The sequence below is a fragment of the Adiantum capillus-veneris genome, chromosome 22 (genome assembly GCF_014529385.1).
Source record: "Adiantum capillus-veneris isolate H3 chromosome 22, ASM1452938v2, whole genome shotgun sequence".
NCBI classification, from domain to species: Eukaryota; Viridiplantae; Streptophyta; class Polypodiopsida; order Polypodiales; family Pteridaceae; genus Adiantum; species Adiantum capillus-veneris.
This window is the reverse complement of record NC_140952.1, coordinates 45,274,149-45,346,237: the sequence shown is the minus strand read 5'-3', so window position 1 is coordinate 45,346,237 and position 72,089 is coordinate 45,274,149. Positions and strand designations below refer to the sequence as shown.

The 72,089-nt window shown below is 41.8% G+C and overlaps 2 pseudogenes; both read right to left on the bottom strand.

Moving 5' to 3' along the window:
- Positions 1–42,769: 42,769 nt before the first annotated feature.
- Positions 42,770–53,379, bottom strand: LOC147429255 (uncharacterized; annotated as a pseudogene).
- A 1,558-nt stretch (positions 53,380–54,937) lies between these two features.
- LOC147429254 (calmodulin pseudogene) lies at positions 54,938–55,289 on the bottom strand (annotated as a pseudogene).
- Positions 55,290–72,089: the final 16,800 nt, after the last annotated feature.

Sequence of the window (72,089 nt, the reverse complement as noted above, 5' to 3'; positions counted from 1 at the left end):
AAGGACAAGGTTAAAGATGGAATTGATATTCCAAAAAAATGTCAAGTTTTTTTCAGCTCACGAGACAACTTTCTAGATAGATAGCACCTCAAAATCCATTTTGAAACTCTTGACATAATTCAAGGAAAATGGTCACTTAACAGGACATAAAAGTGTCCCATTACCAACCTAGTGTTAAGGTTTATGCGTGTCATGGTTTCCATGTTTCTGAGATATATGTGATCATATCCCCAGTCTTGAACCATCTTCAATTGTATGAATGGTCGTCCAAGTATGATGTCATAAACTAGTGATTCTTACTTAAGTGCTCTACCATGTAGATTGGTGTCACTAGAGGGTTTATCCCAGCCCAACAACTGTATACAAGGACTTAATTCCCTCTATGTAATGGTTTGAAAATACAAATGGGATCCTAGGGTTCCAAGAAAGATTTCGCGACCACCAACTTTACAATCTGTCTCCTAAACTGGGCCCTTAGACATCATACGTGTATGATGTCTAAATGGTCAGAGTCAGCTTAAACTTGAATCTTGTACTCTCCCTGGGGTACTTTACTCAAGTATAGGCTTACTTTGAAGTTCTAACCCCTGTAGGTAGGTCAATTTCTCCTACGCAGGCCTTGGTCACTGCCAGCTTCTCCAGGATGTTAACTAAGCAAAAAATGATCCAAATTGGGTGAAACTTGGTCCTTAATTAACACTAGAATGGTAACAGGACACTTTTATGTCCTGTTAAGTGACCATTTTGCTTGAATTATTTGAAGATTATGAAAATGAATTTCTAGGTGCTATATATCCACAAAGTTGCCTTATGAGCTGAAAAAAAACTTAGCATTTTTTTTGGAGTATTGATCTCACCATTAACCTTACTCTTGCACAACATTTTTGAACCTAAACTGTGTGAAAAAACAGGTCCTGTTTTTGGCTTTTTCTCAATTTTTGGCAACTATACCACTCTAAACTTCATGTTTGTGAGGTTTAGATGGATAGAGGTTAGGCCTTCATAGTTCTCAACATGTTTTGATGCTTGTAGGGAGAGCTAAGTGTTAAAATTGAAAGGTATGACCAATTTACAAGAATTGCATAATCATATTTTTTGGCCAAAAATAGCACTTTTATGATTTTTTTGGTGGCTTTCTTGATATCCAAATTCAATTTTGATTGTGTAAGTGTAATGTATAACATAAAGCTAATCTTCCTTGAGTTTTGGGGGACCTAATATGCTATATAGCATAGTATATGATGATGGTTGAGTTTTTTGATTTTCCTGAAGAATACGATACATTTTAGAGTAGCAAGTATATTGCTAGTTTCTTAGGCCAATTGTGTGTATTTTGTAGGTAGTAACCATATCTAATCATAGACTACAAACTTGGCTAGATATTGAGTAGTTTATATGGGTTTCTAGAGGTCATAATGCTAAACCCAATTTTTTCATGTTTGCTATATTTAGCACTTTATCATTGCCCCCAAGGTTCCAATTGTAAGAGATCCATTATCCTTTTGACATGCTCCATGGCTCCTTTTGAATCCAAAGGCCCAAAGGGGACTAAGAAAACATGTATATAGTATCTGTATTGAGCGTGACTATAGAAACTTTGATGATAGCTCCGCAGAATGGCAAAAATGCAACTTTTTTGTACCTTTTTTTTTTTGCCCAAAAAAAATTAGTGAGGTAAAAGCAACCATATGTTTTGGTCACCAACCCATTGAAGTTAACGGGGCATTTTATCTCATGTCCTACAAAAATCCCCACTCTTATTTATATGCAATCAACCGTAAGAAATTGCTGTTTTGGGCAAAATGCACTGGTCCATCAACTTTGGAGGCTTGAAGTGACCAAGGGATGAGAAAAATTACAAGTTTCTCATTTTTTCCATATGTAGTAGTTATTGAACTATAAGCTTATGAAAGGATTTTGCAAAATGAGTGGATCTACTATGGTTTTGGAAATTTTTCCCAAAACCCTGAAAGGACACTTTTATGTCCTGTTAGGTTACCATTCTAGTGTTAAGTTTTCTTTAGGGTGTTAAGTACCCTGGTAAGTTCAGATGTCACCTTTGGTCACTAAAAATTCCCTTTGAGACATCATACATTGTTAGTGTGCAAACGACAAGAAAACAAGCGCCTCTATAGCTCTGCACGAGTCACACCGTTGGAAAGAAACCCTGTATGACGACAGAAAACACCAAAGTCGAACACTTGTGAAGATAGGCAAGAAACAGCTCTAACTCAAACCATGGCTAGAATTTTAGAAAACCGAGACCATGAAGACGAAGCTTATGTCAAGAGGATCTCCGTAGAGCATCCATATGCTTGATTCTGATAACCGACGAGAGAGTTACAAGCTTTTGAAGATGGAAGGTCTCTCAAAAGATCCAAAAAACAAGTCTCTGTAAGCAAAAAAGGATGTGCAGGAAAATGCAGCTATTAAAGGGGAATTTTTTTGGTTCTTATCCCAAGGGATTTTCTCTCCCCTCTTAGCCAACTTCATTTCCCCCTTTAGGCACCTTTTTATTGGTCCATTTTGAGCCTTTTTTGGGTAAAAAATGGGATGTCGGCCACTTTTTGACCAAGGCAAGTGGGGGGGAACAGTGTCTGGGGACCAAAAAATGCGCAAGGCGCCTGTCTTGGCAGTGAATTGGGCGCCCCCTCCTCTCCCCAAAGCCCACGAGCCCTCTCAAGCAAGGCCATCTTAGCTCCATTAACTCCTTTGATACACCATTAGGGGTACCCACACCCCCCCTTATACCCTCCAATTTCCACATGCTCCTCCCCATGTGGGGTTATTCCATTGCCGCATGGCATTCTCTCCCCAACTTCCCCATGTCCAAACCTGAAATTTTTGTTTTGCCCCCAAACTGAGCCATTTTCTCGAAGGCGTAGCGGGTGACCCCGACCACCAAATATAGCGCCGTAAAGCACAACTTGGAGCTTATTACCCCGGCTAACTCCAAAAATTTCTAAACATGCCATTGCTAAAAAAACCATCAAGTCGGCCCACTTGCCATCTTCCCACGTGCATCCACCGCCATTTTTTAAGTGAAAAACTATCCACTTCGAGTGCGTGTAACTCATGATGTTGGAGTCCGATTTGCAAGCTATCAAGCATGGCTAGGAATGCTCATTAAAAACTATTTTTTGAAAACTCAACCAACCCAAAACTCAACCAACAGCTTGACCAAAACCAAGCCTTTGTACAGGGTTTTTTACACGGACACTTTCAAAGCTGGAAGCACTATGTACATATATATACATGAGGGTGGTCAGCAAGTTTTTTTGGCATCATTTATGGATTCTATACTCATCCAAAAAATGCATGACATAACTTGTCAACCCTCGTTAGCCTGCTTGATCATTCATGACAAGCAGAGGTCCCCAGGGTGAACAATTGTTGCAACTCATCCCCAGAAACCTCATCCACCTTTTGTGGTGCATTCACACTCTTTGTTTCCATTGGTAGCATCTCATCTGTCACAATAGTCATCAACCGTGCTAAATACTTCTTGAGTCTATAACCATTAACACGGTATCTATGTAGTGTACCATCTAAGTTAGCCAGTTGATATGTCCCATTATCAAACTTGTTTACAACAGTAAAAGGAGCCTCCCACTTGATCCGAAACTTCTTTTGGAAAGTGTGGTCCAATTTACTATTGTATCACAAAACAAGATCTCTTTTCTCAATTCCCTTATCTTTCATGCATTCATTAGCTCTTTTCTGGGCCTTTATTCATGTTTCTTGATAGTAATCCAAGGCCAAAAACCTGTCTAACTGCAGACATTGTAAATCCAACAACCTTTGTTGCCAAGCATCTTGTTGCTCTTCATCTTGCAATGACAAAAACTTGAGTGCCGGGATTTCCACTTCAATAGGCATCAAGGTTTCTTTGCCATAAACCAAGTGATATAGTGAGAATCCGGTGCTAGTTTTTATTGCCGTTCTATATGCCCATAACGCACAAGGCAACTCTGAGTCCCAAGTTTTGGCATGTGTTAAAGTCATTTTTGTCAGAATCTTCACCAATTCTCCATTAAACCTCTCATTAAGTCCATTGCACTGCGGATAATAAGGGGTGCTGTATTTATGCTCTATGCCAATCTTCTTGCATAGAAATCAAATATGCTCTATGCCAAGCTTCTTGCATAAGAAATCGAATATTTCACCTCTAAATCCTGGCCCTCTGTCAGACAGTAACTCCAATGGCACCCCGAACTTGCAGCATATGTGCTCATACACAAATTTTCCCATCTCCTTGCTGGTAATTTGTTTGACAGCCTTGGCCTCTGCCCAACGTGATAAATAATCCACCGTTGTCAAAATATACTCTTTCCTCTTACTTGTAGTGGGTAGTCACCCAATAGCATCGAGGCCCCATTTTTCAAACACCTCATTAGAGAAGATTGTCTTCCGCAGCTTGGGTTTAAGAACCCTTTTTCCCATCTTTTGACAAGCCAAGCAAGATTTACACCAGTGATTGACATCCCGTTGAATACTAGGCCAAACATAGCCTTCTTGCAAGATCTTGTGAAGCATAATCTTCATAGAAAAATGAGTTCCGCAAGATCCTTCATGGTTTTCTTCTAAAATTTTGTAAATCTCCTCCTTCCAAGGCACATGACGCAACACCAGATTGCTTCCTTTCATCTAAAGCATATCACCAATCATTTTGTACTTCCTTGCTCTTCTCATAAAAGCATACTTTTTAGATGAAGGCAGATCTTCAGGCAAGAGACCGATCAATAAGAAATCCACCTCTTTTGATAGCACCTCTCTTCCATGATACAAAGGGGCATCCGTTTTCAACACAAACACACAAGTAATCATTGCTTGCATGGCCTCATGCGCTTCTTCATTTTGAGTCCTTTCGACATGTTGCAAGCTCCATGCCTCAAAATTTTTGAGTAGCAATTTCTCTTTGAAGCATAGATTCTTCAGTCTAGGATTCTTATTCTTCCATACTCCCAACACCTGCTTTACCCCTGGGGGATTCACTCTATATACAAAATGGGACGCCACCTACGAGCGGACAACTTTGATAAAACCCCTATATACGACTTATATTAGGTAATTTGACCCCCCTTTTTACTCTTATACGATAATCAATGAAGAAAACTATCATACCCCTATCTTACATATAAAGGTCTCACATGATCTAAGAAAGTAAAACTAGTCAAAGAGTGTGTAGCATAGTGATTGGCAATGTACTAAGGAGCCACTTCTATTGATAGCTAGATGTACCCTAAATGTGTCTTAGTTTGACTTTCAAACTATATGCCCATTCCGCTTGCACTCTAGATACTCGTCCAATTTTGACCCATCGAAAGCTGGTGTAAATCAACCCTTGACCTGCTCCAACTCAGCCCTTATCTATGATCGATTTGATGCAAAATTTGATGTTGACCTAATAAATTTTTTTTCCCAAAATTCATTCGAGTTCTAGTGCACACCATTGACCAATCGTTACAAATAATCAACCTGAGTCAGGTTCCCCCTCCCCCCCTCCATAAATATGATACCCCCTTCCCTTATTTTTAAGCTTGGGAGATAAATTATTGGGGGTCTGTCTCTAACTTATACACTTATGTAACTTGTTAAAAAAACCCCTCCCCTTCACTTACGTGGTGCGATAAGTTTTCCATGGTGAATCCCCCGTGGCTTTACCACTAACAACGCATCACCTTTGATTTGCAAACGTTTGATTCCCAATTGTAGACAAATGTGTAACCCGCATTCAAGAGCCATATACTCCGCTTCATTATTACTCTTTGCATTGAGTTTTAACCCTTGCTTCCTCACAAGATTTCCCTGCGCATCATAAATAACAACCCCACTAGAAGCAACACCATGACTTCTTCGATAAGAGCCATAAAAATGTAGTAGTGAGGCATTTGATATAGCAGGGGTTTCCACTTTTTTCCTTTTTCTTATCCACTTCTTCTTTTAAAGCATTCATTTGCTCCTTACCCATTCTTCTTAGTTTCCGTCTCATTGACTTTGCTCCTTCTATCAACTCAATCTTCACTGGATCCCCAACAAAATCCCTTATTTCTTGATATGATGTAATGAAAAGATTCGAGAACTTATCCAGCATCATCAGGTATTCTGCCCTTTCTTTTTGTGACAAATCTGTACTTAGCATATTTTGAACAAGTCCTTTCTTCACTGATAGCTCCTGCTTGGGCTGCATTAACTCTTCAAGCTACTCCAATTGACTTGACGCATTTATATCCTCTGAAATTTGCAGCACTTCACCATCTTCTTTCTCCTCTTCATTTAGTAACAAAAAAGACACATCACCCTCGTCACTGGAACTTGAAGTAGCGCTGCTATCTGAATCCTCTGAAATTCCCTCACTGGTGATTTTAGATTCATCATCTTCAGACACCTCTTCTAATGCTAGAGGCTATTTGGTAATCATATCAAACATCCTCTTCTCTCCCTTTTTCCTATACACAGCGATTGTGCCCTTGGCCCAATCTTGTACAACACCAACAGCTCTTAACCAAGGTCGTCCCAATATGAGAGGAAAAGCTCCTAAACCTGCCAGCATAACATGAAAGTTCACCATAACTTTCACATTAAAAACATCAATCTCCAAACCTTTGACTAGTCCCAAACACTTAACTTTGGCATGGTTTGCTAGTCGAATCCTGAACCTAGAGCTTCCGGACATGATCAAGCCAAGTCTCTCGACACATGACTGTGTGATCACACAAACTTGCGCACCTCCATCAATGTAGGCCTCTCCCATGCCCACACATTTGTGCTAAGCATTCACCACAGGACCGATGTCGGGTAACTCCTCCAGAGACAACACTCTGACATGACCACGCTCAACTCTTTTTCAATAGGATTCACTAACGACTTCCACTGCCTCTTAAATTTGGGTAACATGTTCATCAATTGTCCAAAAGTACGATTTACTTTCCTCCCAATCAGATCCTCCTTGAGACTATAAGCTGTCTGACCTTCTCCCAATGGAAAATCCGCTACTTCAAACTTCCTGCGAGGTCTCCTTTTCTTCTTGGTCTTTGCATCTTCACCCTCTTTCTCCTTCCCTTTCTTCTTGCTAGGGCCAGCACCATTTGGTTCCCTTTCTCGCTTCCCCAATGGAATCATATCTGCCTCTTTATTCTCAACTTGCACAATACCCACGTGACCACCTGATGTTGAAGCTTGATTCTCTTGTTCAACACCACGATCCTCTCGTATATCCAAGGCATAATCATTAGACCTGTCAGAAACCTGCTGGGGAAGTGGGTACATTTCACCTCCCATCCTCTTTGGCTTTGTACAATGAGTGTTGATATGTCCCAGTTCACCACAATTATAACAAGTAGGGATAAACCTTCTTGCTGGCTGAGGAGCACCTTGTCCACGACCCGCATTGGCATTAGGTTGAGCTTCATATGGCTGGGCCACCCCTCTACCACCGCCACGACCATGAACACCTCCAAGGACATTGAGCCGTAACTCCTGCATCATGGTCATCATGTCTTATATATTACGTTGCAATTGCTCAGTGTCTACAGCCCTTTGCATAGGTTGAACTCCAGCCTCTACCTGGCTCTCCTCATTTTGGCCACCATTAACCTGTCCATGGACCACTCTCCCATACTCGTTAAGTCTTTGAGCTTTCCACTCTTTCCCCCTTGCAATTACAACTGCTTCTTCAAAAGTGGTAGGCCGCCTCAACTCAACTTTAAACTTCAAACTCTCCTTCAAGGTTGCCACAAAACGGTCTTTTTTTAACATGGCGGGAGGGGTTTCATTTCCCAATGCTCGGGCCCATTTATCCCAAAGGCGGGTAAAATGCATGACAAAATCATCCACACTCTGATTAGCCCTCTGAGTGTAGCCCAAAATCTCATGCCAAACTTCATCAGGTGCTTCGACATTCCTGTATTGTGCCAAAAACGCCAGATTCACATGATTATAGTCCAACACAATCCCTGGTGTTTGTGCCTGTGCCGCCTCTCCATATTTTTGTAGCCAAGCTTTTGTTTTATCCTGTAAACTGTATTGCAACAGCCTTAATAGTATAGCCAGATCTTGTATGCCCCGAAGCAAGCAAGTAACTTCCAATTTCTCAATAAAAGAGTGCGCATTTTCACTAGGCAATCCATGAAACTTAGGAAACTTGTCTGCCATGTTTGAATGCCACACAAACACTTACATATGACGTCAAAATTGCAAGGGATGTTGATGGATCACTCCACTACCCTCTGGTACATTGTGGACTTCTTTCCTTGAGAGTTCAACTGAGATAGATCAAATTGTGATCCTCAATGCCTATGGGGCGATTTAGTAAACACCCGCTGGGCCGTACCCCAAAACTGTGATGCCATAGTCACTTGTAGTGCTATAAAGAGAGCAAGAAATCCACACAAATGAGATGCCTAGCTCGTATCAACAGCGGTGCTGTCTCAACTATTTGCTGCCTCTAGATTCAGTGGTATAGATCAACTGATGTGAGTTTAAGATTATTAAAAACTCAACTTGAGCGTCGCACTAAAAGTATGTAGTGCAAAAATGACACCCTAAAAATCTGTAATGACAAGACTCTTGCTTGTCCATGTTCGAATTAGGGTTGCAGAGAAACACACATAGCTTGGAGAAGATGAATGAAGCTCAAGGCACACAATAGAGAGTGTGTTACTTAGTATGCAATGGAAAGATGGATATCCCTAGAGTGATGGGCGTATATACAAGAGGGAAAAAATGCCCCGGCGGTCCTAGTGTGTTCACACACATCACTACCACATGTATATGGTAACAAACCCCCCCCTGGAGTGATGCGGTAAACGAGAGCTGGCACATGAGTAAAGGGAAGTGCCATGCCCTAAGGACATGATCAGTCCACAAAGGGGAGTAAGCCCAAAGCTTTGCAGAAAGCTTCAAGCTTCTCACGAGACAATGCCTTTGTGAAAAGATCTGCATGGTTGTCCTTTGTTGGCACATAAGCCAAGCTGATCTCTCCTACTGAGAGCCTCTCCCTGACATAGTGGTAATGCACCTGAATGTGCTTTGTGTGAACATGAAAAACTGGGTTCCTCGCAACTGCCAATGCGCTCTGACTGTCAGTGTAGATAGTGTTGGCAGTGTCCTGTCCAACACCCAAATCAGCCATAAGGCGTCTGAGCCATACACACTCAACCGTAGCTATGAAGAATGCCCTGTACTTAGCCTCACAACTCAAAGTGGCCACAGTAGGTTGCTTCTTTCTCAACCATGATATACATGAACTACCAAGCATGAAACAAAAACCACTTGTGGACACTCGCGTGTCAAAACAACCAGCCCAATCTGAGTCCGAAAAAGCATGTAAGTCTGGCGGCAATGATCCCCCCTTGAGATAAAACAAACCAAGATGTAAAGTGCCACTAAGGTAGCAAAAAATCCTCTTGACATCCTGCCAATGCTTAGACCCTGGTCTATGCATAAATCTGCTGACCTGTGAGACTGCAAACTGAATATCTGGCCTCGTGTTGCATACATAAATGAGGCAGCCACCAACAGCAGTTTGGTAAAGAGTGACATCAGCAGGATCGCCAGCATCATGTAGACTCAACTTCAAACCTGTTTCCATGGGAGTGGCAATAGGTTTGCAATCCTCAAGTCCAAACTTACATAGCAATGTCTCTATGTAACTTTTCTGACACAAGGCAATACCACCATCACACTGCTTAAACTGTATACCCAAGTAATGATGCAACATCCCCAAATCTTTCATCTTGAAAGTAGCATTCAAATCAGCCTTAAATTCAGCAATATGTCTCTCATTTGCTCCAGTGATCAACAAATCATCAACATAAAGAACCACGATGAGAAGTACATCACCCTCACGCTTTACATACAATGTGCTTTCTATTGGACTGTTACGAAAGCCTCGTTTAACCAAATGAGTGTCAGCTTTCTCATACCAAGCACGAGGAGATCGCTTCAACCCATACAAAGCCTTCTTACATCTGCACACTTTGTCCTCTTGTCCTTTTATGACAAAACCACGAGGCTGTGTTACATAAAGTTCCTCGAATATGTCACCATTCAAGAAAGCAGTAACAATGTCTGATTGATGTACATCCCAACCAAAATGAGTTGCCAATGCACATAGAAAATGCACAATAGTCATACGACAAGTGGGAGCAAAAGTCTCTTCATAATCTATGCCTTTTTGGTGTGCATAACCCTTTGCAACAAGTCGAGCCTTATGGCGATCAATCTCACCATCCGGCTTGCGTTTGAACTTGTAAACCCACTTCGTACCAATGGCATTTTTTCTAGGAGGCAAATCACATAAAGTCCATGTGTCATTTTCTATAAGTGCATCATATTCTTATTGCATGGCAGCCATCCAATTTTTTGAATTTTGTGCTTCATCAAAAGACAGAGGCTCCTCAACATCATGTAAGTTAGACACAACCAAAGCATAACAATCTGATGCATAAGATGCATGGCGAGAGCCTGAACGAGTACGACTAGACAAAGGTGCATCCAATTTATTGTCACGCAAAGTGTGCACCAGCCATTTTGTCATACCTCTAGCCTACTCATTTTCAACCCTTTCCTCATCAAGTACATCATGTACATCTGCATCAATAATAGGCTGATTTGTAACATTTTCAGAAACCCTCCTAGGCTGTACATTTGCCTCATTGGAAGTTACATTCATCTTTCCACCACTGAAAAGAGGCAACAAAGTGTCATAAATGTCCTGTGAGCTTACATTACTGTCTCTAGTACATGACAGCAAGGGCTGAACAGAATCTTCCACAAACACTACATCCCGTGAAACCAGAATAAGCTTTGTTTGTCGATGATATAACCTGTAACCTTTGCTTTCAGCACTATAACAAAAAAAAATACATTTGACAGCTTTATCATCCAATTTTCTACGCTATGTTTGCGACACCAAAGCATATGCCAAACAGCCAAAAACACGCATGTGCTCAATAGAAGGCTTTCTATCATGCCATGCTTCATATGGAGTAACAGACTGCAAAGCTTTCGTAGGACACCTGTTAAGTACATAAGTGGCACACATGATGGCCTCAAGCCAAAAAGAATGCTGCAAGCCTTGACTTTTGACCATACATCGTGCCATTTCCGTCAGTGACCTGTTTTCCTCTCAGCAACACCATTTTGCTGAGGTGTATAAGGCACTGTACATTGGTGTTTTATCCCACGACTGGACAGAAATGCATTAAATTCATGAGACATATAATCCCCCCCCGTCGATCGGAACGGAGGGTGTCCATAGTACATTTCGATACATTTTCAGCCATAGCCAGAAATTGTTTGAAGCACATAAAAACTTCGGACTTCGCTTTAAGCGGAAATACCCATGCATGCCTGGAGTAATCATCAATGAAAGTCACAAAATAAAGGTAATTGCCCAAGGACGGAGTTTGCATGGGCCCACAAACATCACTATGCACAAGCTGCAACCTGCATGTGGCCCGAACTGAACCATCCTTTGGAAACTTAGAATGTTGCATCTTACCCAAAATACAGTCTTCACAAACATGTTTGACAGGTGCTTCAAGAGGCGACAAAGAAGCAACCATATCAAATTTCTACAAATGCAGCAAACTGGTGAAATTTAGATGACCAAAACGTGCATGCCAAAGTTTTGCATCTGAAATAGCCCTTGAATCTGCAACAGCATTTGCAAAATTTTGTCCACGCTTGTCATACAAAGTGAGCTTATACAGCCCACTGCACAAAAGGCCAGATGCAACAATTTCATCTCCAAAAATGAGTTCATGAATTGTACATCTGTCATCCACAAAGTAGACTACAAGTCCAAGTATAGCAAGTGATTCTTCTTGATCCCAGGTACATAAAGTGCATCAACGTGTGAAGGACTTGCCATTAGCAGTAGTAAGCACAATCTTTCCAACTCCCTGAACCAGATAAGAGGCATTGTTGGCACAAGTGACTGAATTCCCATGAGGGATAGACTCGAGAGAGGTGAACAATTCATGATGTGAGGTAATGTGCTTTGTAGCACCACTATCGAAATACCACACATGTGAATCTGCAGCAACTGACAAGCATGCATCATGGACAGCAGGATTGTAAGTGCACTCTGCGCTAAAAGCCCATTCTGCATCAACATCAGCATTACAGTCTCCTTTCACAGAAGACTCAACAATGGCTGCATTTGTAGTGGAACCAGCATTTGCAGTAGAACCACCCTCTTTCTTCTTAGCGTCTTTGGCCTTCAACTTAGGACACGACTTGATCAAGTGATCATTAGCTTTACAATAATGGCAACGCATCTTATTTTTGCCCTTATCACCAGAATTGCGAGACGAAGTGCTGCCAGCAGAAGCATTAGGAATAGAATTTTTGCCACTCGCAGCAGAACCATAAGAAGTGACTACATTGCTGTTACCACCCTTTCTTTGAGAATAAAAAGCCTATTCAATTGCACGCTGTCTAGTCCTGTTTTTTCTGGAAAGTGACTCTTGCAACAGCAATGTGCATAATGCATCAAACTTGACAACTTCTGGATTTCCTTGGGTCATAAGCCTCCAAGTACTAGCAAAAGTCTGGTAGGAATCTGGTAAGGCATCAAGAACAGTCTGCACAAGGGAACTGTTAGAAATGACTTCACCTATAGAAATAAGTTGCTCATTGATATCCTTGACACTCGCAAGGGAAGTGTCCATATCATCTTCCTCATGCATAATCTTCGACTCCAACTCATTACGCAGCAAAGCAATTTTAGCCTCATTGCGACTTGCATAAAGACCAGCCAATATATCCCAAACCTGTTTTGCAGATTTTGCTGAACAGATGTGAGGAACAATGGGGCGCTTCATAGACAATGCAATCAATGCATGAGCCTGCGCATCCTTTACATCCCAACGAGCTTGTTCTGCCGTAGGCAAAACAACTCTAATAGCAGAAATCCTTGCAGCAAGACCTGCAACATCCTCAACATTGCCTGCATCCTTAGAACCAGGACGTATATCAATGCCTTGCACAATATTCTAGACGCCCTTTGACACAATAACATGTTGCATCATATAAGCCCACATAGGGTAGTTGTCCCCATCCAACCTGTCCTCAGCAGCAAACATCTTGAACACGTCTGTGTTGTTGTCAGCCATGGTAAATGCTGCACCTGATGTGAAAACTGCCCGAAAATAGAAGAAACAAAGCGAAAACAACATGTGCTATATAGTACAAACCGTAGAAGACTATGAGACACCTGTTATGCAAAAAACGACACTGACAGAAATTCTTCACAAAATGACGAAATAGCCTGTGCAGTACTGCCTGTATTGGAAACGGAGGCCAAAATGAGCCCGAATTTTTTGTCGACCTGTGAACGCTAGCCAAAGCTCACTGAAATCAAAGAAAGTGAGTAGGCGTGTGCTAGAGCAGCTGGCGACTAAGCCCGGGAGGACGCAACCTGCTCTGATACCAATTGTTGGAATTAGGGTTGTAGAGAAACGCACACAGCTTGGAGAAGATGAAGGAAGCTCAAGGCACACAATAGAGAGTGTGTTACTTAGTATGCAATGGAAAGATGGATAGCCCTAGAGTGATGGGCGTATATACAATGCACGAGGGAAAAAACCTCCTAAAGAGGGAAAAAATACCCCGAAGGTCCTAATGTGTTCACACACATCACTACCACATGTATATGGTAACAATCCATTAACGTTGATGTGTTGGATGTGTACTCCACTGGGCAGATCTGTTTGATTTTAAGAACAAGCACCCAAGGAATGCCAACAGTTGGGTCTTACTCGAAACCTGACAATGAATCTTAGCCAGCGTGTGTGGCTCATAGCCGTTACGGCAATTAGTGTTCAATCGTGGAACCGATGAAGAATAATTTGGATGGCATATTTCTAGTATACAGTGCTTCTCAAGAAGAACACTTACATCTGAGGCAGCTGTTTGAGTTGTTACGAACAAATTAATTATATGCCAAGGAATCTAAGTGTGATTTTCTGAAGGAAGAAATTCACTATCTTGGGCATGTTATTTCAGCTATTGGGCTACATATGGATCAATCCAAAGTGGATACAATTTGGCAGAGTTACATATTTTTTTAGGATTTTCAGGTTTTTATTGAAGGTTCGAGTTCTCCACTGTCGAGTGATGAACTACAATGATGGAAGAATTTTACCATCGTCTATGGGTACCTACTCCACAAGGGGAGAGTTTGTGTACCGACGGACACAGACATTTGGCGCCAAATTCTTTATGAATGTCATGAAAATCCAAGTGCATGGCACCCGGGTATTAGAAAGACTTATGCTCTCGTACGATGATAATTTACTGGTCAGGTTTACATGGCTTTGTTCAAGATTATGTCTTGCATTGCCAAAAATATCAGGTTAACAAAGCATAGCTCCTGAAAGCAGGAGGACTCTTACATCCTTTGGAGATTCCCAATGGTAAATGGGAAAGTATCTCTATGGATTTTATTGTGGGTTTACCAACCACTGTACGAGGTCATGCCTTAGTATGGGTGGTCGCAGACCGGTTGACTAAATTATGTAAGTTTATTCCAACCAAATCAACGATTAAGACTCCAGAATTAGCCAAGTTATTTGTGAACAACCTATACAACTTGTATGGTTTTGCCAAGTAACATTGTCAATGATCATGATCCCAAGTTTAACAGTCATTTTTGGAGGGCTGTGTTAAACGATTGGGTACACAACTAAACCTCAGTACAACCGATCATCCAGAAACGGATGGTCAAACTGAACGAGTTAAGCAAGTGCTAGAGGATATGCTATGCGCATACATTAGCAAGAAACAATCAGACTGGGAAGAATACCTACCTCTTCTTGAGTTTTCTTGCAATAGTGCTAAGCATTTCACGACTGGATTTAGTCCTTTCATGCTCATGTATGGTTTTCAACCTAGGTCACCTGTTACGGTGGGGTTGGCAATCGAAAAACTCCAACAGGTTAAGGATTTTCTCCAAGACCAAATAGATATGTTGAAACTCGCTCGTCAGAACGTCCAACAAGTGCAGGATCAGTATAAGAAGTACGCTGATGAGAAACGTCGGCAAGTTACCTTTGAGGAAGGGGAGGAAGTATTTTTACGTGTGCTAGAGCATTCAAAAGTCTGAAAATTGGACCAACGCCTAAATTATCTCCACAATATTGTGGGCCTTTCAAAATACTCAAGAGAGTAGGTGATCATGCCTACAAACTATCGCTACCTACACATTCTCGTATTCATCCGGTGTTTCATGAACCTCCTACCTTACCGCATGAACCTGAACGAATTCTCGACTATCATGATTTACGTACGCGTCATCATGTACGTCGACAAGCTTTAATCAAGTGGAAAGATCGACCTGAGGAAGGTGCCACTTGGGAAAACATTAGTGTTCTTAAGAAGAAGTTTCCCACTTTTGTTTTCGAGGACGAAAACTCTTCCTTCAGGGGGGAGTAATGTCAGGACAAGGGCAAGGCCAGGAAGTCATGGACTGGGCCAAGGGCCAGACTAGGCAATGTGGAAAGGGAATCTAGCTAGGGCAAAGGGCTCTAGTCACCCCTAGGCTTTACAATGAGTTTCTGATAGACTCCTCAAACCTTAGACCACATACTTAGACTTCACTGAGCATTTTGACTAAGTCAATCGTGTCTCCTATTTTTAAGGAGAATTTCCTAAAATATAGGAGTTTCTAAATTATAGCTCTTAGCATCCCTGACTTCTTGTCGAATGGTCCTAGCCTTAAGAACTTGTAACACTTACCTTTAGAGGCTTTAATGAACCAAGCCATCAGGTGCTTGAGCTTCATTTTCATAAGCATTGCTCCTTGGTAGATTGTCTCCATTTGGACTTCTAGAGAGATGCTTACATCTCTCTCTGCTTGATCCCATGCTGAGACAAATCTAGTAGAACATCCTAATATTCCAACCCTTGTTCCCTTTATCCTCCCCTATTAAATGATCAGTTTACTAAGAGAGAATCATTTGGAATTGTTAGATATTAGTTTCTATGACATAGATATGCTTGGTTAGTAGCCTTAGAGTCATCCCAACAGTTAGCGTTGCAAGGTGATACATCATGTTGGTATGGTTAGATGAAATCATGGTTTCAGTCATGTGGTTTCAACATGGATAGTCTGCCTCCATTCCAGTACTCCTTGGATGCTCCCACCCTATCTCTCACACGGACAGAAATCACCAAACTTATACGTCAGGATCTGATTTAGCTAGATACCAGGCGCAAATGGATACAACTGACGCACGAAGATGGCTTTCTATCAAGAGCATCTACTCCAACTCACGGAGGATGGCTTTCTGGCTCGGCCTTCATAGATGGACATACACTTATCTCATGGGATATGTTGTGCTTTTGGCAAGATACACACATCCTCACATCACCTTCAGATCAATACTGGCTGATTTTGAGGAGTACCAGCAGAGGCCAAACAAGATATGTCACTTGTGTCGTCTGGAGCTAGAGATAGAGCTACACTACATGTCATTGCCCGGTGTACTATGAGATACGAGGCCGCTTTCATTGTCTCTTCAAAGATGGTTTTGGAACACTTTTCAAAGTCATGAGATATGAGGATCAGAGATGTCTTGGATTGTTCCTACTAGAAGAGTTGCGAAGATATAGAGAGAGCTTGCTGATGACATCAAGGGGCAAGGGATGGGGAGCAGTTCTTTACACTCTTTGTATCAGCTGACCCCTTGTATCAACTCACCCATTTTACCATTTCTCATCCCACACCCGTACGCACATGACCCCCCACCTATCACTTTTCAATCCTATGTACTTTTTTGTACTCAGACTTTGTATCAGATTCACCGGTTGTAACTTTTTGGTATCGATCATTTTGGCCCTTTGAAGACGTTGATATAGCATTTCATTTCATTTCATGTGTGTGTGTGTGTGTGTGTGGACGCATGCCTTGAGTGTATATGAGGTGCTCGGTCTTCACGTGGAGCGTCGTTAGGTGCGACATATTCGGGGCCGGGCTCGTCTAGTAGGGCATGGCCGCAGCAAGAAGCTCTCTCTCTCTCTCTCTCTCTCAAAAGTGCAGTATAAACCACGTTGGAGTAGCACACTACCACTGGATCAGAATCAAAAGGGAGAATATGTGTGATTGTGTTCATTGTCTAAGAATCACACATATTCTCCCTTTTGATTCTGATCCAGTGGTAGTGTGCTACTCCAACGTGGTTTATACTGCACTTTTGAGAGAGAGAGAGAGAGAGAGAGAGAGAGAGAGAGAGAGAGAGAGAGAGAGAGAGATTTACTTGTCACTTCTAAAAAAAGAACAAAAACACCTAGAAGTTGTAATTACTTTTAAACAAGGATAATGTGTTGTAGTCATTTTTAAGCAATGTAATGAAATTGGCCTATTTAATTTGAGAGTAGCGGAAATTAATGAGAATACTTTTGAGAAATGACTTTGTGAGCATAGCGGGTGAACATAATTGAAGATATCAACATAATCATAGCAATTAGTTAACTTGGCATGAACAATACTTTTACAAGAGAGAGAATTTAGAGAACATGACAACAGTTGAGGACCGGATTTATGTGGAGCCGGTCCCCCCTCCAATAGGCATTTGTATTATGATTTGTCCCATTAAGAGAGACTTGTTACAATACAATCTTTGTGTTCCTTGTGACCTAGGTGATGCAATGAAGATGGAAAGCTTCATGCATCACAAACATAACATAAACTTGAAGAAAGCTTTAACTATCCCAAGCCTCAGTCCCAAGACCTCAAACACCTTCGAAGGTGGAGAGAGCTAGTAGGGAATGAGGGTAGGGAAGAGGAAGAAGAAACATTTCATAGGAGAAAGAATTAGTTCCTCACTTATCATAACTCTTGCTGCTAGCATACATAATAGCATAGTAATGAAGAAGAAGGAGATGGCAAGCTTAAGCATTGAAGCATGGCTCTTGGTTGGATTTGCACTCCATATCCAAGAGTGTTGGTGTAGGCTCTCAACCTCTACTTGCTTGGAGAAGGAGAGGGAGCTCTTGCACTTTGCATAGCACACAATGAGAGTGTTTGTGAGTGTGTGTGGGTGAGTATACCCCCTAAGCAACCCCCTAGATTGCTTGGGTCGACCCCCCCCCCTTGTAGCTCATGCTTGAAGCTCATTGGACCCCTGGTCTTTTGGCATACCACACATTTTGAAACATAATTTTGTATGTCTACTTTCATGGTAGGCCACTAAAAGTACGTCGCTACTCCTCAAAGAGTAGATTGAATACCTCTATACCCGGCATAGGGAGGAGCATGGGATTTATACATAACTTTCTCACAAGGGGAGTGGGTAACACATATCCTATCACCATGGAGAAGATAACCATCTTGCAAGGTGAGTGGTTCCTCTTTCTTCCATAAAGCAAGGGATGACATTATGTCTTTAAAGTCACGGTCAGTAGCATACTCATCTAGCATAGAAGATAGATCATTGTGAGTTTCTATAGACACCGCATTAAATTTTGGTTGTCATGAAAGTGTATCAGCCACTTGATTGTGCTTACTGAAAATAAAATTGCAAAAGAAAAATTTTCCACCTCATTTGCTTGTCGGAAAGCTTGGTTTGCGTGATGAAATACTTGAGACTTTGGTGGTCTGTTTGCAAGATAAATGGAGTCCCCAATAGATAGTGCTTCCATGTGTCTAGGGCATGTAAAATAGCTAAACTCTTTTTCATAAATACCCAAGACCCGTCTATTCGTATTGAGCCTTCGGCTCTCATATGCTATGGCATGCCCTTCTTGAAGAAAGACTGCTCCAAGGAAATCAACACAAGAATCATTGGACCTCAAATGGCTTTGAGAGATTCATAAGCATAAGCATGGGTTGGGAGCTAAGCTTCTCTTTGAGCTTGTCAAAGAATTTTTCTCCTTAGCAGTCCATGAGTACTTAAATTTTTTCTTTGTTAAGTCATGTAATGGTTCTGCTATTTGGGAGAATTTTGCTATGAAGCATCTATAGTGTGCACACATACCAATAAATCTTCTTAGCTCATGTAGATTCCTTGAATTAGGCCATGCTTTTATTACCTCCAACTTTGATGGATCCATACGGATACCATCTTGAGAGATAATATGACCTAAGTATTGAATCTCTTGAAGGAAAAATTCACTTTTCTTTTGATTGGATAAAAAGCTTATTCTTCCTAAAAGCTTGAAAAATCACTTGGAGATGTTGCTTGTGTTTCTCCAAGGACTTGGAGTAGATGATGATATCATCAAAGAACACTCCAGTACATTTTCGATAGGGTCTAAAAATTTTCTCCATTAAATGACCGAATGTGGCTGGTGCATTAGTCAAGCCAAAAGGCATGACTAGATATTTATAAAGGCCAAACGTTATACAAAAGGATATCTTCATCCACTATCCTTATTTGATGATAGTCACTTTTACCCTGTATATTTATCAAAGATGAAAAATGAGACAATTTTTCCTAATCTTTTTTGTGAGAATTTACATCAACCAATTTTGTTAGTTTTTCATTTTGCAAGAGTCTAGTAAAACCGGAGCATAAGCCACTCCTGAAAAGTTTTGCACGTGTACAAAATCTTCTATGGGCCAAAATAGCTACTCATCGATAAGAAAGGGTTTCATTACCCATGATGGCCTAAGGAAAGGGCATGTGTTACATGCTCATGAAAATGCTCTAACCATTGGTGCAGCCAAAGTTGGTCCAAGCTAGAAAGTATGCAATGCCAAGCAAAGATGGCAATTAGGTGCAGTGCAAAAGGGTAGGGTAGGTATGAAGTCCTTGGGCAGGCATGGCAGTGTCAATGTATGCCTAATGCGGATTTTTAGTCCAAAAAGGCTTCAAGAAGGGTCCAGATGAGATAGCAGGTAACGATGACCAAAGTGCTGAGTCAGTGCTCTAAGATGTAGTGTTTGATGTGATCTAGAAGGCGGTCCATACAGCTCGTCAAACGGAGCCCTGGTGCCCAAGATATTGCAGTTCAAAGTTAAAAGGTTCAGCAGACTCTCGACGGATAGGGTAGCTGGGGATAGGTGGCCAAAGTAGATGTTAGCGGGATAGATGTGTAAAGGTTAAATTATGGACCATGCCTGTCTTTTCGGATTGCGAGCCAGAGCTTTGGATAGCAAGTTGCGGCCGGTTGAACTTTTGTCGGGGATTGGGTTTGTGCCCACCTAACTTCATTGGAGAACATGCCATCTGGAATTTTTTAGGTCTTGATAAGGTTCAAAAAGGTAGGAGGCAACGTAGGGGGCTAGCCGAAATAGACGGCTTGGAAAACGGGTGCACTAGCGTCAACTTACGACATGGGAAGTTTGGGAGCATTTGGCGGAGGAGTGCATACATATGTTTTCTCTTGGTTTTTTACGGCCTCGGATGGCAAGCTCAAAGAAGACCAAAGGCAATGAACCTTGCTCATGTTGGATGTTCGCAAAATGGATTCTCAATCGGGCCCTACAGCTTGAGAAAACAACCTCGGAGCAAGAGGTGATGGGTTTGTAAAGTGGGGGTGAAAAAAATGATTGTGTACGAGATTTTTATATGAGGATTAGGAGGTGTGAAGGAGGCAGTTGAAGGAGAGAGCACCACGTGACGTTAAGATCACACATGTGCAGTCCATAGTGGGGGAAGCGTGCTATATATGCTGGCCCATGACTACTCAAATGCATTGAGTAAGCGAGGCGAGCTCCCATTTGGCGTGAGCTATGGCGAGGCCGTCCCGTGGCTCTACACGAGCTACCGTGGGTGGCGGGTGGTGGATTTTGTTGACTTAGATGGCGCGTTGGCCACTGGTGGCGCTCGCTGTGGTGGTGCCTTTGTGCAGTTGTGATGATGATGTGGTAGTGTTCCCGGTAGGGTCAGGTTCTCGTGCCCTCGAGGGTCCCTCTGTTTTGAGATGAAATTGAAGCACCCCACTAGTGATATCGCTAGTGGTAGGGTAAGGGGTAGTCCCACGGTGGAGGAGAAAGAGAATGTGAGAGAGGAGAAAATCCGGAGGCCATTCCAAGGCCGAGCACATCAAATCAAAGTCCAAGCAAAAGGCAGTCAAAGGACCAAAAGGGAGCCCATGAGAGAGAGAGAGAGAGAGAGAGAGAGAGAGAGAGAGAGAGAGAGAGAGAGAGAGAGAGAGAGAGAGAGTGAGTGAGAGAGAGTGAGAGAGAGAGAGAGAGAGAGAGAGAGAGAGAGAGAGAGAGAGAGAAGGGGTGCTTGTGGTCTTGTGCATAAAAAGGAGCCTAGTAGAAGAGAGAGGGAGAGTTCAAGGGGAATCCAAGCCAGTAGGCCAACCAAAGTGGACAGATGAGGAGAAAGTGGGTCAAACCCCCAAAGGAGTAAATTCAAGGGTGAAAGGAGGTAAGGATGGGTGAAAATGAAGGATAACTAAATAAAATAATAAAAAGGCCAGGGTCACTAGCGACATTGCTAGTGCACCCCCCTTCAAGAGCACAAAGCCAAAGAGGGAAAAAGAGAGCAGATGGAAGCAAAGCGGTTCCCTCTTTCCAAAAAAGCCAAATTAAGGTGCCAGATGGGCCAATTAGGAAGCAATTTCCAAAGTTAAAGACCCCCCACTATAAAAGCCATTTTTTAAATGAAATGGGGGCTTTTTTTGTGCCGTTTGAAGCCTACAAAATGGAGCTCTTTGGCAGAAGAGTGTGCCTGTCAATCCCCTTTGTAACGTTTCTTGGAAATGGCCATAAGGATGGCATTGCAAGCCTTGTACATGCCTTTTGAAGCATAATCAAAACACTACTGCCCAATTCAGATGTTGTTTCCTCTTTCCCCCCTTGTCTTTCTCCTGCTCTTGTGTTTTCTTATGGTGCCAGTAGTGTGGATGTGTGTGCCCCCCCGAACCATCGGTGTTTGTGTGAGAGAGTGAGATTGAGCGGTTGTGTGCGTAAGGGTGGAGACAGACCATGGTAGTAGGTGTGTGTTGTGTGGTGGACTTGTGGAGTGTGTAGGCATTGGGAAAAGAGCTGGTGGTGGTCTGCTAGTGAGAAGTGTATTTTTTAAGGTGTTTTCTAAGAGGATATGGGTGTTGTGGATACTCTGAGCTATAGAGAGGCCTTTGTTGTTGTGCTGGGTGTGTTCCCCCATTCCCCCTCTCCATCTTCTGGTGCCCCCACTGAGGAGCACGCTGATTGCTCCGAGTTGATAAAAAAGAAGCTGTTTTTCATGTTGGAAGTTATGGCGGCTTGAGGCTATGGACCGATTTTCACAGGTGAGGAGGGTCCGGATGAGTGGATGTCAAATTTGGAGCTGTATATACTATCGTTGTGTATGCCGAACGAGGATAGAAAAATGTAGACATTTCCTTTGGTGATGCATGGTAAAGCTAAAGTTTAGTATGAAGATCTGGAAGGTGCACCAAAAAGCAAGTGTGGCCTACTCTACGGGCAAGGTTTCTTGTTAATTGAGTCAACGTCAGTTAACAAAAGCTGTTAAATACCGAAGACGTATGAATGCACATCAAGGATGAATACAAAGAAGTAGTAAAGATTGGAGTTACACATTTTTCACATTTTCCCGAAATGGTCACGTATTGTAAATTCTCGAATTATTTCAAGCCATTGTAATATTTATAAATGTATAATGTGTTATGGGCTCAATAGGAGTTCCATGTTGTAAAGAACAGGTCAGCTATTGTGCCTAGGTAGCAGATTTAGTAAGTGCTGGAGCCCTAAAGGCCTTGGACGCCCGAACATTGCATATTTTTAACCTAGGTATGTAAGGCAGTGTGTAAATGAAATTAGGGTTCACAAGTCATTTATTGAGAGCACTCTTTGGAGAGAGATCTTGAGGTGTGTTGCTATGGAGTCCTTGGCTTCTCCTTGCTCATGACACTTGATTAACACTAATCAATGATTCATTCTCTTTCACTATGCCTCTCTCATGCTTCTTATGATTGCCTATGATGCTTAGATTAACTAGATCTTAACTAATTAGTGGTTAATCCCTCTCTAATCTTGTGTCATTGTCCTCTTTTGCTTGTGTGTGCATGTAGGTTTGATTGGAGTGTGTTTCTCGATAGATCTATGTGTGTGTGCTTGCAATTAGTGTGTTGCATGATAGGATTAGTGTTCAGTGTGTCTTGCAATCTTAGTGTGTGTGATTGGGTTGATTAGAGGTGAAGAGAAGTGGATATGGATATTGCCCTTCATTGCGGCTTCACTCCTCCATAGGCCAAAAAGCTCACCTGATAGAGTTAACCATTTGTGTTGCCACGATTAGCTCACTAACCGTGTGAGTGTTTCCATGCCCTAGCCGGGTAGCTCATCCCTCCAGATTGATAATTTTGTTTGTCACTGGAGCTATTGCAACGATGGGACCCCCAACATTTGGCGTCGTTGCCGGGGACGATGGCCTACACTAGTGTAATTGTGACATAAACGAATGCGTTCCCTCACTAATTTCACTTTTGTGTTTATGTTTTTGTGGATTTTGAACATGTGTACATGAAGCATTGTGTTCATAATTCCCTAATGTGTGACCATATCTTGCCAATTGTGTGTTTACACACTCTAATTTCTCACTAACCCCTTGATAATTTAACTAATTTTGGTTAACTTACTAATTTGCTATGAAGGATTGGAGCATTCGACCATTCAATTGATCTTCATGAAAGGTAATTAAGGTGGTATTCTCAACCTCCATAGGATCTAAGGATGTGTAGAATTGTGTAGAAATCCTACCATGATGCAATGTAATGTTGATGCAATATAATGCTATGCATGTTGATGTTATGGATTGAAAATTTTGCGATTACTCATTTTCACGCCGTCGTTATGCCGAAATTTTTAAGAATTGGTGGCGTATGATTTGACAAGTTTCAATTGCTAATTGGTGATTGTAGGTTGCTAATTGGATGACTAATTGAGTTAATTGCATGCTTGGATGGTCAATTTCAAGTGTATGTGCACTAAAATCAAGTGTGTGTGTGCATTCTAATTGAGTGTGTGTATGCTAATTTTAGGTGTGTGTGCATTATTTTTCCCATGTTTGAGCACCTAGAAATCAATATGTGCATTATGATTTTTTAATTGTGATGATTGATGTGTGTTGTACTCATGCCCAACTAATGATTTGTGAAGTCACATTTCAAATTTGACAAATTTAACCCTTTTGTGTGCCCACCTAAAGATTGATAAAAACTATCAATTTTTTAGCGTGTGTGTGCGTAAAAAAGTGTTTAATTTGCATGGTTAATTCAATTTTTTGATTGCATAAATGATGTGTGTGATGATTAATTTCTGTGTTTTTGTGCTCAAAACAAGCATTTACACAATCTAATTGTGTTAATTTTTGACCTATTTTTGTTGATAATTTTGCTAGTTTAACTGCCCTGGTCTTGATTTTATTGATAAAATTGTTGGCGATTGAATTGATGTGATTTGTGCAATTTTATTTGGCTACACCATCTCCCAATGTGTGGAGAATTTGTAGAAATTTTTTGGATATTTTTTATAAATTTTAGGTATTTTTTTGCTAATTTTTGGATAATTCCATAAAAATTTGATTTTGCAATCTTTACGAGCTATTTTGTGTGTGCGTATTTACGGCATCATTTTGATTGCATTTGTGCCCTCTCTAGTCGAGTTTGAGGGTTTTGTTATTTTCGGAGGTCGGGTTGATGTTTGTGTCGTAAATCGCGTTTTCGGTAAAATCTGCTATTTTTCGTGTGCTTTTGCATATCAAAATGCTCGGTTGTGAATGAGGATGATTTTCTAAGATTCCTAGAATATTTTTGGACTTTTTTGGCAAATTTTGGGATTTTTTGGTGATTTTTGGAGTTTTCGGCTAATTTTCGGCCATTTTTTGCATTTTTTGAAAATTCGAAAATAAAAAATACCTCTTCTTTCCGTCCGCGTCTCTTCCCTTATTCTCTCTTCCTCGGGTTTAAACGACTGAAAGCTTAAAATCCCGGTTAGATTTTGAGCTTGCCTTGAAGAAAACCGACAAATTTACTTTGTGTAAATATCGGCAAAAGCTTCAAATTTTGACCTTAGAAACCAGTAGAATTCCAAGATTTTCTTTGGTTAGAAAAATGTATTTTTGTAGCCCTGTATCTCTCCCATCCCTCCCGACCGTGTGAACCCTCCCCCTACTCTCTCTCTCTGCCCCCCTCTCTCTCTTTGTCTCATACTCTCTCTCTCTCTCTCTCTCTCTCTCTCTCTCTCTCTTTCTCGCTGCCCACGCGTGACGCGAGTCGCGTTTTCTCTCTGCAACGCCAGGCCTGCAATCATGCTGCCGTACGGTGCGCTCTTGCTTCCTTGTCTTCTTTTGCATGCCACGTCACCTGCTATTTCTCACACGCCACCCAAGTCAACTACCGCCAGGCTGTGAGCAGGTAAGGTTAGTTAATTGAGTTAGTATGGTTAGTTAAATTTAGTTAGATTAGGTTAATTAAAAAAAAAACTCTAAAAATCTCAAAAAAATAACAACAATTAAAAATTTTAAAAAAAATAAAACAATAAAAAACTATTTTAAAAATCCAAAAAAAGACCAGAAAAAGAAAAAATTAGAAAAAAATATAGAAAATTAAAAAACTCATAAATTTTTTAAAAATGAGTTTAAAAAAATCATTTTTAGAGATCCAATAAAAAATAAAAAAACTCATACAAAATCAAAATTGATAAGGGGAAAGAGTAAAAAATCAAAAAATTTCCCAATAAAAAAGAAAAGCATTAAAAAATTACAAAAAAATAAAACCATCTTAGAAAAATCTATAAAAATGAAAAATTGACAGAAAAAATCACAGAAAAAGGTAAAAAACCTCAAAAAATCCTAAAATTCACAAAAAAGCAGAAAAATTAACAAAAAGATAAAAAATACACAGATAATTCACAAAAAATCATAGAAATTTGAAAAAGGTCACGAAAAGTCATAAAAATTTCATAAACTGAATGGAAAAAACAAAATAAATCACAAAACAATTCATAAAATCTATGAAAAAACCCCAAAAATGTTGAAAGTTCTCTTTAAAAAAAATTTAAAAAATCGTAAAAATCCTAAAAAATCAAAACTTTTCCAAACAAATCGTAAAAACTCATAAAAAGACTAAAAATAATAATAATCATAATTTCATAATTAGTTAGGAAAGATAAAAAGGAAGTCGTAGAAGGTGTGAGAAAAATCAGAAAGACCCAGAAAAAGCCAAGTAGTGCCAGAAAAACCTAGCGTAGCAAAAAAATCGTACGCCGAGTAAACAACACAAAAACGAGCAAATCAAAAGCCGAAAAGGAAAGCCAAAAAGCGTATTGCACACCGAGCAAACACCGCAAATCAAGCAAACCGTGCCAAAGCGAATCAGATCAGCCGTAAAAAGGGAGAAATCGACCAACTCAAAGCCGTTTTGAGGAGCGTCAGTCAAATTTTAAAAATTCTGAATGGTAGAAACGAGCAAGTGCGAGTAATTGCGCTGTAAATTAACTTCCAATTGAACGAACAGACACAAATTACAGTGGATTGCAGATTAAGCTGTTCAAGGTCTAGTTTTTCAATGTTTGAAAAGGTTGTAGTTAATTTTGACACAGTCGAGCTAGGGTTAATCAACTCTTGTGAGTTTGAAGAGTAGTCAATTGCAAAAGTGCTTTGACACAAGCAGTTTTATCAAGCCGGATAGGAGAAATTCTGCTAAGCAATGTCAAAATCTGCCAATTGACAGTTTTTGTAAATTGAGCCAACATGGACTCAAATCGAGCCGATAGTTCAAGTACAGCACAGCAAGCCAATAGCAGTGGCAACACATGCACAACTGCAACCGACCAAACTTTGCAGCTATATGGCTACAATGGGGATAAATTTTTGTACACACATACAGAAGGTCATAGGTATCTTATGAGCAGTAAAAGCAACAAAGGAGCCAAGATCCTATTGATCAGAGTCAAGCCAGACTCAAAGAACTCCTAGATGTTCACTGACTTCAGTGGAGCCAGGTATTGCAATCTCAAAGATGAAGTGCAGATAGATGTTCAAAAAGTCTACCCAAGTGGTTATCCAAAAATCTGCACCAGCCAGCAAAGCATTAGTGCATATGCAATCATGACCATTGTACATGGATTACAGTGGTTAGATCTATATTCGAGAGCCAAAATTGCAAGATCCAACAGATCAACCGATTGAAGCAAGTCTAATTGGAGAACCAAGCCAAAGACGGCATAGAGGTCTAGATGGAGCAATCTATAGCTTGATGCTCAGTGTTTTAAAAGAAGATGCGGACAACTTGGTAAGAATAGAAGCAAAAACTTCTTAGCTAGAGCTTGACATAACAATGCCGATTGAAATACCACCAGTCATGGCATATTGCTCAGATTGTGGATGAAAAGGTGGACATTTTTCTGAAGATTTTCCTAGAAATGCTGACAACAGAGACATCTCAACTGCCCAGCAACAAATTGGAAATGCGAATCTCTATGTAAGTGTAGCTGACATGTCACTTTTAATGAAATCGGATAATTTTGCATTACCATTAGAAGCACCAGTAAAGACACTGCAAACTCAAAATCAGCATAAGGATGCACAGGCACCTGAAAAGCTTAAAATCGATTCTTTGAACAACAAAATCCTGCATGAATTTAGTCAAGGTGTCGAGATATCACCAAAGTTTGAAAAGACTGTTAGGTTTGCAAATGATTTTGCATCCACTGCCACAAGTTTGCAATCATTCATGAGTCTAAGTGTCAAATCAAACAAACTGATGTTAGCTTTGTATGGTACACATAATTCATATGCACACTATGTAGACCAAAAAGGGAAATTGTACAAAAAGGATCAACCAGTGATTGAACGACCCACATACCAGCTCATAAAAGTGCGTCCCGGTGATAGATCAGAAAGGATGGTTCATTTCAGAGGAAAGAATATATTATAGCCCATCCTCTCTAGAGCTGAAGGATATTACCCGAGTGAACCCAGAAATTTATTCATAGCCAAACTCTCCTCCATCGGAAATCAAGCTTTGATGTTGTGACCAAACAAACATATACTTTGACCAAAACAGTCGTAGATATAGACGAGAGTCTAGTATCTATGATGACTTGGGTCCTGAAACCACAAAAGCTCATATCATAGGAGACCCATGGGATAGACAATATTAGGGCAAAGATAAATCTATCTACAGCTTAACTTGGGGAATAATTTTTCGTGTTTCAAGGAAATACATAGGAAACTATGTAGAAGGTTTACAGATGCCAAATATCAACAGTGCTACCCAAATTGTACGTTCACAGTCCCAAAAGGTGAGACTAAACCAGAGCCAGACAATTTTGAACTCTTACAATGAAGCAGGCTATAGTGATCACCCTATGAAGGGGGGAGTTTTAAATCCATCAAGTTCAGCTTATATACCAGGAAATGCTACACGAGTTAGAAGCCCTAGGGCTTCTAGCCAACAAAATCTTTCAAAGCAGAAACCATTGAAAGATCATATGGTTGTTAGAAGTTTCCAATTGGCCCAGATTCCACCAGAATCTGCAGACAAATGCTTCTATGAAGATTATCAAGGACAAAAGTTTCAGTTGATCTCCACAAGTCAAAGACAAAAGCTGACAAAGCCAATAGTGTTCAAACAGATACACGTGATCAAGCTTACATATGCATATCAAGATGCACATGGTAACGAATATCAGCAAGATCAAAACCTTGTACAAACCCCTATGGATGGCCCGACTGAAGTCAAAGACTATCTGAAGATGATGCAAAGCCTCAAGCTGTTAGACTATCTGAAGATGATGCAAAGCCTCAAGCTGTTAGAACAGGTGGCACAAAATTCAAAGTCAATGGGAGCTAAAGTCCATAATGCTACACAAAGGTCACCACCAAAATCTCCTCCGAAGAGACAGATTCCTCCAGAAAGTACAATGGATCTTCTAAGATCAAAGGTTACCCAGATACAGGAGGACAATGCTCAACAATTGCAAAAACGTAAAGTATCACAATCAATGGAGTCGACATCAACAGAAGCAAGTGGTCAAAGCAAAGAAAATGCAGATAAAGTCTAACCAAAGGATGTTTCCATAGCAAAAGAAGTCAAAATAGAAACAAATCTTGAGACGATCAAGTGTAACATTGTTAGTGGGAACGAAGAAAAGCTGTCAAGAGAAGTAAAGCTAGATTTTTAGGTAGACAAGAACCTCATCTCTTTTTGCGCTTGGAAAAGATGTGGCCAACCACAGCTGGAAGTTGCTCCTGAATTTGTGAGCATATCAGGAAACAAACGAGCAGAATGCTCGGGAATCATCTCCACCACCATTGAAGTAAGTTCATAGATCATCATAGCTCAATTCTATGTGATCACAGCAAAAGATACGCCAGACGACATCATCATGGGAATGCCAATGGCTCAGAAGATGTCAGAGATACAAAATTCAAACATGATGGAGTCATCACAGACATCACAGAATGAAAACCAAGACTGGTCACCCGCAAACGACAGCACAAGGTCCTCAAGAACAATTAAAATGGAGACCAATGCTAAAGAAAATCTTATTGAAGATGATTCATCTCCATCAAACAGAACCTCAGAAGAGCTTAAAGCAAATTAGGCAATAGCAAGTGCAGATCAAAAAGCAAAGAGCAACCACCATAGCTATTGAGCAAAGAATACCACCAAAGCCAGAAGTCAAGAAGAACGGGGTTGCAGACAACCAGGAAGCAGGAGGAAGTCCAAAGCTCAATCACTCATTGCCAGCTGAATCAACTGTTGTAAGTCAGATTGCAACAAAAAGTCCCAAGCTACCCTCCATAGAGACACAGTTAGATCAAGATGAGACCATGGCAAAAGCTGGACAAAGATCTTCAATAGAACCAAAAATTCGAGATTTAGAGTTGCAGAAGTCACAAGGATTGAAGACAAATCTTGCAAACAAAGGTAAAGCTAAAGTGGAACTTCCACTGATTAGCAAAGAAGTTGTGACAGCATATGCCTCTACATCAAAGAACCCTCATGAATCAGCTTCTTCAAGCAAGTCAGGCTTTCAAAACTTCAAGTTCAGTGCTAACCCAACAGAAACCTCTAAGAAGACACCCAAAAAAGCAAAGATATTTCAGCCAAAGTACTCAAGAAAGCAAAGAAAAGTCAAGAAAGTGTTTGTTCAGAGAAGTTTAGTCAAAGTCAATGATCCGGTTTGGATTAAAGACATGAAATCAACAAAGAAAGACAAACAATTGGGATGGATAGCATCACATTGGAGCTTAAAATAACAGGAGTACTATGAAGGTAACAGACCCATATAGGTACCAAAACTGAAGGTAAGAGCATATGAAGTAACTTCAAGTCCCTCCCAAGAAAGAAGTCCCACAAGGTATCAACCTGGACAATATCCTAGGATACCTAAGAAGCAGGTATACAACAAAACAACATTGAAAGATACTGAAGTCTACCACAACACGCAAGAGGATACAGAAAAAAGACGGATCTCAAAGAATGTTCCTCTTAGGCAAGGATTGTATACACGTTATACAAAGATTTGGCTACTAGTCAACCACAAGCCAACCACAACTACACCAAACCTGCATGAAGATCTCAAGAAATCAACAAGACCTAGAGCGAAGCAAAGTCAACATGGAGATACAAAGGTCATCAAGAGATTTGGATTCCTAAATCTTCCAATGCTCCTAGTCAAAAGTCAAATGTCAACGATCAACAGAGGCCTACAACAACATCAAAGACTCCTATCAACAAGCCTATTTGGAAAATCAAACACATAATGGAGTCTTCACAATCAAAGAAGGATGACCCAACCAACGCCAATGCAGATTCAAAGATGATAAAACAGGTATGGCAAAAGAAACCTTCAATGCCAGCTTGGTCCATCACTAATCCTCTTTTGGAGGATTAAAGCTTACTTTTACCTAAAGAAATGTTTGTAGTAAGCACAAGAATGTAAAAAGTCAAGTTGCTAGCGTGTAAAAAACACTCTTTGGCATAGTCAGAGTCGGACTGCTGAGCCATAAAATAAGCAAAGCATTAGTCCCCAAGCTTCAAGTCATATTAAACTCTGTGCTAAGAGTCGTAGTTATTAGGCTTATGCTCAAGCTGGAAGAGTTGAGAATATCTAAAGTCATGTTGCTCATGTTGGATGAGATGATCATAAGAGTCGAAGTCTATTAACTTACAATTGGTGGAGTGTCGTAGAGTCCAACACTCACGCATAGTGCACAGTGAGATGAGAGCACATATCCTCGTCAACGAAGACCATTCTTAAAGGGGTGCCATCTTGCAAAGCCATGTCATATGCTTTTATAGCTACACCATCTTTTTGAAGAACCCCTCAAAATCTTTCTTGCACAACATATTGTTTCCATGCATTTTTGTGTATGCATAAATAGGATGTCCCACCATTGGACATATGAATTAGAGACTTTTTTCTGCTTCCACATATGCACCTTGAGTGGACCATAAGAGGAAAACCAATGTTCCATCATGCTACCCTCTCATATTTGCTGCCTTTTTAAGTTCCATATCTATCAACAAATAATCCCTTGAGTTCTTTATTAATATTTCCCATGCTAATAAGTACTCCAATAATGCGTGTATCCCAAATGCACTCTTTTTCCACTGGGTTTTTTCCCTTTGGTCACCCAGGTACTAGACCCTAATTTAGGACCTCATCATTCTACTTCCCTTGTACATACTTTTCATAAATAATCATCAGCCTCCTCATTATGCTATTGCAACGGACAAATGCAACATCATCTCTCACACCAGACATATTCTGACAAATGAAGATGCTGCAAAAAATTGAACCTCATCAACAAATTCAACGACAAATAAAGAAAATCATCCCATTGACAACCAATCAAAACCTTCCCTTGCCTCCACGGACACTTTTCGATAGTGCCCAAGGACGGGCACTAAAATAGGAAGGGGGGAATGTTAACTGAGTCAATGTCAGTTAACAGAAACTGTTAAAGACCGAAGACATACAAATGCACATCTACGAGGAATGAAAAGAAGCAGTATATGAACTTATCTTGGTTAATTTGTTATCTTCTTTTTCGATAATATATATATATTTATAGTGCCATGGAAGAAGAGCATTTGGAACACCTCAAGTTAGTGTTCGATCTTCTTCATGCACACAAGGTTTATGCGAAAGAGAGCAAGTGTGAGTTTCTCAAGACAGAAATTCACTACTGGGGTCATGTCATTTTTTCTCATGGAGTATACATGGACATTTCAAAGTGGATGCCATTGTGCATTGGCCTCATCCTACTAATTTAGAAGAACTCCAAATTTTTCTAGGATTGGCAGGTTTCTATCGCAAGTTCATTCGTGACTATGCAAAAATTGTTGCTCCCATGACCGATCAATTGAAAGCTCAAGGTAAGACTCTCATTTGGGGTACAGAACAACAAAGCAGTTTTGAAAAGCTTAAGATAGATTTAGCCATTGCTCCTTTTCTAGCTATAGATGATCCCACAAAACCGTTTGATGGTTGAGACTGATATTAATGATAGAGCTATTGGAGTGGTATTGCGATAGGGTGGCAAACCGATAGCTTTTGAAAGTAAGAAACTTGATAAAGCTCAACAAAATTTTTCTACTTATTGAAGAGAACTTTATGCACTTGTTTGTGTACTTAAGAAGTGGAAACATTATTTATATGGAGCTCAGTTTGAGATTGTGATTGACCATGAGAGCATCAAATGGTTTACACAACAAACTAATTTGAAGGGTCTAAAGGCTAGATGGGCTGAGATTCTTCAGGAGTATGATGCTCGTCTACGGTATCGCAAAGGGAGATACAATGTTGTAGCTGATGCTCTAAGTCATATGCATGAGATATACTCTCTTACATTTACTGAAATCAAAAGTGATTTTCTAGGCTCTCTTAAGGGTCTCTATGAGCATGACGAGGGATACTCCAAGGTGTGGAGTCATGTCAGAATGAGGGACCCTTCTCACTCCAATGCTAGTAGTGTTTCAAGTTTCTCCACAATTAGTTCTCCTCCTTTGAGTGATGAATAGAGAGATGGAAGAATTTTTCCATCCAAGATGGGTACCTTCTTCATAAAGGAAGAATCTGTGTACCGACGGACAAAGAAATTCGGCGCCAAATTTTATATGAGTGTCATGATAGTCCAAGTGGAGGGCACCCAAGTATAAGGAATACTTATGCACTCGTACGACAAAAATTTTACTGGCCAAGTTTTCACAAAGATGTGCAAGATTATGTGTTGCATTGTGCTAAGTGCCAAGTAAATAAAGCCGAGTGCCTCAAGGTAGGTGGGCTTTTGCATCCATTAGAGATTCCCAATGGTAAGTGGGAAAGTATTTCTATGGATTTTATAGTAAGTTTACCAACTACTACACGATGTCTAGATCGCTTCCTGTCAAAGGATGGTCTATATCAACATAAAATATCGTCAAGCGACATATGCCTACTAGGGCCACAGGACGTCCTACGTGTGAAAAACAATTGCAATACTTATCCTTTTTAATTTGACTTATCCAACAACTTAGCACCTTCCTAAATTTTGAAATGTAAGGACTTGGTGACTAGACCTTAGGATCCTCCTCCCAACCTCCCAATATAAAGGCAAGCTCCTAGACTCTTGCCCTAGACAGATCCCCTTGTCCACACTACCTAGCCTGGCCCCTGGCCCATTCCATGACTCCCTGGCCTTGCCTTTGTCCTGACATTACTCCCCCCTTAAGGAAGAGTTTTCATCCTTGAAAACAAAAGTGGGAAACTTCTTCTTAAGAGCACTAATGTTTTCCCAAGTGGCACCTTCCTCAGGTCGTTCTTTCCGCTTGATTAAAGCTTGTCGATGTACATGATGATGCATATGTAAATCATGATAGTCAAGAATTCATTCAGGTTCATGCGGTAGGGTAGGAGGTTCAACGAAATCGACCAGAATTTGTTCGTCAATGACATTGTCATCCCCATGTAATTGCTTACGTTAACGGCTTACATGAAACATTGGATGGATACGAGAATGTGTGGGTAACGATAGTTTGTAGGCACGATCACCAACTCACTTGAGTATTTTGAAAGGCCCACAATATCTTGGAGATAATTTAGGTGTTGCCCCATTTTCAGACTTTTTGAATGCTTTGGTACACGTAAAAATACTTCCTCCCCTTCCTCAAAGGTAACTTGCCAACGTTTCTCATCCTGCGCCGCTTGGCGGACATTCTGGCAAGCGAGTTCCATCATATCCATATGGTCTTGGAGAAAATCCTTAACCTATTGTATTTTTTTGATTGCCAACCCCACCGTTACATGTGATCTAGGTTGAAAACCATACATGAGCATGAAAGGACTAAATCCAGTCGTGACATGCTTAGCACTGTTGTAAGAAAACTCAAGAAGAGGTAGATATTTTTCCCAGTTTGTTTGTTTCTTGCTAATGTATGCGCGTAGCATATCCTCTAGCACTTGGTTAACTCATTCAGTCTGACCATCCGTTTTTGGATGATCGGCTGTATTGAGGTTGTGTACCCAATTGTTTAAACATAGCCCTCCAAAAATGACTGTTAAACTTGGGATCACAACCACTCACAATGTTACTTGGCAAGCCATACAAATTGTATAGATTGTCTACAAAAAACTTGGCTAATTTTGGAGTCTTAATCATTGATTTGGTTGGAATAAACCTACATAGTTTAATCAACCGGTCTACGACCACCCATACTGATTCATGACCTCGTACAGTGGTTGGTAAACCCACAATAAAATCCATAGAGATACTTTCCCATTTCCCATTGGGAATCTCCAAAGGATGTAAGAGTCCTCCTGCCTTTAGGCGCTCTGCTTTGTTAACTTGACATTTTTGGCAATGCAAGATATAATCTTGAACAAAGCCATGTAAACCTGGCTAGTAAAATTGTTGTCGTACGAGAGCATAAGTCTTTTTAATACCCGAGTGCCCTGCACTTGGACTATCATGACATTCATGAAGAATTTGGCACCGAATGTCCGTGTTTGTCGGTATACAAACTCTCCCCTTATGGAGTAGGTACCCATTGTCGATGGTAAAATTTTTCCATCACTGTAGTTCATCACTCGACAGAGGAGAACTGTTTGTGGAGGTTAACAATACACTACCAACATTGGAGTGAGGAGGATCCCTCATTTGCACATGGCTCCATACTTTGGAATATGAGTCATCTTGCTCATAGTTGCCCTTTAGAGAATCCAAAAATTTACTGCAAAGTTCCGTGAACAAGAGAGAATTGATCTCAGGCATACAACTAAGAGCATCAGCCACCACATTGTATCGTCCTTTACAATACCGGAGCTTTGCGTCATATTCCTGAAGAATCTCAGTCCACCTGGCTTTTCGACCCTTCAAGTCGGTTTGTTGTGTAAACCATTTAATGCTTTCATGGTCAAACACAATCTCAAATTGAGCGCCATACAAATAATATCTCTATTTTTTCAAGGTAGACACTATTGCATAGAGTTCGCATTCATAAGCAGAATAATTATGCTGTGCTGAATCAAGCTTCTTGCTTTCAAAAGCAATTGGGCTGTCCTCACTTTTGCTCACCCCCTTCGATAGGGTCGGATCTCTCGCGGGCTGAGATGCTTCGACTCCCCTGCTAAGCCGCCATGCCCGCTGTGTAGCCTCTTGGGGCTTGCATGTCATGCAAAGAGTCCCACTCTCCACGCCTGTGTGCCCCAAAAAAGGATGGCTCTGATACCAGTGTAAGGACTTGGGTGACTAGACCTTAGGATCCTCCTCCCAACCTCCCAATATAAAGGCAGGCTCCTAGCCTCTTGCCCTACACAGATCCCCTTGTCCACACTGCCTAGATTGGCCCTTGGCCCAGTCCGTGACTCCCTGGCCTTGCCTCTGTCCTGACATGAACGCTTACTAATTTTTGTGTATACCTTTTCAGCTACATGTTATGATACCCCCTCAAGCTTCAAAGGGGGTGATTACTTGACTCTTTTTTCCTTGTGTTTTCCATAATCTGATCACTTAGGTCAAGACTCTTTTGGTAGCTAGACACCACCTCGGTAACCAGCTTCCTCTTCTAAAGGGGTTTATCCTTGCATTGAAAGTCTCTAGAATCCTCAGGTTTCTTCCTGAGATCTAGTGATCTCAGTGATGGAATATTTTCATTAAAAATTGTCTAGCTATAACGTTGGAGACGATAAAAGCGATGGGGGAAGAACACATTTCCTACGAGGTTATAGATTATGTGGAGGATGATGTCAACTCCAAGACACGTGTTTGTATAGTCCTTTCCTTCTCGCACACTTAATGCATCTCTATGCACCTTCAAAAATTATAATTGACATACTTTTTCCTTATACATATGCTAACTCCATATTTTGATTGTGTGGTGTCAAGGTCGTTGAGGATTGGGAAGGGAACAACTCTTTCTAAAGCTATCGCATTGGCGTTGTTGGCTCATTCATCGGATGAGGTAGGGGTGTGTAGCAGGCAAATAAACCAACACAATCTCTCACTCACGACACAGAGTTCTTAAATGTGATCCTTTATTAATTCCAAAAGACCTCGTTTACAAATGACATAAGTGCCTTGTATACCCACGACACTAAGTAACACATGACATTAAAGAGAGGGGGGTGATGGGATCGACGGCCCGGAAGTGGACGCGGGAAGCCCGAGGCAGATTAAACCCGGACGCGCGACAAGTCAACGCGAAAATGTGGACGGACGTCGACTCGATTTGAACCTAAGGCCTCGTCGCCCAGATTGAGACGCATGGGGTAACCATCCCACCCACGCGCACATGCTGTTACCATGGCCCATTTTTTTTGGGTTTTATTATTAAAACATAGGCGCTGCTCGGGTTTAGTCTGTGGCCGGGTTTAGTTTTTAAGTGTCCATCTACGGCTGCAATCTCCCCGATTTTTATGCGCGCACTTCTCTGTCCTCGATCCCCTTAACCCCCTCTTTAATGATATGTGTTATTTAGTCCTCAAGCTTGTATACTAAGGTCACTTGGCTTTTACAAGGGTTCAAAAATGTGATTCCATCCTTCCCCATGATTCCAAATTGGAAGTGCAATGAGCACCCTGGCTCCCGCATGAAAGAACTAAATAATTACAAAGGGTTTTTGAGATCCATAATCCGTCTTTTAACAATTGTCCTTGGAAGTTACAAAAAATGTGAGATTGGTTTATTACAAGGTAATTCCGCCATAGTTGGCCTTGACTGCCAACACTCCCCCCTTCCTGATTCATGTCTACCACGTACCGTACTTTGTGGAGCGATGTGCTACATAGCTTCGGGAACAAGCTACGACACCATGCAGAAGGTACGCTAGATAACTAGTCCCCCCTCTCTTTCTCCTTACCTTCTTCCTCCTCCTACTTGCGATCCATACTGCTATTGCGTTACCTACGAGCAACCCCACACAGATTCACAATCTGAGAGACTGAAGATCGGATCAACATTTGCAGGAGGTAGATTATACTTCTGCTTTGGATCAAAGGCAGTCCAGCCATTGTCACCATTCGTGTAAATACACACCCACTGCTCCACAACCTTGTAGGTACGGCGGAGCTCAAAAAGCAAGGAGCTTTTCACAAGCCTGCAGTATCTCTGAGCTACCATAGCTAATCTATGATGATCTGAAAGGGAGACCAATGCAAGGCATCGCAAAGCAATTTCATTATCCAGGCCAGGTAAATAGGAATCGTAATCTGTGCATTCTCCATTTGAGTTATGTGCTTTCTTGTCCTCTGCTTATATTTTTGAATTTTCATTGTCTTCTCTGTTTGCCATGCCTGCTGACACATGAAGACATAGAGGCAATGCCGCCATACATGTGTGTTTGTGTGAGCAACACAAAATCGCCCTCACAGAGATGACAACATATTACATGCACACAAGATATTCATTATCTAAGTAAGAAATTTTCAACATTCCTTTGGGCTATTTCCTATGCGGTATGGGGGCTATGATTATAAGTAGAAGACGATTGACTTTCTTCAGAACTCTCTCTCTCTCTCTCTCATAGTAGGCGGGTGTTCTCTCTCTGTCTTGCCACATATTCTCTCTTTGTCTCACCATTCTCAACATGTCTCTATCTCTCTATCAATGTTTCTCTCACTCTCGCCACGTGTCTCTATCTCTATATCACACACATACATACACATTTACGATATGTATGTCGCTCACTTGCATTGTCACCATGTGTCTTGCACTGCAAATGTAACATTTAATGGCCTAGTAACTTGTGTGTAGCGAAAAATAGCATGAACATAGTGAGCATTTCATTAGAATAGATTCCTAATGAGAATAACAAGAGTGTTTGGGTGGAGAGAGCAACAAAACGTATAACACCTAGTTAGATAGCATGAACAATACTTCAAAAGAGAGAGAAATTAAACTATTGACAACAGTTGAGGACCGGATTTACATGGAGCCGGTCCCCCTTCCAAAAGGCTTTGTATTATGGTTTCTCCCATCAAGAGAGACATTTTACAATACAATTCTTTGTGTTCCTTCAATACTAGATAATGCAATGAAGATGGAAACTTCATACACTAAGCAAAACACTTATTAAACACAACATCAATTCCCTCACAGTCTCAGATCCAAGACCTCACACACCTTCGAAGATGGTGAGAGCTAGCGGGGTATGACAGTAGATTGAGAAGAAGTAGTATTCTTACGAGAAAGATGTACATATCCTTACATAATCACTCATATAAGCATAGCTTAGCTTAGTAATTAGCATGGTAGAGGAGATGACCATGCATTGAAGCTTGACTCTTGGTTGGATTTTCATTACAAGGCCAAGAGTTATTGGTGTAGGCCTCCCTTCTCACAAGCTTGGAGTAGGCGATAAGCTTTACATTAAAGCTTTAGAAGAGAGAGAGAGTCTTCTTACTCTACACATGAGCTTGTGTAAGTGTGTGGATAATTCCCTTTGAAAAATCAGCCCCCTCTCTCTCTTGGTCGACCCCTCTTGCTATTTGCTCTTGCTAGCACCTCATTGGACCTCCTCAAGCTTAGCCAATAGTATTTTAGGAGCATAAGTGATAGCCTTCTAACATGTGTCTCCCTTTCCCCTTTTGTGAGAGCTTTAGGTAATTATAATTAATTCAACTAAACTCTCATTGGAACCCTTTGCCTCTTGGTCAATAGGAATCAGGCAAGCCATTGGGCTACTGAATGCTCATTGGACCCCTTGGGAGACTGTCCAATAGTCTTCAAGAGAACTTAATTCTTATTGGTTCTTTTATCAGGTGTTTTTAAATTAATTAAACTAAATTGACTCTAGCCTAATTTTCATTGGTCCACCTCCATGGCCATCCAATAGGATTTGAGTACACCTTGTGGGGCATCTGACCTAGGGAGCTGACATGCGTCCCTCTTTGCCCTAGTGTACAAATGAAGCTTGTGAGTATGTGTGTGTGTTTCTCTCTCATCCCCTACTTCTTGGGCTTGCCCCCTCCTATGTAGGGACTTGTGAAGACTTTTGTACACACACACACACACACACAAAGCATCCAATTTCCTAAGCTTTGATCTTTGGACACAACCTTTGAATTTTGGAACCTTAGCATTTTGGAAGTCTTAATGGGCTGAACCTTAGGGTCTTTTAAGCCCATTGTTGCACTTTTTATCTTTTGGAAATGCCCCCCCCTTTAGATCCTATTTTCTCTCCTTTGGATCCCTATTCTGGCTGATCTACCAGCTTAACCAATATTGTAGCTTTTTCTCCCCTGGTACTTCCCCATATTAAATGATCAGTTTAACATGAGAAAATCATTTAGGAGAATTAGATATTAGTTATTATGACATTACCTCTCTCTTGAAATCATAGTCGTCCTCAACTATGTGGTAGAGAAGATAAATTCATTAGTCCTTTTCGTAGCGGGTACAGGATCCCTATGTTACCCTACGACGTAGTTCCGGAATGGATGACTAGTCCATTTGGCGCTTGAGAGCCTAAGCTGCCGCAATCATGTCTGCACATTAGCCCTATCATTCTTCCATAGTAGAGTGACAAGCTCTACTTGGTGTTTGGGAGACGTCGTCTCCGCAAACTTGATCTAAGCATGCATACTACTTCATTTTTGTGCAGAATAAAGAAAAAGAAAGTCTCATAAGACAAAAACTTTGTTCATTTTTAACATTTGTACATTTGCTTACTCTAGGGAAGCATTGTAAGCATTGACAAGGTTTAGGTTATCCTTTAATTGTATGCCTTGCATCCATCTAGCATCTTCAAAAGGATAATTCTTAAACTTAATAAAATATCGTCGGATAGTCTTACCACCTCTTAATACCTTGACTTCATGTCGGAGAATGGACTCGGGCTACAGCACCTCTTCTTGGTCCTCGATCTTTGATGGGTCTTCAATAGTAGGTTCTTGAGGTGGCTCTCCTTTGTAAGGCTTTAGTAGGCTCACATGGAAAGCATTGTGTATGAGCCAATGGTTGGGCAACTTGAGTTGATAGGCCATCTCATTGATTGGCCTAAGAATCTGGAAGGGACCATAGTACCTTTTTGCTAACTTAGCATAGTACTTTTGGTGTCCTGTAGGATTCTTTCCCGTCGTGTGCCTTAATCGAGCCTTGGGAAATTTGACTAATACCCAATCATTTTCTTTAAAGTCTTGGGCTCTTCTGTGCTTGTCAATAGCAGCCTTTTGCCTTTGCTGTGAGATAGAGATAGCATCCTTAATCTTTTGGAAAAATTCTTGTAGGTCTCTGCTATACTCATCTGTAGCGAAGATCTTCCTGTGTACCTTAAGTAGCAAGGGACTTTTTGATCTTCTCTCTATTACCTCAAAAGGTGATTTTCCCGTGGAAGTATGTACAATTTTATTGTAGGCATACTCCACTAATGGTATGTACTTCTCCCATTGGGATCTTTGATCTACTTCCGTTACATAGGATTTTAGTAGATCAAGAATTGTTAGATTAGCTATTTCACTTTGGCCATCCGTTTGTGGGTGATAGGCTGAGAGAAATTTATCCTTGTCCCTAAATTCTCAAAAAGACCCTTCTAGAAATTACTCGTCATTCTAGGATCTCTATCCAACACTATGGACATTGGCAAGCCATGGTACTTGAAGATTTGTGATATAAAGAGGGTTGCCATTTGATGGGCTTTGATAGTCTTTTTGGCAGGTATAAAATGAGTTTGTTTACTGAAGTTGTCTACTATCATCCATATTCCCGTATTCCCATGGATAGACTTAAGCAATCCAAAGATAAAATCCATGGATATGCTCTCCCATGGTGAATTAGAGATTGGAAAAGGTTGAAGCAATCCAGGTTGCTTCCCTCTATCAAACTTCATCTTTTGGCATACCACACAATTATTGCATACTCTTGTATGTTTGCTTTCATGGTAGGCCACCAGAAATATGTTTCAATTCACTTTAGGGTAGACAAAATCCCTCTATGCCTTGCATAAGGAGGAGCATGAGATTCATACATTACTTTCTCACAAAGTGAGTTAGTAATGCATAGTCTATTTCCATAGAGAAGATAACCATCTTGTAAAGTAAATGGTTCCTCTTTCTTCCCTAGTGCAAGGGCTAAAATCACATCTCTAAAATCTGGATCAATAGCATACTCATCTATCATAGAAGATAGATCATTGTGAGTTGCTATGGAAACCGCATTCACTCTTGGCCGTCTTGAGAGTGCATCGGCTACTTGATAATGCTTGCCAGCAATGTGCGAAATATGAAAATGAAATTGCAAAAGGAAATTTTCCCATCTCATTTGTTTGTCGGAGAGTTTGTTCTGCGTCATGAAGTACTTAAGACTTTGGTGATTCGTTCGCACAATGAAAGGAGTCCCCAATAAATAGTGCTTCCATGAGTCTAAGGCATGTAGAACTGCGAGGAGTTCCTTTTCATATATGCCTAGATCTTGCTCAACAGGGTCAAACCTTCGACTTTCATAGCCTATGGCGTGCCCTTCTTGGAGCAAAACAGCTCCAAGGCAATCGCCACAAGCATCACATTGGACCTCAAATGGCTTTAAGAGATCCGGTAGTGTAAGCACATGTTGAGAGATAATCTTTCCTTTAAGCTTTTTGAAAGCATTGTTCTCCTTGGCAGACCATGTATACCTAATGTTTTTCTTTGTTAGGTCATGTAATGGTCCTGCTATTAGTGAGAACAAAACCAAGTGTGTTTGTTTGCCCTGTCCCTTTATTGAGGTTAATCACAATCTCCTTGATGGCCAAGCCCGAGTCTGCTTATCTGTAAAGACAAGCCCCATTCATAAACAAGAATACTTGCAAACAACTACATAATTTGTAACTCCCTTCGTAGCTTTTTTGATAACACATATTGTGTATCTATATCTTTGGCACGCTTACTCTTCTCTCTTTTTGCATGCAAAGCCTTGAGCTTTGTCAACTGAACACCTTCGGAAAGAGTTTCATATAAATCCTGGGGGCACTTTTCCATGTTACCAATGATACTATAAGTAGACTGGCGAGCTTTGTCTTTGCTTATAACAAAGGTTTCCTTGGAGACCGCACTTACAATTTCTTTTTCAAGCATTTTTTCCATGAGCGTCTCATTTTGCACGATACTTTTTACGTGCTTCTCCGGAAATTCACTAATCACCTTGCAAAGAGTTGACCTTAGAGACTGAAGAAATGCCTTCTTCTTACCCTCTGCCATAATGACTATATAGATATCCTATTAAAAAAAGAAGCATTCAAGTCAGACTACATATATATAGATATTTTTGATTCTATTTCAAACTATCACATCAAAGCTCCTACATTAACCTAATGTGACACATTGGTGTACCATATTTCACTTTGAAAGCTAAAAGAGCTGAAGGTGAAAATCGATAGCTCAAGATGACACACCCGGTCAAGTCATATGACCAGTTATATAATAGTTCTTTGCCTCACCTTTGCAGTGCACCTTCCAAGAAAAACTAGCATGCAAATCGAACTCTGCAATTCTCATAAACAAATCATACTGGCTAACCACTGCAGCGAAGCGCCTAAATTGTGAAGGCGCTTTGTTTGTTATTAAAAAAAAAACATTCGTCCTGCGCCATCCCTGCCTGGCTCTCTGAGCCTACCACGCCTAGCCTCACTGCTCGCCCTATGCTCCATGGTGACGTATTCTCCTCCCCGACACCTACAATTAGGTGCATCGGAATGATTGTTTGCGCTTTGCTCAAGATGAGTGCTCCGAACTGTGCTCAAGGTTCCTTTTAGTTCTTATGGAAGGGAGAGCCTTCCGTTCTTAATGGAAAGTGCTATAATCACGAGAAAGTAAATGGACAATGTGCGTGCAAGTGTATGAGACTGAGATATAGAGAGAGAAGAGAGATACGACGAGGACGATGATGAAAACGACGACTTTAGGGCTGAACTCTGTGGTCTTCTATCTGCTGAATTTTGGGGCTGTTTCGGTGGCTAAAAATGATTGTTTTGGCTGCGTTTTCGAGGGCTGAAAATGGGGGTATTTGCAATGCTTCTAGGGCTGAATGGTTTGTTGTCCATGAAGGCTGAAAATGCTAATGTTGTGCTGCGGAATGGGCTGAAAACCAAAAACGTTGCAGCTTCTCTAGCGTTAATAGAAAACGCTGCCTTGTCTGGTACTGATGGCGATCATGGGAAAAACGCGAGCTATGGAGGTCTTGTTGCTACTTCTTGAAAATGCCAGGTTGTCAGAGAAGATGGAGATGATCCAAGTTGAAAAATTCTAGGCTGATGTGCGGCGAGGATGAGGACCAAAAATGCTAGGGGTTCCTGCTGGGGTTCTACTGAGAAGGTGCCTGTTGAGCATGTGCTCCTGCTGCCTCTTCTGCCAGAAAGTGCTAACTTGGGTTTGCTTATATATTAACTTAGCAAAATTGCCCTACCTACTTTTGTTGGAAAGTCACTTAAAAATAATAAGTGAAAAATGTCAAAAATAGGGAAAATAGGCTAAATGCACTGGAAAATTCCCCTGATTGAATCTGATGGATTCTGAAGGGAATACTGATGATCATGTTGTGTGCAACCAGAGTATATGCATCTATGCTAAGTGACTGGGCATGCACGGTCTACGAATAGACTCACAAGAGTGCTAGATCACTACTAATCTAGATTGAATGGACTGACTGAACCCAGATCACTGCTAATCTAGACTGACTGAACTGACTGACTGAACCCTGATCATGCTGTAGCTTGTCCACGGACACATAGGGCTGGATGTGTCACATGACACCTACGGTCAATCTCCACCTTTGCTTTCATTCTCTTTTGCTTAACACCACTAGGGCATCTCCAAGGACCTGTGTACTCACCCGCACTACAAGAGGCTATTCATATTAGCGACGCTCACACAGCGACGCTCAAAAAAAAAATTCTCGGCGTCGCTATGAGCGTCGCAAATTTACAAGTAAATTTGCGACGCTCATAGCGACGCCGACTGGGCTAAAAAAATAACAGAGAGCGCCCAAAAACTCAGATCTTAGATCTGAGTTTTTCGGCGCCCTCAAGCAAGGAGCAGGTAACGCTCTCCCTCTCTCTCTCTCTCTCTCTCTCTCTCTCTCTCTTCTTCTCCACACACACACACACACACACATACACACACACGAGGAGAGGAAGGAGAGCCAGGTATTCTCCTTCCCTCTCCTCACTCTCATGTTCCCTTCCCCTCTTTCTCTCTCCCTCTCTCTCTCTCTCTCTCACACACACACACACACATAGTGTTTTTGAGAGAGAGAGAGAGAGAGAGAGAGAGAGAGAGAGAGAGAGAGAGAGAGAGTACAAACATAAACAAAAACGCACACACACATACATAAACAAAGAATGCACACACACATTGAGAGAGGAAAAGAGAGAGAGAGCATGCATAAACAAAAAACGCACACATTGAGAGAGAAAAAGAGAGAGAGAACATGCATAAACAAAAAACGCACACATTGAGAGAGGAAAAGAGAGAGAAAACATGCATAAACAAAAAAACGCACACACATTGAGAGAGAAAGAGAGAGAAACTAATTTAACGTTGTAGGAAACTAATTAAAATTAAAAGACCTAAAGATCTAGCCGACGAGGAGTTGAACTCAAGACCTATTATTCAAGAGGGAAATGGCATAACCAATCTATCATACTTGGCATGGGTGATAGAAAGGTTATACCATTTATCTCTTTTTATTGGCACACACATCCACACACGTGCACACACACAAGAAGAAGAGAGTTATAACGCTGTAGGAAACTATCCTAAAAGATGTTAAAGATTAGGTTAGATGTAGACTTACGTTAAATTAGATTTAGGTTTATTTAAGTTAAATTAGATTAGATTTAGGTTTATTTTTAATTAGATTTACGTTTATTTACGCTAGATTTAGATTTACGTTATATTAGATTAGATTTAGGTCTCCATAGACTGCGATGCCTGCATGAAGCGGGTGAAGAAAGCCCTCAATGGAATATAGGGTATTGCTGCCTTCATTCATGGTGGGCTCCGTCGATCCAAAAGTAGTGGTGAAATGTCTTCAGAAGATAGGGAAGAAGGTGGATCTTTAGGGCGGCAAGAGTCACTACATCCCCGACACAATGACCATCTAGACAACCTCTAGTCATTCAACAGCAACTTCAAAGTTAGTAACAAGAGCAAGAACGGTCTAAAGGGCCAATTGCTGTTGTCAGATGTGGATGGAGATGAGGCAGCGTCACCGCCGGAAGTTAACTCTCACATCTTTAGTGATGAGAATGCCAACTCTTGCCGAGTTATGTGAAAAATTATGTGTTAAATTAGTTTAAGGTTCTTATAATCCCTGTTAGTTTAGTTCTTTGTTTTTAATATAACATAATTTACGTTAGATTTAGATTTATGTTATATTAGATTAGACTTAGGTTTATTTAGGTTTACCCACACACACACACACAAGAAGAAGAGAGTTTTAACGTCGTAGGAAACTATCCCAAAAGACGTTAAAGATTAGGTTAGATGTAGACTTACGTTAAATTAGATTTAGGTTTATTTTTAGTTAGATTTACGTTTATTTAGATTTACGCTTATTTACGTTAGATCGAGTCCACGCAAGAATTACTTACGGTTTAGGGTTTAGAGTTAGACGAACAGTGAAAAGATCTACTGTGAAAAGATGTTAAGATGCTGTGAAGTGCTACAGCTAGAGAAGAGGCAAAGGGGTTTTGTCCACTACATGCAGTATCATGTAGACGTGGGTCTGTAGATTTCTTGTACCCACAAATATAGGTATTGACCAATAAAGACGAGATTATAACCCGGTGGTTCTGATCTCTGTGCACCTCTAGACCGAGGTGTGCGGGGATTGGACATGACTAGAGAATGTGAGGTAAAGAGAGAGAGAGAGAGAGAGAGAGAGAGAGAGAGAGAGAGAGAGAGAGAGAGAGAGAGAGAGAGAGAGAGAGAGAGAGAGAGATAAGACGAAGAATGCCAATAGAATATTAAATTTGTTGTCCAGGTTATAAGATTTTTATCCTCATTATGAGTAGTGACGAGGATGTGGGACCGTCCAACCGAAACACCTATCTCTCAACGAGGGTCTTATGTCCTTGTAATCAATGCAAGCATGCTGTGCGACGGACAAGACGTGTTTCTTTGCAGCACGTTCACGAATTTGGCGAGTTCGATCCATCTATTATAGATCGAGTTGTTGCCAATTATAACTCGTCGGACTCTGACGCTGGCCAACAAGCAGCAATCTTGCAACCCAATAGACGTGTTCGCAGGCGCTTTGGTCAAGCAGCATATGCGAGGCCACAAGATGTAGCCTCTGACAGCTCGGGGGATGATCATGCAGAGCACATTCCCAACGAGGCAATGTTTGAGCCCGAGATTGATGAAATGATCGAGACGATCATGGATTCAGAAAGGCTTATCTATGATGATATGAAAAGTGAAGCCGATACGCCATTGTATAATGGAGCACGTATGTCTAGATTGAAAGCACTCCTGGTTCTTCTCAACATGCAGGCAAAGTTTGGATGGAGTGACACTAGCGTCACAGCGCTTTTCAGGTGATCTATTACAATTAGTTTACTTTAATAAAACTCTAAATGTATAATGATCTGATAGATTTTTACACGACTGTATCGTATTTTTATGTTGTGTAGATTGCTTAAAGAGCACATACTACCAGCTGACAATGTGATGCCAGATTCCCGAGATGAAGCAAGAAAGATTTTGCGAAACTTGGGGATGGATTACAATTCTATCCACGCTTGTCCTAATGACTGCATTCTTTTCAGAGGGGAATACATAGACATGGAGAAGTGTCCGAAATGTGATTCCGAAAGATATCAAGTAGATCTCCATGGGACAAAAATTCCACAAAAGGTTTTGCGACATTTTCCTCTGCTTCCTTGCATCAAGCATTTCTTCGAATGTAAGTCCATGGCCGCCCTAGCATCATGGCATGAGGAGAATAAATCTTCGGATGGTGTGCTACGAATTCCTGCAGATTGCGTAGCCTGCAAACATATAGATGGAACATGGTCGGATTTTGCCAGGGAAGCTCGAAATTTGCGCTTAGGCCTGGCTATGGATGGCGTAAATCCATTTGGTCAAAGATCAACATCTTACAGTGTATGGCCCGTTGTCATCGTCAACTACAACATTCCCCCGTGGTTGACTACGAAGAAGGGGCACCTATGGCTAAGCTTGATTGTGCCAGGGCGATATAAAGTGGGGAATATGGATGTGTATCTTTGTCCACTATTGGAAGAGCTACAACAATTGTGGATTGGCATAGAGGTGGTGGATATGAGCCGACACACAGGACGACGGAATGCTTTGATCAGAGGCATTCTAATGTGGACCATGCATGACTATCCCGGGCTAACAGAATGCTCAGGTGATCTATTGACACTCCTCACTCAGACACTGTAAATCTTGTTTTTTCCCATAGTTGATCTATTATCATGTGTATACATGCAGGGCTTCAAGCGGATACAGAGCATGTGTCACATGTGGACCTAGACTGAATGCACGTAGGGCGCCCTCACTGAAGAAGAAAATCTACGAAGGTCATCAAGAGTATCTTCCAGAGAATCATGTGTTATGCGACGGCTTTTTGGGAAGAGAGCCACCAAGGATGTCTGCACAAGCATGGTTAGAGCAGAAGGAGATGTGCAATGACGGATTGACTCCAGGGATGAAGAGACTATCTCTATGGTACGAGTTACCATACTGGCCCCGACTCATGATCAATCACTTGCTCGATCCAATGCACATATTCAAGAATGTGGGTAATCTACTATGGGACCATCTGACCGGCAAGAAAGATACTTTGGGAGCCAGAGTTGACCTTAGAAATGTGGATTGTATGGAGCAATATTGGCCGCAAACAGCGTCTGATGGATCGATAAAACTCCCTAAAGCACCATGGATTTTCACAGGAGCCCAAGAACGCAAAGTAAAAGAGACCATTCGATCTTTGCGGACCCCCATTGGCGTAATGCACTCGCTCCGAACGTGTTTTACTAAAGAAGAAAAGCATACCGGTTTGAAGTCACACGATTGGCATAAAACAGGTACGTTCATAGTGGACTTTAATATCATTGCATAAAATGTGGACTTTAATATCATTGCTGCACATACTTTACAGTTTATTTTACCGGTTGCCATTGAGGGATGTTTGTCTCTCGACATCCGTAACACAATCTACAAACTTGCAAAGCTGGTGCAATGGATCTCACAAAAGGAGATCAACGTAGACTCCATACCATTCGCCAAACTAAATGCTGCGGAGCTTGTGTGCATGTTTGAGAAACATTTTCCTACTACCATGCTAACCATTCAGGTGCATCTTCTTGTTCACATAGTTGATGAGGTGGAAATAGCTGGCACAGTTCATTCCAGATGGATGTTCTTCTTAGAACGTTTCATGAAAACGCTTAAGGGATATGTGCGTCAAAAGGCACGTCCGGAGGGCAGCATGGCATAAGGTTGGTTGGTATCAGAGTCCCTAGTGTACATTGGAGAGTGGCTAGATGGATTTGATAAAGCCCGGGACACGCTATGGCGAACCATAGATGATGAGCGCATATCTGGGATTGTCATGTGCAATCTCGGTGTTGAGAAGAAGATGACGGAAGATCTAGAGGCTAAAATCAACCGATTTTGCATGCTTCACAATCCAGTGATGCAAAAGTGGATTTCACAATATGAGTATGCAAAGCAAGAGCAACAAAGGGCACGAATCGAGTGGAGACAGGGAAGATGACCACCGATGCACTATCCGACGGTTCTGGAGAGCCTACCAACCTTCATGAGCTTAAGATGGTTGCACAACCAATTGAAAAGCGCACAACAATGCGGTGACGAAGTGACTGAGGAAGAGTGGGAGTACTCTTGGGGTTGTGCGACCAAGGTAAGTTTGCAATGTACGCTAGCTAGTGACTTTATTTCTAAACGTTTGAACGGCCACTCATAATCTTTGTTCGTTGTAGTATAAGTCATACACAGCAGCATGGTGTAAAGGTCGACATTTTAGGGTGGAACGAATCGACAAAAAGCATTTTACTCAAGATTGTGGAATCATGGCAAAATTTGAACAGTCTAGTCGACGACGTTCCTCTGATGCAGATCCTGTGGTGGCGGAACTCACTTACTTCAGCACGCTGCAAGAGATTTTGAGGATCGATTACAGAGGATTTTTTGTCGACTTGTTCGACGTGCAATGGTTCAAGATAATCATGGAGGGTCGCAACGCTACTGTGTGTAGAGGAGAGTCTGGTTTTCTTGAGGTGGATTCTACTAAGAAATGGACTGACCTAAGAGACACTTTCGTACTGGGGTGCATGCAGAGGAGCTACAAAATGAAACAGAGGATATGTGTTTAAACGGAGAGCTCTATATAGATATAGGAAGTTATGCTGAGTTATGCGAGGATGAGAGAGAGATCTCTTAAAGCCACAAATATTGTATTTGAACAATTTTTCTCCGTGTTGTAAAAGCTCTGGCTCTCTAAGTACCTTCCATGGTGTATAACGCTCTTTTCTACTCGCGCTCACATCTTTTGATTGAAAATTATGAGTTTTCGACTTGCCTCTTCTATCACTCAATTCATTGCGTCATTGTATTTATATGCGTCATTACGTCATTGTATTTAATGGTCTTTGCGTCATTGTCTACTCTATTCATTCAATATTAAGTTTAAATATTCGTGTGTTTAATACAGGTATGGATGATGAGGAGTTTCTTTCTTCTTTGTCACCGTAGCAGAGACAGTGGTACGTGGAGCGTCATCACTCTGGCGCATCATCGTGCGTTCCTACTCCATCCGCATCTCCCTCTCTTTCGGAGCATTCGGCGCGCTCCGAAGCTTCGGCGTCGACGAGACGAGCTTCACACTCGTCTAGACACCAGCGCTCTAGTGGTGGCAGTGGCGGTTGTTGTGGGGATTCCGCCACCGATGCCTCCACACCGCCTCGTGTTCGACGAGGCTCTTTACCCTCCCCTTCTTTGCCCGCCCCCACACCAGCCACAGCATCGCCATCTACGCCAGGTTTTGCACGGCTGACTGTTCCTAGCAGCTACACACCTCTACCTACTCCGCCAGGAGCCACCCCACTCGACACTCCTCGCTTCGGGGCCCAGACGCCGGTGGAGACACCTGACGTCCGTACCCCCATCGACACGCCGTTAGAGACCCCTGCCGGGACACCCAGGTTCACGCATCACCGGCCAGAGGGCTTGCCTTACTCCGTCGACTTCAGCGGCGGCATCATCATGGATGATGACGACAAGAAGGTGATCTCGCGCATGCGTGGTCTTTGCTCTCACCTGTTTAGACACTACATACTAAACAAATGGAGTGAAGTACCAAGTGATTTAAAAAACAGAGTCATCAGCATACTTCATGATGAGTTTCCCGTTCCAACACGGGATTAGCGCTTCAATGAAGACCTGATGAAGATTCGAATGCGCGAATACTGCAAACACAAGCGTTCCGAAGTGCAAAAAGCAATCAAGCATGGGTGGAACAGGCCAGATTGGCTGGCCAAAGAAGATTGGAAGAATGCGAAGAAAGCAGCGCGCGAGAATCCCGACAAGTGGAAGCAACAAAAGGATGCAGCCAGAGCGCGAGTAGAGGCAGGGAGCTCGCACTACTTGGGGAGCGGTGGATGGACATCATTTGAGGCCGATTTTGTAAGTGTTTTCGCATTGCTCTTTATGTTCGATAGTTTAGGGTTTATGAGTTTTTTAATTCTAACATAATGAATTCTTTGTATGTTTTGACAGTGGTCGATGACAAGACGTGATCCCACACCGTACGAGCGCGAGTACGTAGGCAAGAAGGGCTTAAACGCCCTGATGGACATTCTCAGTTCTCGCGGCGGCATGGTTAGTATTAGGGTTTACTCTTTTCTATTTTTTGTATTGTTTTATAAATGTCGTTATATGTTTATACTTACTGAAAGCTGTCTTATTGTCTTTTTTTGCAGAATCCGACATATACGCCGCTTGGACGCGATGAGACGTCTGACTAGACGACGTCAGTTTAGCCGTAGCTAGATAGCATTAGTTTAGGGTTTCTCATAGCTTATGTATCATGAGACGGATTTTATACGTCGTTTTGAACCATGTATATTATTACATTTGTCACCGCAATTCATTTTGCCAATCAATTCTTTATGCTTATGATGTTGTACAATTGTCATTATTACATTTGCCAATCAATTCATTTTGCCTATGATGTGTACAATTGTCAATTTTACGCTTGTCAATTTTGCAAACAATGCGTCTTGTGGGTGACTATTTTGGGTCTATTATCTACCCTTGCACTTTTTTTAAAAAGTGAATCAAGTACAATATGGTTGATGGGTAGCAGGGCATTCAATGCCCTGTCACCAAAAAAAAATTCTCTTTAGCGTCGCTATAACCGTCGCTATTTATGGCTCTGGAGCGTCGCTATAGACTTCTGTGTAAACGTCGCTATAACCGTCGCTATGAGCGTCTCTATATAGCGACGGCTATAGCGACGCATATAGCGATGCTCTCGTAGCGATGCTATTAGCGACGGTTTTAGCAACGCCGGGGGTTATAAAAACACAGTGTATTTCCGTCGCTAACAGCGTCACAAGAGCACACAACCTCTTGTAGTGCCGGGAGAGCATTTTCGAAGATTCTAGAGGATTTTCAATTATCTTGCAGCTAGTACCACCTAATTAATAGGTATTCCTAATGGCTTCAAAAAAATAAAAACCATTGATTTGTTTAGAGATTCCAATTTCAGATAAGGGGTCGCAAGCGCATACATCTTCATGCATCATGCCACCATCCTCATCTGTTTCGAGTGGTGGCCCGTCCTGATCCTAATGAGCTTAGTCTGGCATTTTTATGCAGCACAAATAGCAGTCATGCATCTTGGCCCATACCTAGATTGCTATGGCCACCACAAGCACGACCACAAGTCATGCATCGCTTCGCTTGCAAGGTGCTGGCCTCCCATTGTGAGCGTCAGCACAAACTCCTCACATCGTCATCATCCTTGCCGAAGAAGTCGGAAAAGAGGAAGCTTTGCCACTACAGAAGCTTGCATCACAGTGTATAGACAAACATCTCAAGCATAGAAACAATATACAGTTTACAGATCAACACTAATTGAAGAAAGAGTTTGTCGCAAAGCCTTGCTAACTTGAAACAAATTTGGAATCCAGCATTGGCTGGCAGTGGTGAGCGTAGATCTAAAGCCAATGTCTACCATGTGAGGGGGGATACTAGGAAGCTAGAGAAGTTAGAACAACATTGGTGAAAATTTCACTTAAAGAAACCTGACAACCTTCACTGAGGACAGATCTGAACATTGTTTTCAAACAAGACGATTGCACAGGCTAGCTACATTTTCAAATATAAACAAACTGACAACAGAATCATTATACCAGACATAAATGGAACTGCAACATCGGCGGATAAATGGCAAAGAAGGCATGACGAAACAACATTTCACAGAATAAAATAGAATAAAGAATGATAGAATGAGATCTTAAAGGTGCTCACCTTGAAGGCAGTCGCAGTTTTCAGCCTCTTTGCGGACAACGTCAAGGACAGAATCAATGAGCTCCACGCCTTTGGTGTAGTGACCCTTGGCCCAGTTGTTAGCAGTTTTGGACTGGCCAAAGACGAAGTTATCAAGGCAGAAGATTTGCCCATAGGGGCCCGTTCGAACACTGTCCATAGTACCTGGCTCCAGATCGATGAGCACGGTATGAGGGACATAGCGCCCGCAACTTGCCTCATTGTAGTACACATTCACTCTCTCCATCTGCACGTCAGTGTCGCCGATGTATGACCCCATGGGATCAATGCCGTGCTCTATGCATACCACCTCCCAGAACTTGGCGCCAATTTGGTTCCCACATTGGCCCCCTTGCAAAGGCTCCTCCTCAGTCAAAGTGACAACTCTGCCAAATGACAAAGGTGCAGAAGCAAGGGTCTTGACTCTTGATGTCTTGGGAATGGGAATTTCTTGGTGTCGACATAACTGCCAATCGAAATGGTCTCGGTGTCTAGCCACTTGTAGCTTTGATCATGGTACTTCTTTCTAGGATAACACAAAACACTCGAAGCCAGTCTTACAATGGTTCTCTCTTTGTTATAAAGAGAAACATGGATATTTGGCTACTCTCCAAGACAATTTTCTGGCTTCAATGAATGTCAATGCTTGGTTTTGTTTGCATTGTAGGGTTAGCACTCTTCCTTTGCTGACACGTAAGAACATAATATTGCCCAGCCAAAGGAGTCCCTGTTAGTAAATTAGCAAGTTTCTTGCCTATGCAATCACAAAGCACCCTTTTTTTTAAAATCTCTGGTAAATTACACAATTGAAGCTAATCAGATCAACTGCAATGAATTTGAATGACTTAGCCTACCTTGAATGGGAAAATGATTAGAGTGATTACCTTAAGTTTCTTTCTGCACTACATAGTAGAATGTCTCTATTTCTTTCTCAAATAAATTGTACTCCTGACGTTCTATCCTAATTATCCAAACGCATTCATGCTTAATCTAAGTGTGAATGAGAATGCATGCTTACCAATCTATCTAGTCCCAAACCACACCAAACTCAAGTAGAATAAATAGACTACATACTCCAAAAAATCACCAAGAGGAAATGTTTCAGTTAAGGGGATGGATATAACATTACTTCATGTCATCAATACTAAAGACAATGTAAACTCTAAATCACTAATTCAAGCTTCAATGAAGCTGTTAAAGAAAAATAAAAAAACTAGAAAGAAAATCAGAGAAACAAACACATAATTGGAAATACATCCCAACATGGAAAGCCTTCCAATGTCATTCCTTTGCCTTGTTTTTGTTGATTCTAACACAAGGCATAATAGGAAACCAAAGCTATTACTTACCTTGGAGGCTTGCTTGGCCATGCAATCAGAATCAAAAAAGCTGCAAATCAAGTCAACGAGCTTACCAAGGCAAAGAAGAAACATGGGCATGGTTGCGCCATGCATTGTGCAAGCCAAAGCCACCAGCCAGCATAGTTACTGCATCCACCCGCCCGCCCAGATAGCTTGTGGAAGGCCACTCTGGCCGCGCCACAGAGGCACCTACATTTCAGAGCTCTCAGGTCTCCCAATTTCTTCTCCTTCTACCTGTGTCATACACGAGCAAGAACTCTCTCTCTCTCTCTCTCTCTCTCTCTCTCTCTCTCTCTCTCTCTCTCTCTCTCTCTCTCTCTCTCTCTCTCTCTCTCTCTCTCTTTGACTGCTAAGAATTGCTCAAAAAGATTCTTGATCAATTTACATAAAAACTGCAATCAAACGAACTAGCACTTCATCCTAATGCTATAACTGTGCAACTGGGCAGTACTAACATGTTCGATATTCTCAAGATCAAGTCAGCTAAGCTTAACACCAGAACCACTCATCCAAGATACAAGCCTGCAATCATATTTTTTGAAGGCATACACTATGACTAATAGCCAAATTGGGCTTAAATGAGCATAAAAGAAAGGTTACTTTGCAAAGGTCACATTAAGCCCAACAAAAGCTGGTTGCACCACAAGGTATTCAACAAAGTTCACTTTGACAGCATCATCCTCACAAACTTCTCATAGTTGACTTTTCCATCACCGATAACATCAGCCTCACGGATCATTTCATCCACCTCCTCATCAGTCAGTTTCTCCCCAAGATTTTTCATCACGTGACAAAGCTTTGCTGCAGAAATAAACCCATTCTGGTCCTTGTCAAACACCTTAAAGGCTTCCTTAAGTTCCTCTTCAGAGTCAGAGTCCTTCATTTTTCTGGCCATGAGATTCAAAAATTCAGGAAAATCAATGGTCCCATTTCCGTCTGATTCAACCTCATTGATCATTTCTTGCAACTCAGCTTTGGTAGGGTTCTGACCAAGAGAGCGCTCTCCTGTAAGCTGTTCATGGCGAACTTCTTGAAAAGTAGGGTTCAAAGTTGGCGATCGAAGGCCGAGATCTAGCTCTCTCTCTCTCTCTCTCTCTCTCTCTCTCTCTCTCTCTCTCTCTCTCTCTCTCTCTCTCTCTCTCTCTCTCTCTCTCTCTCTCTCTCTCTCTCTCTCTCTCTCTCTCTCTGACGATAATGGATTTACATAGTCTAAAAAATTCATGTGCGTTATACCTTTGCGATCGTGCTTGCTTGGGTCGCGCCTTGCGCGCACGTTGATCTCCATCCATTGTGGCGGGATTTCTGGCCGCGGAGCTTCTTGAAATTTTGACGCAGACATATGCCCTTTACCTCCAAAGATTAAAATTTGTAGTGTAAAAGAAACGATATGCAATAGGAGCTTGAGCACAAGGCTAAAGTTGAAAGAAGAGGAATGACACAAAAGCAGCAGTGACGGTACACATGATACAAGAAGTGGATGCCGCAGTTGAGATGATGACAAAAGTCAAGGAAGTGACGATGATGGAGATTGTAGAAGAAGAACTCACGATGATACTGTTACTCACGGATTGTTGAAAAAAATTGGTATGTTTAGCATAGCCTTGGTTAAATGTGGTAGGGCCAGGAAGCTCTGAGCTGTTTTCAATAGATACAAAGTGAGCACATCTCTCCACCACCTATGCTTGCATCTTGAAGGCAAGCATAGGTGGAAATTTGGAAGACGTTGAGATGGACAAAAGAACTCACGATGATATTGTTGGTTGAGTTGGTTCGTACATAAGGGTACATTGTTGCCATGAAAGGTGGTGAAAAAAATATAGAGTGAAAATCTATGTTCTCACAATGTGTCATTTCCACATTTGAACTAAGCATAATAGATACCAGCTTTAACATTCACTCTCCCTCTCTCTCTCTCTCTCTCTCTCTCTCTCTCTCTCGCTCTCTCTCTCTCTCTCTCTCTCTCTCTCTCTCTCTCTCTCTCTCTCTCTCTCTCTCTTGAATAACAGGTCTTGAGTTCAGCTCTTCTCGTTGGTTAGGTATCTTGGGATAGTTTCCTACGACGTTAAAACTCTTCTTCTTCCTCTCTCTCTCTCTCTCTCTCTCTCTCTCTCTCTCTCTCTCTCTATCTATCTATATATATATATAGCCAATGTGGGCAGGACAGAGAGGAAATAGGATGTATTCTTGTTCTTCAATGATTGAAATTTTGCCGATGAGTACACTTATGTGTTATCTTTGTGGACATGATCGCCTCTTTTGTGAGGTAATATGTGACAAATTACATGCTAACCACTCAAAAATGCATCTCAATTGTCAAAAAAGAATGAAAATTAGAAAGTTTGATCAATCCGACGAAAATAGATACATGGGTACTTTGGAAATTTTAAAAATTTGAAGGGTATTTTGGGAATTTCGACAAATTAGAGGGGTTTGAGCTTGGCTTTAAGAAAATGAGGAATTCACATAAGTTTTAATGTAATTTCCGACAAAAGCTTCTAATTTTGACCAAAAAAACGAGAGAATTTCAAGTTTTCCCTTATTTTCACCATGCCATGAAAGTATTCATCGATGCACGCACACACACACACACACACACACACACACACACACACACACACACACACACACACACACACACACACACACACACAGAGGCTTACTAATGTATTTAAGGTGGCTCATATAGTTGAATGTAGCTCCAATGTACCCCCCCTCCTCTCCCCCCCCCCCCCCCCCCCTCCCTTATGTGTACGATATGAGTATGAAATAATGAGGGGCTACCCCTATTGTATACGCTTATGTACAAAATCTAAAAACCCCCCTATTGTACACTCACGTGGTACTGTACGGAAAAACATAGTGAATCCCCCGGGAACCACTCATGCTACTAGCGATAATAGCTTGGACAAGTGGTGGATCTTGGAACCAAAGGCCCATGTATAACGTATCATGGTCACTCCAAGTGGCGAGAAAGAATACCCTAGCTGATATAGCCTTATAAGGTTGGACAAGTGGTGGACCTTAACACCCACATCTTCTTAATATAATGACATAGAGTGGAAAAGTGGTGAACCTTGAGACCAAACCACTCATGCTACTAGCGATAATAGGTTGGACAAGTGGTGGACCTTGAATGTAAACCCCCATGTAAAACCTATCATGGTAACTCCAAGTGGTGAGAAAGAATAAAGTTTAAGATATAGCCTTATAGGTTGGACAAGTGGTGGACCTTGGAATCAAACCCCCATGTAAAACCCCCATGTAGGAAATATCATGGGTTTAAGGTATTTCAATGGAGCCTAGAATCTTGGAGACATGGTGTAGCTTGCTTCTCTTCATGTTTCAATGGAGCGTATCTTGGACAAATGGTGGAGCATCCTTCTGTCCATGTTTCAATGGACCCTAGCTTGGACAAGTGGTGGACCTTTGCTTCTCTCTATGTTTCAATAGAGTTATCTTGGACAAGTGGTGGACCTTGGAACCAAACCTCCATGTAAAACCTATAATGGTAACTCCAAGTGGTGAGAAAGAATAAAGTTTAAGATATAGCCTTATAGGTTGGACAAGTGGTGGACCTTAACACCCAGATATTCTTAATATAATGACATAGAGTGGAAAAGTGGTGAATCTTGAGACCAAACCTCTCAAGCTACTAGAGATAATAGGTTGGACAAGTGGTGGACCTTGAATATAAACCACCTATGTACGAAATATCATGGGTTTAAGGTATTTCAATGGAGCCTAGCATCTTGGAGACATGGTGTAGCTTGCTTCTCTTCATGTTTCAATGGAGCGTATCTTGGACGAATGGTGGAGCATCCTTCTCTCCACGTTTCAATGGACCCTAACTTGGACAAGTGGTGGACCTTGGAACCAAACCCCCATGTAAAACCTATCATGGTCACTCCAAGTGGTGAGAAAGAATAACCCTTAAGATATAGCTTTATAGGTTGTACAAGTGGTGGACCTTAACACCCAGATATTCTTAATATAATGACATAGAGTAAAAAAGTGGTGAATCTTGAGACCAAACCACTCATGCTACTAGAGTTAATAGGTTGGACAAGTGGTGGACCTTGAATGTAAACCCCCCATGTTTCAATAGAGTTAGCTTCGACAAATGGTGGAGCATCCTTCTCTCCGTGTTTCAATGGAGCCTAGCTTGGACAAGTGGTGGACCTTTGCTTCTCTCTATGAGAAGAATACAGTTAGCTTGGATAGGTGGTGGACCTTGGAAACAAACCCCCATGTAAAACATATCATGGACATTTCAAGTGGTGAGAAAGAATACCCTTTAAGATATACCCTTATAGGTTGGACAAGTGGTCGACCTTAACACCCAGATCTTGTTAATATAATGACATAGTGTGGAAAAGTGGTGAATCTTGAGACCAAACCACTCATGCTACTAGGGATAATAGCTTGGACAAGTGGTGGACCTTGACTTTAAACCCCACATGTAAAAGATATCGTGGGTTTAAGGTATTTCAATGGAGTTAGCATCTTGGAGACATGGTGCAGCTTGCTTCTTTTCGTGTTTCAATGAAACCTATCTTCAATCAATGGGGGATCATCCTTCTCTCTATGTTTCAATGGAGCCTAGCTTGGACAAGTGGTGGACCTTTGCTTCTCTCTATGTTTCCATAGAGTTAGCTTAGACAAGTGGTGGATCTTGGAACGAAACCCCCATGTAAAACATATCGATATGTGCCTTGGTATGGCACTATGCAAGGTTTTTGCAGGTGGACAAAAGAGACCAATGCAAGGTGTTTGACCCAAGAGGTTGGTGAAAGGTATAGTAGGGGGTTGGGCAACCCGCATGAGCAAAGATGGTGGGTAGAAGATGCCAGTTTTGTACATATGGTGGGTGTTTTGCAGTGTACATAGAGAGTGTGTTCGGTGTGTTTTTTTAGTGCAATAAGCCCATATGTGGTTGAACATAAATGTTCAATGAGGGGGTGGGCAATCATGGTGCATCCAAAGTTGGTCTAAGCTAGGAGGTGGTCTATTCCAGGAAGAGGCAGCAGGCAAGTGCAGTGCAGAAGGCTAGAGAAGCTACCAAGGACCAGGGTAGCCAAAGGATAGCAGAAAAGTATGTCTAGAGTGGTTTTTTAGGCCAAAAGATATGCTAGATGGTCCAGAAGGGATGGCAGATGGAGGTGCAAAAAATGCCAAGTCAGTGCTCTGGAATGTAGAGTTCAGTATGCTCTAGAAGCCGGTCCAGACAACTCGTCAAACGGAGCCCCGGTGTGCAAGATACTGAAGTTTAAAGGTGGAGGATGTAGCAGATCCCCGATAGACAGGGTAGCTGGGGACAGGTGGCCCAGGCAGGTGGCAGTGGGTACATGTGTAGTGCTCAAGTTGTGGAGCATGCCAGTCTTCTCGGATTACAAATTGGAGCTCAGGTTAGCAAGTTATGGCCATCAGAATATTTGGCGGGGGTTGGGTCTGTGCCCAGAGGCCCAAATTGAAAAATGCGCCATCTGGCATTGTTTAAGCCTTGATAGGATTCAAGCAGATAGGTTTTGCTGTGTGAGGTCAGCAGGAAGTTGTGGCTCGTGATTCTGAGCCTCGAGCATCCAGTTACAGAGTGGAGAAAAAGGGAGCATTTGGTGGGGGAGTGCATGCAAATGATTTTCTCAGTTTTAGTGGCCTTGGATAGCGAGCTCAGAGAAGCCAGAATATGGTGAGGTTTGCATGGCTAGGCGCCGACTTGATGAGGATCCAACACGGCTTGGCGGTCCGAGATTCCCACTATCTGGAAAAATATGGGAGCCGGGAAAAGAAGGTAAAAAAAAGGAGCTTTAAACATATATTTCTAAAGGGGTTTTTTGAGCTTGAGGGGCCATGGGACCAGTGACTGCCACGTGGAATCACTTGGTCCCACATGGCCAAAGCCTACTGAAAAAGAGGGTCTATGAGACCTCAAAGTGGCACCTCAATAGGTATCCAAAGGGGAATGAGCCCCTCTCATGGTGCATGGCGATGGCGAGCCCTTGTGGGCGCAGCAAGCTGACACTACCGGTGGCGCGCGGCCCTACAGGCGGAGACGGAGAAGGTTTTGGCCAAAATGGGAGGCACGGTGGCATGCCCCCGCGTGAGTGTGAGGCGGAGTGGCACCTCTACGGCAGATGGTGATGTGGCCGCCCGATGGGGGCTCGTTCCCGTGGCCTTAAGATCCCTATTTTGAAAGCAAGGAGTGGGGGAGATCATTAGCGACATCGCTAATGCCTCCCCAGCGTCTATTAAGAGGAGTATCCCGTGAATGAAAGTCATCCAGCACATAAGGAGGAGGGAATCTCGAGAGAAAGGAGGAGAAAAAGCCCAAAGGCAACCGGGAGGTCAAGTGTCCGGGGGGCAGACCCAAAGGAGAGAAGGAAAGAGGGACCGAGGGGCCTGCCCAATAAAAGATGTAAGCAAGCCATAAGACCGGCCGGGCAAGGGCTAGTAGAGATGAACGCAAGGGCCAACAGGAGGCAAGCTAAGGCAAGAGCAAAGTGGAAGCCAGACAAAGGGTGGCCAAGGGTCAAAGAGGAGCCAAAAGGGCAGTGCAAAGTTTGGGTAGCCCCAAAGGGATAAAAAATGAAGGAAAAGTATAAAAAATAAAAAAGTACCAAGGGGCAATAGCGACCTCGCTAATGCCCCCCCGCCCCCCCCCCCCCCCCCTCCCCCCCCAAGTGCAAAAGAGAGAGGAAGAGATCAGATGGATTAAAGCGGTTTCCCCTTCCAAAAATGCCAAATCAAGGTGCCAAATGGACCAATTGAAGTGCAAATTCCAAAATTAAAGGCCCCCCTTATAAAAAATCAAATTTTAGTCAATTTAGGGGCTTTTTTGGTGCCGTTTGAAGCCTGCAAAGCGGAGTTCTCTGATAGATCAAACCCTTTGTAACTTTAAAATGACCATAGTGATGGCAGTGCAAGCTATTGTACATGATTTTTAAAGTGCAATCAAGCCATAGTTGCCCCCTCTTGCTGTTGTTTTTCCTTCCCCCCTTCTCTTTCTCCTGCTCTGGTGTTTCCCCTCGATGTCGGTTGTGTGGAAGTGTGTGCCCCCCCCCGGACCGACGGTGTTTTGAGTGAGAGTGAGATTGAGTGTTTGTGTGTGTGTGTGTGTAAGGGTGAAGACAGGCCATGGCAATAGGTGTGCGTTGTGTGGTGGATTTGTGGAGTGTGTGAGCAGCGTAAATTGAGCAGGCGGTGGTCTGCTAGTGTAAGGTGTGTTTTTTGAAGGTGTTCTCCGAGAGGATAGAGGTGTTGTGGACACCCTGAGCTATAGAGCGGCCCTTGTATTTGTGCCGGGTGTGTTCCCCCATTCCCCCTCTCCAACGGTGCTATGTTAGTTTGCTAGAAACCAATATGGCCCTAAGGTCACAAGGTGCTCTTTTCATTAGCTAGAAGCCCTATGGTCCTAAGTCCACAAGGTGCAAAGTACACCTTAATGCTCTTAGGCCATAAGGTGGCCTAGATGCCTATGTAGAGCATCTATATTGGTATCTTATAGCCCTAAGACCATAGGGTGCTATTTTCATTCGCACCCATATAGTGGCTATTTTCCATATTTGTTCATTTGGATTCCTATGGATCCTAGATTATTAGGACTTAGGTGACCTATAACAACATTATTTACTACATACAAAGTGCACCTAATAGCCCTTAAGCCATTAGGGTTTCCTATGTCTCCTAGGATATTGGAACTTAGGTTGCACACACACGCTTCGCGCACACACGCTTCGCGCACCGCACACGCACTCTACACACTCATCACGTATGGGCGTGTCTTGTCTGACACTGGAACACCCATGTCCCTGTCATCCATAGGTGGTACCCTGTGTCTTGGAAAATCATCATCAACATCTAGCATAAGCATATCAAAAAACTCCATATCCGTCATCTCTGCATATGCCTCTAGGGAGCAGACCGGCTCTACCTCTCTCTGCATAAAATGAGATAACTCCTACTGTGACTCACTAGAGCAAACCCACTCCACCTCTGCTTGCTGCAGAGTCTACTGACATGTCCTGCACAACTAAATGCTCTGTCTCTGGAGTATACTGGAGCTCACTTGCGAATGAGACTCGCCTAGTCTCTCACTCATCACACGTCAGTGTAGTAACTGAGACTCTATCGTCTCGTACATCAGAAACATGCAGTGAGTAAACCATCAAAGATCTAGCTGCTCAAGCAATGACTAGGTGACCCAACTGCAACTGGAATGACCGCTCTCAAAGTAGTATCTGACAACCACGCTGTCTCAAACATGTCACTGAGATCAAACTCTGTGCAATCCCAGGAACATAGTGCACATGTGTAAGCATTTAAGATGCACCATTGGGTAGTAATAGACATATATCTCCTCCACCCTCTATGTCATACGTTGAATCATCAGCCAAATGAACACGACCATAACTCCCACTAGCAAATGTGTTGAACCAGTAACGGCATGCTGTGACATGAAATGCTACAGACTCATCTAGCAGCAATCAGGAGAAAGTGTCATCTCTGTCAGACATGTATCATTGGTGGATAAATGTGACATAACCGTCACTGGCATATGTAGCCATCTCTCTAGTCTGTGTCATAACTGTCTGTGGATCATGCCTCTATCTCCGCTGTTGTCTCATGCCTCTAAAACAACATCACCTGATGTGCCCTATATGACTACAATACCAACATCGCATATGTCGGGAAGATCAAGACTTGCGTCCCTCATGAGCCATCACTGTAGACTCAACTGTGTCACACATCTTGTCAATGCATAAGTGTCAAAAGTGGGAGATCACTCAACCACCACGCTAATCAAGCATAAACAAACCAATAGCTCAATAGTGAACACCTGTAACTTGCATGTTGTAGTCTCACACTCAAAATATGCGTCGATGTGAGAACATGAGGCACAATCAAAGAAGACATGTAACCACTACGAGCATACCATAAACCTCATTCCTGCGAGAGTGGATACGAGAACACGGAAGTGTGTCCAAAACTAACAAGAACCTATCAAAGTGAGAGTAGAACTTGATCACTGTCAAAATAATGGCGAGAACCTGGAGAAAATCCGACAGAGTTTCCCTTGTAAACTGAGCAAAATCTCAAGTCCAATATTAGCCATAAACGGCAACATTAAATGATAAACCAACTCAAGTGAAGCCAGCCGAGGCTATACGCATAATCAGACTGCAAGTTTGTCACTGCGTAGATGTCAAAAATCAAGTGAATTGACCAAAACGCTCTCTATACACGATAGAGGCAAGACAACATATCTATGATAACAAAGCATATAAACCTATCAACAATTGATCCACATAAGACATACATAGGCAAAAACCATGGCAAAGTGCTTACTCTTGGATGAGTGGCTCTTGGACAATCTGTACATGTTCGTGTAACCTGTACACATGTGAACCTGTGATGTATGAGCTATCTAGGGTAGCTCACCTGCACAAAACTTGTACCCAAGTGAGATAAACACTCAATCACTGTTTGAGTGGGAATAAATCAACCATTGTGTGGGAGTCACACTTGATTACTAAAGCATCAGAGAATAACACTACAGATATGCATGTAATTCCATGGCAAGAACCTAGGAAAATTTTGCCAGAGTTTCTTCACGAAGTGATCAAAATCACATCAAAACTCAGCCATAAAATACAATCCACATCATGCATACATCACCTACCAAACGTATGGCAATTGAGCTCACTCCTGCATGAGTAGCTCTCTGGACAAAGTGCCCAACACCTGTATGCACGTGAGTCTGTCACCTGTGAGCTCTAACTAGCTCTAACTGTATCCGCACATGCCATACATAGCAAAGCCTCTCTGAATCTTTGACCATGCAATCATTCATGTGCACAACTGTTGTGCCACATAATCCTCATGATGGGGCAAAACTTGTGAGCAAAATAGATCCACAACCTGCTCAAAGCGTAGAGCACCTGGCTGCTAGGAAATCACCTGAAGAGTAAACCACCTGCATTCTACCTTGGTGACACGGCTCGAGTCTCACCAAATCAGCCCCACTCTTTCACATATGCATTTATTCGCTCTAAATGGGTTGAAGATTCAGATCTTCAAAGCTTTCCATCACCCTGATCTGAAGCCCTGATTTAAACTTTGAAACACGTACCTGTGAAAAGTCCGAAATACACATAGCTATTGCAAAACATTTTGTGACCAGAATAAGGTCAAAGGGACATCACCATTTTGTCCAGAACATGCCAAACCCCCAAAAAAGAGTCATGGGTTACGCAGATCTGAGTCCGTAAGAGGGATTTATGCCCAAAAAGGTGATTTTTGGGCCCAAAAATGCACCTGCACGAATTTGTTTCTGCAAACCTGTCTGTTGTGTGGTGTGTATGGACTTACTTGTGGACACAAGGAGCTATTCTGTTGTGGAAGATTAGGATGGGTGCCTCACATAAACTAGGAAGATATTTTCCTAGAGTTGCATCCCTACCACGGAACTATCTTCTTCGACGATGAAGAAAGTCGTCCTTTTCAGCAATTCATGACTATAAACAAAAGTAGTGTTTGTGTATGTGTGTGTGTGTGTGTGTGTGTGTGAGAGAGAGAGAGAGAGAGAGAGAGAGAGAGAGAGAGAGAGAGAGAGAGAGAGAGAGAGAGAGAGAGAGAGAGAGAGAGAGAGAGAGATGGGGGGAGGGGAGGGGGGGCAGGATTTTGTACCATGAAACTCTCATCTTGCAAAAAAATCTCATCCTTCCATAGATTGACTGATCCGGTTGACTCTTGTGCTGGTCGCTTAAACCAATCCTCCATATCCTATTTACTAGTTGATGTCTTAAGATTATTTCTGTTTAAACTGGCTAAGATTATCCTGCGACCAATCATGATGCTCACACATTTGAAATAATATGTCAATGGAATGCCACAGATCACCCTTTGCATTGCGAGTTGTTGGCTCTTGGTCTTTCACTGCTAAATGAAGTTTTTTCCAGTGCATATACTCAACTTTGCTAATGTAGGTAGAGTGATATACTCTCCCTTGCTTTGTTAGCTTCACATCTTTCATACCTTGAGGTTTAGATAGAAAACGGCATGCCTTGACCCCACCTATGGATGGTTTGCAGGGTACATCTTTCTCATTGGTTGACCGTTTTTTGTCCCACTGTATTTTCACATTGCCCCCATGTAGAACAATATCTGCCAAAACTAGTTCCAAAGCCTCTAGAGCGACTTGTCGTACATATGACTTTTTATTTTCAAAGCAAACCCAATGTACAGATATACCAACTTCTCTACAATTCGGCAGAGACCATGCATTGTACAAATATGGACATTAAAAAGTGGTATATCCAGAACTTGTTGGAAGTTAGAGTCTTGATTGTGACGAGTAGGAGCCTTTCGCCACCACTTTGGGTCCATCACTTTTGCAAGCTCCATGCAATACAAGCATGGAGACTTTTCCATGGTACCCATTCCACAATTATACATACACTTCAGTGTTTTGAGGTCACCTGCAAGATGCCATTGAACTTGAATGTCTCCTCTCCCATCTACAACCAATACCTCTCCTCGATTCATTTTGCCTATCAATGATATCTAGAATAGGGGTTTGATGGAACCTTGTTGTAATAACACTCCTCTGTCGTATGATTTGTGTACTTTTGCTCTATGGCACACCATTTCTGCTTTGGAGGTTGCAGCAACACTGGACAATCCTTGTTCAAATGATCCCTACCACAAGTATAGCAATGATGCAAGGTCTTTTGAACTTGTGTTACCTTTTTTAGAAGCTCCTCAGTTAATTGTTCATAGTATACTGCTCCTACTTTAGGAATTGACTTCACTGATGGAACCTCTATCGACTTTGTGCTTTTTCAATCTGAATTCATATCAGAGTTTTCTTCCTCATAGATTTTGCAGTTGTCGACCAAATCAATTGCAATCTTGGTGACATCCTCTAGAGTACAACACCCATGCATGTACAGATGCTTCTTAAGCATTTCTCTTCTCAGGCCCTCCATGAATCTACTCACTCTCCGTTGTTCTATTGGAAGCTCCTCCGTTGGACATCTTTTTATGTATCGCTTCATTCTTCGTGCAGCATTTGTAACCGACTCTCTCGTTTCTTGCTTGAAGTCATAAATCAAAGAGAAAGTATTGTGCTTAATGCCTCTCCTTGAAAACTCCTGTGTAAACTCCTCAAAGAAGGTTGTTAAGTTGTCAAACTCTCCAATATGCAATGATTGAAACCAATTTTCCGCATTTCCTTCTAGAGTTAACCCAAAGGCTTGATACTGCGTCCTAAACTCATCAATGTTCTCGGCCTCTATTACTTGAGTGAAACTTGCCACATGGGAATGTGGGTCTCCTGATCCTGAAAACTTTTTTCCCATGCATTCAACTATCTGTGAAGGCCTTGGGACTCTCTCGAGAAACTTCTTTTTGTGCCCAAGCCCCTTCCTCATGCTGCAGGCACTGCAGAATATCGATGATCTATTCCATGTCCCAAAATAGGCTCTCTAGCTAGTCCTTCAGCTATTAGTACCAGCGGCTCTGGTATTCCACGCTACGGCTCTCTTGTTTCCAACAAACTTGGTCTTATGTGTGGACTTGCTAGTCTTGAACTGACCATATGTCCACTAGTCTTGTACATAGGCTCATCAATTAGACTTGTGTTCATGGTCGGTCTAGCCGACTTGATCTCTGCTGTTTATCTTCTTTCTACAGGAATCTTTCCCTTATCTCTCAAGTCTGAACCAATTTACAAAGCACTCATGGAAGCAGAAAACTTTTCACTCAAATATCTCGTTGGCGTTCGTGCTTTTCTCAATTGTAGCACTAGTTTTGCTGGTAAATGCGAGCATTATAGTCGTTTGTCACAACATATAATAACTTCATTGCTCTCTCCTTTGCCAACCTAGAAGGGCCTACAGCTTCACAATCACTCACAACATTGACTGTTGGCTGGATGCTTGTCATGACTCTGAAAGATTGCTCAGAAGAAGAGCCAGACTCGTCTTCTGGCATGACAGTCAAAGGTCTAGGGTCAAATTGATTCACAATGCCCTCCATTGATACCTTACTCCCCTCAGACACTATAGATCTTGGTCTTGACTTGATAAAAGCACCCGATCTCAAATACATCAAAATTGGCAATTTAGTTATCACAAATCCAACTACTTACTTGACAAGTGGTTAGTCCCTTGCTCTGCTGCTGACTATACCTGTACACAAGCGTTTAATTTTTGCAAACTAGTCAAACAATTACAACCGTTTAATGAGGTCTCAGTAATGATTGGTATCACTGGAGGATTAATCCCAACCACAACTGTACACTATACACCTTGATGCTCTAGGTAAGTCCGATGTTCTTGAACTATACACATCCTCAGTCTCTGTCAGTCTTGGCACAACGTCTTGATTCTCATTCTCACTGGTAAATAGGTAAACAAAGTCCAAATTCAAATTTTGAGAGATGATTTGGAATCCCTAAAACACTGTGAACACCTTTGTATGGTCAAAATTTCCAAATGGACCCTAAAATAGGCCTAGAGACATACTACGCGTAGGATGTCTACTTGCTCCAATTGACCCAAAATTGAATCCTAGATTCCCCTTCCTGTACTTAACCCACAGGTTTCCCTATTTTATGATTCTGACACCTCTAGGCTGGTCAAATGCTCAAGAATCTGTTTCAGAAGCTGAATGCTCTATCAAATGATTTTCAAGTCAAATGAGCTCCAAAAAGGACCAAACTTGACTAGCAGGCTTACATAATTCTATGGAACACCTTGGTAAGGTCATATGTTGTTCTAGGCCCCAAAATCATGCAGGACACAGCCTACGTGTAGGATGTATACTTGCTCCAAATTGACCCAAAATTGAACCCTAGCTTCTCCTTGAGTAAGGCAACTGGTATGCTCAAATTTGATTTGGATGCCAAAAGCTTCCAAAACTGACTCTTCTTGACTTACTCAGGTTGAAAATGCTCAAGTTCTCTTAATTTTCAATTTTACTTATCAAACAAGATAAAACTTGGTACATACACTCAATACCACATGTAGAATATGCATATAAGGTCAACTTATTGTTTGGTCCCTCAATCACTCCTGAAACACCGGTTGGGTAGGATGTCTGGCAATTCTCGCCTTTTGCTTTTTCTATTCCAAAATAAAGTCAAATTTTTAGTTTCAGGATGTAGATAGGGTAAAACCTGCCTTCTAAACACTATGGTAACCTCATATTTTAAAATTTTTGACTAGATAATCATGTAGACATACTACACGTAGGATGTCTACTGCATATTTTTTGTGACTGAAGTGTTCCTGATGCCTCCTTATGGGTCGCTGCAAGTGATAGCAAGTTCAACCAATAAAAAAAAGCACAAAAATCACTCAAATCAAGCACTTTATGAATTTTTCGCTTTTTGACTTCACCTTTTGACTTTCGGCCAGCAAAATCATATACAAACAATCAACTCAATATGTACCTAGGGTAAAACCTACCCTCTAAACACACTGGTAGCCTTAAAATTCCCAAATTCTTGCCCCAATCAGCCTTGGAGACATACTACGCGCAGTATGTCTAGAATACCAGAATTATGATTTTTTAACTCTGGACCTTCCCTTATGCCTTACATACACCTCAGGACATCTCACAGCAAATATTGATCACACAACAAGCAACCAATTGCAATTTCCCGTCTTTTAAACTTTATGTTTTCAATCTTTTATGAGCCTAGTAGCAAATATGACATGAATGAAATGCTCAAGATCAAAATCAGAATGTCCTACTTACTCTACTCCTACTCATCACATGGGATGGTAAATTTGGTGTCCAAGTCGCTTCCTGGCCTCAAACGGACTCTCAAGGTGACTCCTCACCTCTTCTACCTCACCAACTCCAAACCACTCAACAAACACTTATCTCCACTCTAATACTATCTAAGTCGAAAGATCTAGGCCAGACACATGCTTCCTAGACTCCCTCTAAGGCCAAAAGAGTCCACCACTCCTGGATCCTATCTAAATGGAAAATATTACTTTGGCAAGCCAAAGGGACCTATATCCTCTAGGACTAGTCTCGATCACCTACCTAAGGCCCTCGTCCCTGGCAACGGCGCCAATGTTGGCGGATCGTTGCGAGCGGACATCAGCACAACAAGAACTCACCTAACAACCATGTCAATTGAGGACAAAGCTCGACCCGCAGGCGCGTGGAAGAAAGCAAAGGGTGTCAACCTCTACTCGATCGACTAATGAACAATTCCTACAGAGTTATCATACCTAAGTCTATGCCACCTATTCTGTGAATGTGAGAGTATCCTACAATGCTACCGCAAGCCATTGTCCATCAAGCTGTCTCGAAACCTCATGAAACTCTAAGGAAGTCCTACCTACACTAGTAGGCCATTATCCCTATAGTGTCTGACCCCAAATCCTAACCCCATACCCCTCGTACAGAATACACATAGTATGCTTGCTTGGATTTTATAGGTCATTGTTTTTGAAACTCAAAATGTCTAATGCGTAGTTCTACTCGCTCTAAACGCGTGGATCTGCAAATGACAAAACTGACAACATTAACTCATCGAAACCGCAATAGTAGCTCACGGATGAATCTCGTGAAGCGCAAGAGAATGCGTGCAATGCAAGCATCAATGCGTAGTTGTCCTTGTGGGAAACTTGTAGCTACTCTCCGTTCACAATTCCAACCATCGTAGCTCTCGTAGCATGTGGATAAACTCACTCTCTCTCTCTCTCTCTCTCTCTCTCTCTTACACATAGTTCACGACACAGTGATAAGATAATAATAATAAGTCTTCTCATTAAGGTTGCAAAATTGGGTTTTATACCCACTCACTTGAACCCTAAGTTCCAAAGAGCATCTACTCTAATCTATGGATAAAATTATATACAACTTGGAAGCTTCTCAAGCCTCGAATAATATTACAAGTGAAATTGGATTCCTTCAATTTGTCTTTAATTACAAAAATGTTCCCGTCATTCATGGATTCCAAATGTTCTGAGTTAATAGTATGTAGTACATATAATGTTGTTATAGGTCACCTAAGTCCTAATAACCTAGGAGCCTTAGGAATCCTAACGAACAAATATGGAAAAGGGTCAGTATATACGTGCAAACAAAAGAGCACCCTATGGTATAAGGGCCATAGGATACCAATAGATGTAGAAGGAACAAACTTTGCTAGAGGCTCCACATAGTAAGGATCTATTGATGTTTATTGTTGATAGCATAATGCTATTATAGGTCACCTAAGTCCTAATAACCTAGGATCCATAGGAATCCTAACGAGAGAATATGGCAAAGAGCCAGTATATACGTGCATAATAAAAGATCACCCTATCGTATTAGGGCCATAGGATACCAATATAGATGCTCTACATAGGCATCCAAGCCACCTTATGGACTAAGAGCCATCAAATGTACTTTGGACTTTGTGGCCTTAGGGACATAGGGTTTATAGCTAACAAATAGAGCACACTGTGGCTTTAGGGACATACAATTTCTAGATAACAAAGAGAGCACCTTGTGGCCTTAGGTCCATAGGTTTTCTAGCTAACAAACAGAGCACCCTGTGTCCTTAGGGACATAGGGTTTGTAGCTAACAAAATGAGAACCCTATGACCCTAGGCCAATAGGGTGCTAATATAGAGTTGTAAAACAATGAGAATGCTATGACCAGAGGGCCACACTGTGCCAGTATAGAGGTTTGACATGCACACTTTGGTCACCCAATGGCTTAGGAGCTATTAGGTACATTTTGTATGTAGTACATGTAATGTTGTTATAGGTCATCTAAGTCCTAATAACCTAGGAGCCATAGGAATCCTAATGAACAAATATGGAAAAAGGCCAGTATATACGTGCAAACAAAAAGACCACCCTATGGTATAAGGGCCATAGGATACCAATATAGATGCTCTACATAGGCATCTGGGCCATCTTATGGCTCTTACCTTAGGGCCATGGGGTTTCTAGTTAGAAAAGAGAGCACTTTGTGGCCTTAGGGCCATAGGGTTTGTAGCCAATTAACAGAGCACCCTGTAGCCTTAGGGCCATAGGGTTCCTAGCTAACAAATAGAGCACCCTCTGGCCTTAGGGTCATAGGGTTTCAACCTAACAAAATAAGCACCCTATGGCCTTATGGCCATAGGATTTGTACCTAAAAAAATAAAAACCCTATGACCCTAGTCCAATAGAGTTCTAATATAGAGTTGTAAAATAATGAGAATCCTATGGCGAGAGGGCCACACTATGCCGGTATATAGGCTTGACATGCACACTTAGTTCACCCACCAATAGCTTAAGAGCTATTAGGTACACTTTGTTGGGGTAAAGGCGATGTGCCTCACCCCGGCTTGGGCGCCCAGTGCCCAGCCGTCCACTGACACTGACCACTCACACTCACCCTCATCTTATTCCTATGTACATATAGAGAATAAGGGGCTAGAGGGCATTGCCGTCTCTGAGAGCTCCACCACATATTGTCTCCCTTGCACCTCACCCTCTCACGCTTGCACTCAACTCTCTCGGCATGCACGCTTCGTGCACCACACGCGCACTCTACAACTGGTATTAGAGCACAGGCATGGAGAGGGAGAGCACACATATGCAGTAGCAGAAGCTTTGTAGGATCTTGACCATGGAGGGAAGGTCATAAATCGGATCACAGATCGAAGACCTTGTGACCCCGTTTGCAGAGGCTTGTAGGAGGAGTGAGACAAAGTTATCCTCGTCGACAAGGTTTTTGGGAGAGAATGTTTTGGTTACTCGCCAAGATATATTGGGGGGCGTGCAGCATATTACTACACATACACAACAATGGA